The sequence below is a fragment of the Phoca vitulina genome, unplaced genomic scaffold, assembly GCF_004348235.1.
Source record: "Phoca vitulina isolate PV1807 unplaced genomic scaffold, GSC_HSeal_1.0 scaffold99, whole genome shotgun sequence".
Classification (NCBI taxonomy): Eukaryota; Metazoa; Chordata; class Mammalia; order Carnivora; family Phocidae; genus Phoca; species Phoca vitulina.
The window spans coordinates 960,735-1,029,752 of NW_022589802.1; the positions used below are offsets into that span (position 1 = coordinate 960,735).

The following is a 69,018-nucleotide window of genomic DNA, read 5'->3' on the forward strand; positions in this document are numbered from 1 at the left end:
GAGGGAGAAGCAGGCTCCCCGCTGAGCACAGAGCCCGATGCGGGACTCGATCCTAGGACCCTGACATCATGACCTGAGCCGAAGGCAGATGCTTTACCGACTTGAGCCACCCAAGGGCCCTGAATTGTACATTTTAAATAGGAGAATTATATCTTAAAAAAGCTCTTTTTAAAAAAGAAAAAAAAAGTAAGACATGCCCATTACCCCAAGGAGCCTTTAGCTGCATCTAAAGCCCCACCTGGCCTTGTGCCCCCAGGCCACCCTCCACTGGCCCTGCACGGCTCTGGGGGCTGGGACCCTAGGAGCCAGCACTCAGGTCCTCGGCCTCCAGGAGTCCCAGTGGGAGCAAAAAGAGCCCTGAATACGGTGGCTGGAGCTCTGCTGGGGAAAGGCACTCTGGGGGCTCCAGGGCTGAGCTCTGAGCCCTGCAGGGAGGGGACGGGGGCACTCTTGTTTCTTGCTCCCCCAGGGCCACACACAGCACCAGAGACTCGGAAAGGCTTCCTGGAGGAAGTGACTTAGAGTAGACAAGAGAAAAAGGAGGGAAGAGAAATGTTGGCAGAGGAAGGGATAGCACACAGCAAGGCGCAGAGGGCGTGGGGACCAGCGGGGAGAGAGTATCACCCCAATTAGGTGGGGTAGCCTCAGTGTCCCCTGCACAGTGCACAGCCTTGGGTGTTGACCAGGCATGCTCCTGGAGGGAGCTTGGGGGTGATGATGGGCAACACCCTGCACAGGGCACATTATGCACCCTGGAGCTCTTTCCTGCAGTTGGGGGATGCATCTGGGGCAGTATTTCCGTAAATACGGCTCTTGCGCCTGGAAGTCTCTTGTGTCTGTGGTTTGCAGTCTGCAATAAGGCATAACTGAGTCACTCGGCCGGCCTGGCCCTCTAATTTGGGGGCCACTCCCAGACCAGCCAGGCAGCACCTCAGTCCTGGGCCTTCCCCTTCCTCCTCCCTCTCCCCGCAGCCCAGGGACAACCTGAAGCCCAGCTGGGAACAGCCCGTCCTTGTGGCCCCCTGCCCTCTGGCAGCAGGAGGCAGGGGAGGGCAGGCATGGAGGGCAAGGCCGGAAGGAAGAGCAGACATTTCCTGAGGCCCCCAGGCTCTGGAGGAGGCCCATGCACAGCTGTCTTAGCTCCACAAGAACACGTGCTAGACAGGGCTGGCCAAGTCATGGGGGTCAGGGGGGCTGCGAGAGGCAGAGCCCGGCCTCTGCCAGCATGAGCCCATGGGGGACAAGGGCCGTCTCCCAGCATGCCCTGGACCTCCGGGACACCACCAGACGGGCAGGCCCCCAAAGCCCGAGCGTGGACACTTTCCCCAAAGGGCTACAGAGCGCTGGCTGATCCTGCCGCTCTAGGCGCCACTGCTGGATCCCTGCTCAGAGCAGCCGGCCCTCAGCTTGCTGGCCCAGCCCGTCCCCCAGGACCCAGCCTGGAGCCCTAGAGTACAGGGAAGGTGCTTGGAGGTAGCATGGCAGGGGTAGCAGTTAGGGGACAGGAGGGCTGGCAAGGGCAAGGGTGCTAAGGCAAGGGCGCGCGTAGGAGGGGAAGGCAGGGCTGGTAAGCAGCTATGGGGGGCTCCTGGGGCAGGGCAATCCGAACCCATTTCCATCCTGTATGCCTGTGTGCGAAGGACCTGGAGTCAGCTGCAGCCTGTCCCCAAACAGCTGTGTGTGTCCTGCCTTCAAAGTGAGAGAGGGAGGCCCGGGAAAGAAGCAGGGCACACGGCAGGCAGGCTTCGAGTCACGGCTTCCCTTTGGGCATGAAACTCTGCCTCTGGTGGGGCTCCCTGGAGGGTAGAGTCTGGAAGCCTGGGAGGTGGCCCAGCATGTCAAGGCCCAGGGGCTTGAAAGGGACCCCTACCGAGGTGACAGCAGTTGAGAGAGCTGCCCCTGAGCTCCAGCCCACCCAGCTGTTGGTCCCATGAGCCTCTGGGGCCTGGAAAGAACAGCATGGCCCTGAGCTCCAGGGGCCCTCTGGCAGCCCCCTTCTGGGCCCTTCCTGGCCTCCCTGCCTTGCTGTGTCTGCCTAGGCCCCTGCTCATTCCTCTCTGCCTCTACGCGTCGCTCCCCCTGTCTGTTCTTCCTGGCTCCTCGCTCCTTCCTTAGATCTCCCATCTGTCCCTCTGTCCCTTTCCTGGGCACTGAGTCAGTCAGTCAGCCTCACTGTTCTCCGCCCCCCTGAGCACACGTGCTACTGGATCAGAAGCGAGGATGTGCTTGGAGAAGCATGATGGTGAGCAAGTGTGACGAGCGCTACAGAGGAAAGCACCGGCCTAGGGACTAGCACAGGATGGGGGTGCAGAGAGGACTTCCTGGGGGGAGGTGGCTCTCCAGCGGCCCCCTGGGCTGCCTCCCAGCCCTTCCCTGGAGTGCTCACACAGGGTTCTTGCAAAGCCAGCCCAAAGCAAATGCTCTCACCCCAGGGAGCCCCCTTACGCCCCCGTCTCCAGGACAAGTACCCGGCAGGGTCGCAGCACATACACATGGAGGTCACTTCTTGAGCAAGCGACCCCACCCGGAACTCAGCCGAGATCTCCGAGAGGGTCCTCGAGGCTCCTGGGCAATGCGGCCCCTGAAGCCAAGGTCACGGCCTCGCACGTGGGCCTCACTCACAGCCTGCTGGCTTCATCCACTCCCAACCTCCATGCCCTCAGCGGTGGGGCGGCGACAGCGGGGAGCCAGGCCCGAAGTCACCAGGGGGCAGCCCCTCCCAGCCGGAGTGTCTCCGGAGCCTAGGGGCCTGACGTCCGGGAGCCCTGAGGTAGCGTTCCCCCGCACCTCAGCATGCCTAACTGTGCTCAGGGGGACCCTCCGGGTGCAGGGGGCTGGGCACCGTTCCCCACGAGGCTCACGTTAAACAGACCCGAGAGGGAGCTGAGCCGCGGCAGAGCGGGCCGAGCCTCTGGCATCTGGAAGCTTCCCAGCGCTGATAGCCGAGCTGTGGCCAGTGGAAGCTGGCACTCTCTCTGCCAGAGCTTTTTTTGACCTTCCCCTGAGGACATAATCACACAGCGGCTCTCTGCCCCAGGCCGCCAGGGCTGTAATTTCAGGGCCCGAAGGGGTCCCCACGGAGGCTGGGCCTGTGTGTAGCTATCTTTAGAGAGGCGTGGTCTGGCGTGTGGCTCCAGGAGGGAAGGTGGACAGGGGGCTGTGCCACACGGAGGCGTCTGGGGGCTGCCCGTGAAGCCGGTGAGACCCAGGGAGGCCATGAGCCACCCCGGGACAGCCATGGTCTTCCCCCCGGGGGGACGCCAGCCCCCCGGAGCAGCGGCTGCATCTCCCTGCTGCCTGCAGGGCTAGGAGGCTCTGGGGGGGCAGGGGGTGAGGGCAGGCACGGGGGAGGGGGCCGGGCAGCCAGCGTCTCTTGGGCTGGCCCTGCATGGGGCACACCATGCTAGACGTAGCCTTTGCTCCTTCCTGAGCCCGTTTCTCCCGGATGTGGGGGGCTTAAACCAAGCTTGCCACCACGTGGGGTACGAGGCAGGAGGAAGGCTTGGCACCAGATGTGCAGAAAGCACGCAGGGAGCCTGGCGAAGGAGCGGGAGGCTGGCCCTCACGTGGGGGTGCTGGGGATAGAAAGCTTGGAGAAGAATTTGGAAGCCGATGGGCAGGACTCCGGGACTGTGGCTGGGAGGGGTGGGCAGAGATACAAGGGTCCACCGAGGGCCTGGGAAGGAGACGTCGCGCCAGCCCCAGGGGTACACCTCTGCTCCCTGTCCCCACTCCCCACCACTGCACTTGTTGCCTTATGGGTCCCCTTCCTGGTCCCCACCGTCCTTACCCTCAGCGTTCCCCCGCACCTCAGTACCCCTGTCTCAGTCCGAGGGCTGATGAGTGCCTCCCTTCCTGCCACCTGACTGTGGTCACCCCTCCGATGCCCAGCGCTGTGGGGTTCCTGAAGAGAAGGGCAGTAACCGCCTCCATGGCAGCACTGGTGAGCGGAACATATGGGGCCAGGGACGTGGGTGAAGAAGGGGCGGCTCCAGGGCGGCGGGGGTGGGGGTGGGGGTGAAGCGGGGGGCCTTGGTCCTGCCAGCAGGTACCACATACACTGCACTCGCTTGTCCTGGCTGGGGCTCTGTCTGGGGGCGTCCCACTGGGGGCCATGCCGCCTGGGCCCTCTCCCCTCTAGGACTGAAGCCCCTGCCCTCACGAGAGAATTGTACTCTTTGTCCTTGGTCACAGGCCAGCTCCTCCCTGGGCTACTCCTGTTCCTATCCTCCCCTGCCCGAGGTGGTGGCCCCAAGGGTCTCCCAGTAAACTTCCTGTGAGCTAATCCTTGCCTCCTAGTCCTGGTCGGTTTCTGGGGAGCCTGGTGGCAGACACCCACTAGGGGCTTGGCAGATCATTAAGGATTGGCTTCCAGGCCTGGGTTCAGCCCACCTGACAGCACCCCCAAGGGCCAAGTAGCTTCTGGTCTGAAGTGGAACTTACCCAGTAACCACCTGTGGGCTGCCCCTGCCCTCCTCAAGGCCAGGTTGTCCTGACAAGCAGTGGGCCCTGGGATGTGGCCCTTCTCCTCCCAGGCCCTCCGGCCTCACGTGCTCGGGAGGGGTAAGAACAGCAGGGAGGAGAGGCCAGCAGGGGAGGGTGGTTCACCTAGCCTGAACTTCCTGTGCCTCCCAGGGCCGGAGCCCTGTGACTGCGGAGAAGGAGGGGACTGGGGACTGACCATAGCAGGAGAGCAGGGGCCAGGCCGGGTAGCCAGCTGAGGGGGAGGGGTCATGAGAGCTGGGAAAGCAGCAAGCCCTCCCTCCCATCGGGGGCCAGCGCCTCAAGGGCTGCTGACCTCTGACCCAGCCCAAACAGGAAGTGCCCTATCTGTGGGCCTGGGCCCTGGAGAAGAAGGAATGCAAGGATGAGTCCAAAGCAAACACTCCCCGAGCTTCCCAGGCCTCTCCCCGCCCCCTGCCTGAGTCTGGCCCTTTCTCTGCTGAGAATTCGGGGGCGGAGTGGGGGTGAGGGTTGGGGGTGGGGGGCTGACTATAGAACGGGACTCACACGAGACTTGCATTTCCCAGGCCCAGACCCCAGCCAGAGGTGGTGGCCGGACAAGGTCTCCGCAGTAGGCACTTGGTGACTTTTTCCTTCACTCCACCCACATCCAGGCAGCACTGAAAGCTGGGGCCAGTCCTGCTCCTGCCACATCCTTGATGCCTGTCACTTAGCTATCTCTCTGGCCCCCATACCACCATGAGCCTTCCCACTCCCCTGGGGGCAGGGGCTGGGTCAGCTGTGGTCTCTGCTGGTTGTGGCCTCCCCATCCCTCACCCTCCCCAGCATCGGGTGAGATGGCATCATGAGCTGTCAAGGCTGACCTGGTGACCCTACACTGTTCCCAGTGGTCCCCTCCCAAAAGCAGGGTAACTGCCCTAGGGACTTCAGGGGGCTCTTCAGACCCTGTGTTCCCCCCCAGCACAGCTGACCCGTCCTGTCCTCAGGGCTTGGCAGGGCTGAGCTCTCGCAGCTTGCTGGTGTCTGCGTCTGCCTCCCCCACCAGGCAGGCAGGCTGCAACTCTGGCCAGGGGGCAGTCACCACTGGGTTCCCAGGGCGAGGCCTGGCCTCCCACGGACCAAGCACTCCCCACCCTTCCCTGGCACCAGGTCTCACAAAGGTACATTCGGGTCCCACATCACTGCATGCCTGCCCCTGCCCCTAAGGTCCTTCGGTGGGGCCCTGGTGACCCACAGGCTGGACTGGGGATGTGTACGCACCAGGGATGGGGGGAACCAGGGTAAGGGCACTGGGACCTGGATTAGGGGCAGAGAGAGAGGCAAGGTGTCCCTGGCCTCGGTACAGGTGTCAGTGTGAGGGGCTTTAGGACAAAGGGCAGGCACCAGGGGCCCCCACCTCAGCCTGCTCTGCCAGCAGAGCCCATCTCCGTGGGTCCACACCTGGGACAGGGATGCTTCCTGGGAGAGACGTACTGATGCTCTCTGAGCTGCTGGGTTGCCACATCCTTGTGAAGGCTGACTTCAGTACCCTGGCCAGGGCAGGTAAGGGTGGGGAGGCTCTTGGAGAAGCTTCTGGAACCAGGCCCTCTTAACTCCCTGCTAATGAAGTGGTGTGGAGGATGCAGGCCCTGGGGACTCTGTGCACAACAAAGCGCCAGCATGCAAATGCAGCTTAAATCCAGGACGGAGAGAGGGAGGTTTGTGGAGGCTCCTGGGCTTGAATGAAATGCATTTATTATGCTCAAGTCCAAACCAGCGCTGCACCCTGCTGGGCCATTTACTAAGTGAAGGGGCCTCAGCAGTCAATGGGAAGGGGGAGCATCTGAAGCAGCAGGGTCTTCTAGATCTTTCTCCTAGTAGTGCAAAGATCAAGTGGAGCTAGGCCTGCCCCCCGCCCCAAGTCCTAAGGGAGCAGGGGGCTCCTAGGAGCCCTCCGCCACCCCCTCCCCCTGCTGAGGCCGGAGGACCACACTGCAGTAGACCTGGATGCAGGAGAAGGTGGTGGGTGGGATGCGGCGCCGGTCAATAAGGTTGTTCTCCAGGTGTGTGGAGATGAGATTGGAGTCTTGAGCCACTCGAGTGTCAGATGGAATTCAGGGGCACGTGTCTATAGGGTGGGGATGGCAGGGTCAAGCAGAAGAGAGAAGGCCCCAGAAAGGTGAGGCAGGTATCATACAAGAGGAGAGAAACAGAGGGCCCTATAGTGAGGGGGGCAATACGACTGAGTCACGGCCACCGGACCCAGGGCGGCGGGTCAGGCAGGTCACTGCCACCACCTGCCACGTGCCCACTTGAGGCTCAGCCCTTGCTGCTCTGGGCCAGGGCCCTCTCACCTCCCCCTTGCCAGCCCCTGCCCAGATTTTTGCTGTCTGTAGCCCTCCACCTTGGCTGCCCTGGGCCTGCCAAGCACCGGCCCGGGCATAGCCTCCTGTCGCGGCAACCAAGATGGATAGATGGGGACAGCGAAGGATTCCTCCCACGGGCCCACCTGCCAGGCAGGGCCACCTGGCCTCAGCTGCCCCTTTCTCCCCTGGCTGGCAGTGCGGCGTGCTGGGACAGCATGATGGGCGTAGGCGCAGGGCCCCACCTGATCTTGCTGTGGCTCAGATGCGACACCTGCAGCCCCCTGAGGCGCAGGAGGCCACGTGGGATGGCCTGCAGCTGGTTGTGATCCCGCAGCTCAGCCAGGGAGGTGGGAAGGCCTGGGCAGGACACACCATGGCCGCCGTCGGCGTGCGGGCTGTTGTGGGACAGGTGCGGGAGCTCCAGGCCGGGCTTCACGTGTGCAAACACGTAGCCAGGGACGCGCTCGATGCGGTTGTGGTGCAGCGTCAGGCGCCGAAGGCCCCGTGGCAAGAGGGAGGGCGCGTGCACCAGCCGGTTGTGGGTCAAGGGGCTCCAGCTTCCTGCAGGGCGGACGGCCGGCCGGGCGCGGAGTGAGCGAGTGGAGCCCGGCAGGAACCAGAGCCACAGCTGAAGCCCCAAGTCAAGGTGCCTGGTGCACACCCGAGAAGGGAGTGGGGGATTGGCTCCCTGACGGCGGTGGCCGCCAGAGCTCCCGGCGGTTGCGCAGGGCAAGGAGGCCAGCTGCAGCCTGACCGTGAGTCAGGCCAGGCCCTGTCTGGCTTCTGCGTCCTCCTCTGTCTAAAGAGGCTGGGAAGAGGGGATCTGGGTGGGGTCCTTCCTTGTTCACCGCAGGGCTAGGGAGGCCAGTCCTTCCCCCACCTCGGGGGCTCCTCAAACGTACACCGGACAAAGGAAGTGCAACTGCAGGTGCTGGGGTGAGCCTGGCTCTGCTCTGCCCCTCCTCGGCCTCGCGGCCCTTGCCTTTTGTCCCTGTGCTCTTTTGTCATCTTCCTGTCTCACCCGGGCTGATAAGCAGGAGAAAGATGGGGAGGGAAAGAACACTAAGTCTCCCAGGGGTCAGGGCTGGGGACCCGGAGGGATCAGGGAGGCGGGCGGTGGAGCTTGGGTGGCCGCTAGCCCAGGTCACTCACTCCGTGGCGGGCCGTGGGTCAGGACCAGGGCCGGGCAAGGGGAAAAGCAGAAACAGAGGGTGGGGATGCTTCTAGCATGGGTTGGAGCAGGGCAAGTGGCTTTCCTCAGTGATACCCCCAGCCCCTGTGCATGGGGTCAGCCCTTTGGCCTTGGGGCCCATGCTGCCCTCAGCCCACGGGGGCTAGGGCTCCAGTGCCCCCTGAGCTTGCTTTCCCAGCAGCCGCCTCCCCTTCCACAGGCCGGAGAAAAGCTGGGCGGCGCCAGCAGGGCTTGACTGGCCGCCACCCCCCTGCCCAGGCCCCGCGGTGGGAGTGGAGGAGAGGAACAGCGGCTGGGTGGCCCCGCCCTAGGCTGCTGTCTGCTTTGCTTTGCCCCCTTGGCAAGAGGGGGAGAGGAAAAAAGAATAATTAAACCCAAACGTCCTGGTAACTTTTTCCTGGAACATGAGGGTGCAGGGCGGGAGGCTCTGGTCCCTGGAATGTCAGGTCGGAGTGTCTGTTGACCCCTGCCTACCACCCCCCTGCCCTGCCATGGTGGTTGCCAGACCCCATGGATTGTACTCCCCAGCCCTCCTGCTGCTTCCCGGACCACATCCTAACTCCATAGGCAGGGCCGATGAGAGCCGGGTCTCCTCCTGGATCCGTTTTGTTGGTGCCTCCTCCCAGCTATCCAAACCAGATCCTAGGGACTCATCCTGGACCCTTCCTGGAGTGGGGTGAATAGTGGCCCCCAAATATATGTCTGCCCAGAACCTGTGAACGCGACCTTATTTGGCAAAAGGGTCTTTGCCGATGTAAGTGAAGGATCTCGAGATGAGCTCATCCTCGATTGGGGGGGGCCCTAAGTTCAACGACAAGTGTCCTTATAAGAGACAGAAGGGGACAGACTCAGAGACACAGCGATGTGACAACAGAGGCAGAGGCCAGAGTGATGTGGCCACGAGCTGAGGAATACCTGGGGCCAACAGCAGCTGGAAGAGGCAAGGAAGGATTGTCCCCCTGCAGACAGAGCGCGGCCCTGTCGACACTTGGATGTTAGACTTCCGGCCTCCAGAGCTGTGGGAATAGAAATCTCTGTGGTCTTAAGCTCCCCAGTTTGTGGTACTTGTCTGCTACGCCCCAGGAAACTCATATGCTTTTCTCTTCCGTGCCCCTTCCTGCCCCTGTCACCCCCTAGCTAAACTCAGCAGCTGACCAGGTCTCAGCGTCCGCGCTGTCCCTGTCTAGGCCCACAGCACCTCCCAGAGAGCTGGCTGGGTGCCTACAGGGCGAATCCAGGCATGGGCAGAGGAAGGGGTTTCTGTGGCTTTGGGGATTTTGCTGGGTGGGAGGGACAGGGAAATCTTGGAGGAGTAGGTGGGCGGCTCAGGGCCCAGGTCACCCTGAGCCCTGCGCATGGAGGCCGATGACCCACCTGAGACCAGGCCCAAGCAACAGAGCCACCCCTCCTCCTTACTCTCTGGGTTCCTCTGGGTGATTCCGCCCTCTCTGGCCTCCATGTGCCCATCGGGGTAAAGCTCGGGCAGTGCCAGGGCAGGTGGCAGCCGTCACGGGAGATCAGTCCGAGCGCAGGGGGCCAGCCGCTCGTCCTCGATGACACTGGTGCCCAGGTGCAGCTCCTAGGGCCAGGGCTGAGGGTGAGGGTGAGGGGCCCACCTGCCTGGCCCGGCTCCCATCTGTACCTGGCCCATCTCTGAGACCCAGGTGTCCGCATCTCTGCTGCTCTCGGGGCCGTAGGCCATCTTGCGGAGGGTCCCAGCAACACCTGCCAGCCCCACAAGACACAGCGCTAAAGAGCACCGTCAAGCAAGGGGGCCATGTGGCGCAGGGAGGGCCTGAGCCTTGTTCGGGGACACCCAGGAGGTCCAACACAGCCCCCAAAGCCTAGCTCTGGGCCTCCGGGAGTCGGGGGAGAGGCCCTCTGGCACTGAGGCTTTGCGGGGTTATCTTTAAAGCTCCCTTCCCCGGGCCGCTGTGCTCTGGCCTTTTGCCTACAACACGGCCTCCCCTGGCCTTGGGGCTCACCCGCAGGGAGGCTGGCAGGCGGGGCCGGGGGGTGGGGGGGATGGTCCGCAGACAGTTTCCATCCAGCCTCAGGCAGAGCAGGCTGAGCAGGGGCTGGAAGGCCAGGGGCGAGATGTCACCATCGTGCAGGTGGTTCCCTTCCGCCTCCAGCGTCGGCAGCCGGCTGAGCCCTGCAGGGCAGGTGGGCGGGGGGGGGGGGGGGGGAGGCACATGATCCCACTGCAGAACTCTGGAGGTCCCCTGGGAGCTGCGTGTGTAGCGCCACACACTCCCTGCCCCTAGAGGCCAGGGCCACTTTCCCAGACGGCTGCTCCCTCCTCTGCCCTCCAGCCAGGCTATCCCAGGGCAGATCCCCCACCTGCTGTCACCCACGTGCTGTCCCTTGGCCTCCCCTGCTTCCCAGGCCCCCTCGGCCCCTGACCCCAGGGCCTGCCCACACCCCGGAAGCTGCTGCGCGGCAGGCCCTGCGGGAGGTTGTCGTTGAGCTTGAGCTCGTGCAGGGAGGCGGGCAAGGCTGGCACTGTGGATAGCGAGTTCCCATCCAGGTTCAACCGCTTCAGCCACGTCCAATTCTGGGGGTGGCGTGGCGGGGGGGGGGTTGGAAGTGGGGGCTGGGGACTGGGGTGCCACCAGCCAGGCTAGGCTCTCTGGGCATGGCTTTGGGCTGGTCCTGCCCAGGGGACACCTATCTGGTGGCATTGTGGCTTCCCAGTTCCCGCTTGGACGAGGTCGGTGAGGGTTTTGAGAACCCCTACTCAGTTTCTCCCAGAAGCGACGCTCCCTTGAGGGGCCTGAGGATCTGTGGACTGTGTCATCTCAAACCACTGAGGCCCACCGGGCTGGGTACTCCGCGCAGCAGCCCCTCCAGGCCTTATCCCCCAGGAGAGAAGCAACAGATGCCTGGAGCCATCTCACACCTGCCAGCCTAGACCCGCTGGTCGCACGAGTGCAAGGCAGAGGCAACCAGCTTGTTCTTGCTCAGGTCCAACCACTGCAGATTGGGCTGCCCCCGGAACGTGTGTGCTGGGGGCCTGGTGATTTCATTCTCTGTGCAGACACAGGGGGGCTGCATTCCACGCTCCCTTGTCTCCTTCCCCTCTGCCAGGGCCTCCCCAACATGGGCCGGAGGACCTGGCACTCCCTTTTTTTTTTTTTTTTATTTGAGACAGAGAGAGAGAGAGAGAGAGAGAGAGCATGAACAGAGGTGGGGGCAGAGGGAGAGGGAGAGGGAGAAGCAGACTCCCCGCTGAGCAGGGAGCCCAACATGGTGCTCCACGGGGCTGGATCCCAGGACCCTGAGATCGTGACCTGAGCCAAAGGCAAACACTTCACTGACTGAGCCACCCAGCGCCCCTGGAGCTGGCTCTTCTGACTGTCCCAAGTCGGGGCACCTTCTCATTGCCAACCAGGACCCACAGGGAGGGGGGCCATTTCCAGGTCCAGCGATGTAGCAGCCACAGTGGCTGAGGACCCACTAGAAGGGAAGCCCAGGTGTGTGGCCCTCTCACTCCTGCTACAGGGGTGAGTATGGGGGAGGCGGTCACCTACCTGCCAGGTAGAGCGTGGCTAGGCCAGGGTCAGTCAGGGCAGGGATGTGTTTCACCTTGACATTGCTGCAGGCGATGGGCGCCTGGGTCAGGAGGCAGGAGGCTGGAAGGGAGGGCACGGTCCGTTCTGCGGTGCCCCGGTCTGTAAACCTCTGTCCGTGCCCTTGCCCGCTTCTAGGCCTTTTCCGCCCACGGCCTGTGGTCTCCTTGGTGCCGCTGCCACCTTGGCCTTGGCTGTGATCCTTCTTTTGATGCCGGCCCCCTGAGCCGGGTTGGTGGAAGGCCCCTGGAGGACAACAGAGGCCTGCCGAGGGGCTGGAGCTTGCCTGGCCGCCCCCCCCGGACCTGCCAGCAGATTGGCCAGCCAAACTGGAACACAGCACGAAGGACAACAGCCCAAATGGGGGCCCTGAGGCTGGGGAAGAGGACCTGCCTTTGAAAGGTTCCTCTCCTGGCTGCACCCGGGGCTACTCAGCTTGGGCGCACTGAGAGTGGGGCGGGGCCCGAGGGGCTGGGGACGCTGGTATGATTGGTGAAGACGCGACCAAGCCTCAGCCCCTTGAGATTCAGGCACAGCCCCTGCAGGCTCTACGTGGGGGCTTCCTGTCCTGGCCGGTTCGCACCTCTGGGAGGTCTCCCGGGCTTTGGGCCCTTTCTCCTGGCTCCCCGACCTCCTGTCTTCCTGCCTTGGCCCTCTTTGGTGGCCACTGCCCCGTCTTGGGCTTGGGGACCCCTGCTGGCCTGCAAGGGCCTGAGCTTGCTGGCCTGGGACCTTGCTTCAGCCCCCATTTTGGCTGCTGGGCCCCTTGCTGTGACTCCAGTCCCTCCTCTGAGCCTGGAGGGGGGCCTTCCGCTGGGGCTGGGGGCTGGGTGGGGGCTGGGTAGGGGCTTCCTGGGCTCCTTCCTTGGAGGTGGGCTGCACCTGTGGTCAGTCCAGGTGCCCATCCTCAGGTCTGTGCAGGCCGCCGTTCCCGAAGGTGGCTCGCACCTGACCTGCAGAAGGAGACAATATGGGCTGGGCCGGCTGGGGCCCCCGCCTGGCTGAGAGGCTGCACTTCCGTCCTAAGGGGGGATCAGTCACAGGTTGGCCCCCCTTCCTCCTCTCTCTGCCCAGGCCTCACTTCTTCTTCTCTCTCCTACCCTCAGGAGCTCTCAGCCTTCTGTCACAGACCCCCGAGGCCATCGAGTATCTCGTGCCCCAGAGTGGAGGCTTTTCATGGCCTCAGAGTGGAGGACCACAAGCACCAGAGAGAGAGCAGAGTGCTGCTCAGTGTCATAAGCAGGCCAGCGGCCCCTGGGCTGGGTCACCCTGCCTGCCTCCCCTCTAACACATGGCAGCCCCACCTTAACGAGCCCTGACCATGGGCATCCCTTGCAGGTCCTGGGCCCACCCACCAGCTCCTCTCATCCCACCCCTAGGCCTCAGGGTGGGGCAGCCAAGCATGAAGGTCACACCATAGCTGGTCTCCTGGGGCCGCTGGTGCCACCCCTCCCAAGCCCTGGGTCCCCCCACTTTCAGCCTCCCACATGTCTCCCGGTCTCCTCAGTCGGTCTTAAGGCAGCAGGCTCCCCACCCAGCAAACCTGGATCCATTACTCCAGCCCCAGCTATAGTGGTCCCTCCTTTCCTCCCCTGCCCTCACTCTGGGCTATGGGCACCGGGCCTCCCAGGCTCTGCCATCCCCTCTTGCCCTCCTGAGAGGGTTCCCTGAGGCCCATGGGTCCCTCCTAACCCCTTTGGAAGCACCCAGGGTGAGCACTGGGTGGGCAGCCTTGGGGTGACCAACCTTCTCTCCTTCTGCTCCTGCCCCGGGCGGCGGGGGAGGATTCTAATAACAAGGTCGAGTGTTCCTCTCCTACCAGCCTTTTCTGGCTGGTGCCACTTACTCACCACTGGGGGGCCCAGGCCAGCTGGGCGGCGACGGCTGCAGGGTCAACGTGCCCACGGGGGTTGGTGTGGCCGTGGGCTCTCTCAGGCTCGGCCCCTGCTTGGTCAGGGCACCTCCAGGGCAGCTCCCCACCCAGAGAGCCAGGACTGGGAGCATCATGCTCTTCATGGCCCCTTCGCTTGGGCCGCGCAGGCCTCCTGGGCCGGTAGAGGGGGTGACTAGCTGGGAGGGGTGGAAGCGTCAGCCACAGCAGGATGGGACACAAGCGGGATGGCGCACCGCAGTCCTGCTCCCTAAGCTCCCGGCCCTGGCTGCAGCCCTAGGAGCCTCCCCCACCTGCCCCAGCCCTCCCCCCAGGAAGGCCCCCCCAAAACAAATACCTCCCTAGGCCTTGCCCCCAACCTCCCACAACATCCCCTTCTCCCACCTGAAGAGAAAGAGAGATTGATTTTTTCTTGGACTCGAGTGCTCTTGGTCTTTTGCTGTAAGGCCTGCATTTATTCTCCACTGGACCAGGCCCAGTGGCCCCCATGAATGGGGTTTCTGTCTCTGTGCACAGTGGACCTGCGAGGCCCACCACAGGGTAAGCCACCCACCCCAGGCTGCCAGGTCCTACGTCCATGGCTGGGAAAGGGGAGGGGCTGGGCCTCGCAAGCAGCGGGCCTCAGGGCTTTCTGGGCCCTCGGGATAGAGGGCAGGTGCCAGGGGTGCCCGGAACCTGCCAAGCCTGTGGGCTTCTGCCATGCGTGCCAGTGCCGAGGCCTCCCAATTTCGGAGGAAACCTCAGCTGGGCAGAGCTAGGGTGGCAAGCACGGACCCCAGCTCTCGGGGCCCCAGTGCCCCCTGGGCACAGGCCACCTCGGGTTGGTCCCTGTACCAGCTCCCCGACTACCTGGAGGCAGCTCCCTTTCCTCCAGACCTCCATTTTCTCCTCTGGAAAAACTAAACTGTGTGTGAACCAGGGGCTGCTGGGTCCCAGTGTGACCACTGTCATCAGGCAGTCCCAAGATGCCCCCTTGCCTCGGGCACGTCCTCTTGGTCAGAGGGGCACCTGCGGACCGGGATGGAACAAGGCGGAGAGGAAGCTGGGCCTGAGGGAAGGAGCAAGAGGCAAAGAAGGAAGTGTCTGACCACAGGCCTCTGGGCCAACCCTAGGAGGGCCCCAGCCCCAGGCCCTGCTGTGGGAGCCGAGGGCGGGCGGATGGGCGGGGGGCGGGGGGCTGGCAAAGAGGCCCCGTCTCACCACATGGCTCTTTGGGGCCAGCTTTGAGGAAGCTTTTCCTACAGCTCTGTCCAGCGTTGACTTATGTTTGGAAGCGATCTGAAAAAATGAGTTAATTGTGGGCAAGGCTTGGGTGGAGGGGAGAGGGGGAAGCTGGGGGAGGGTGCAGGGAGCGGGGAGCAGGGCCAGGAAGGGCCATCTGGAAGGAGCTTCCCACCACCATCTGGGGTTCCAGGTCTCTGTCCAGGGCCACAGGGGAGTGTGTGAGATGCAGGAGGGGGCTGTGGGGGGTTAGGGCGGGGAGTCCCCAGCAAGAGGGTCTTCACTGGGCTCCTCGACATTTGCATACGTGGGTCTGTGCGCAGGGTGCAGGGGGGACAGGGGTGTTGCTGCCTTCAGGGAGCCCCCATGGCAGCTGACAGTCTTGTAAGAGCCACACAGGGTCCATTGGCACCCTCTCCCTTGTCCCATCCAGGGCTCTGGTTTATGGCCTGAATGTGGAGCTGTGCCACACACAGGCCAGAGACAGAGACTATCTGTGGAGTGAGCATGAGCAAGTACTTTGGGAGCCAAGGATGAAGCCACTGGTGTGCCTGTGTGGCCCTGGGCTGGAGGACGGCTGAAGCTCTGGGAGGGGGAGCACTTCGGCAAGGGAGGCTGGAGATGTGCCGGGGAGACTACGAGAAGTTTGCCCGGGAAACCTGGAAGACTGAGCGCTCCCAGCCTCCCCAGTACAGAGAAGGAAGCAAGGGGGGTAGGGCTTGCCCAAGTCAAGGCATTGTCTGAGGAGGGGTAGGACCCTTCCTGAGGTAGGACCCTTCCTGAGGTGGGCCCCTGGAGTGGGACTGTGGTGGGAGCCCTTGCTCTGACCCTCCCCCTGCCTGGGGATGGATTCTGGAATCCTGGCCCCCAACCCATTTCCCCTGTTCGTGCCGCTCCCCAGGCGCTGACTAAACATCCTGCCATCTGGTTCCCATTAGCTGGGCTGGGGGTGGGAGGAAGCCTGCTCCCAGGTTTCTCTGGCACAGCAGTCTGGAGGAGGGAGGGACCCCGCTTCTACCCACCTAGGCAGGAAGGGGCGAGGCCTGGGCCCTGTCAGTTCCCCAGCTCCCATGGAGTCCTGTCCTGCTGTCCTTCTCCTGCTGGGGACCCAAGGACCACCTGGCCACCTGCTCTGTCCAGTCTTGCAGTACCTGCACATCATGGGGACCTTGAGGAAACCCCCAGAGAGCAGAGCCAGCCTGCAGGGGTGGGGGGCTCAGCAAAACTTGAGGTCCCCTCCCACACCCACCCCTCCTACACCCAGAGCTCACTCGTGGACTTGGGCTGGGACAGGCAGGGCCCCCAGCCAACACTAACCCTGAGCCTAGTGTCTGGAGCGCGGGGTGGGAGGGGTGTTGGGATTTTCCAGGAACCAGGGATACAGCGAGCTTTGGGCTCGCAGCTCTGCCCTGGACAGACTGGCCATGTGATGTCGGGAACAAGTCTCCCTGCTCAGGGCCTCGGTCTCTGCACCTTAATGTAGTGGGTGTGCGCTCCTTACAAAGTTCTAGAATCTGAGAGCTGGAAGGGGCCTGGAGTTACATTAAATGATCGAGGTTGCTTCCAGCTGCACAATCCTAGGATTCTAAGGGCAAGGAACAGACTCCCGGTTCTTGTTCTCCTGCCCTGCCCTTCCACGTGGCCCACTGTCCACACACTCATGCACACCCATGTGCACACGTACCCGCACAAGTCGGGGGCTCTGATTGGGAGCCAGGAGGATGCCAGAGCAACACTCCTCATCCCTCAAGCCTCCTTAGAACTGCACAGCTGAGAGCTCTCCTCCCATCAAGAGAGGATTGGAAAATGGATTCTTTGCTCAGGGAACGTTCCCGAGCTCCTGCTGTGGGCCAGGCACCATGCCGGGGCACTGTGTGGGGAGGCACACCGCCAGCTGGCTGTGTAGGGGGGAGCACAGGGACCCCATCAGAAGGAAAGAGACGGCCATGGTGACTGGAGGGAGGGGTACTTTTGATGGGGGTTCAGATGAGGACCGTGAGGAAGTAACATTTGGGGGGACTCTTCCCTGGAGCTCTGTCTGCCCTTCACAAGGGCAGGATGGCCAGTGCGAGGCTGGGAGGCAGAACAGGGCGGGGGAATCAGCAAGTAGGCCAGTGTGGGGCAGGAGGCTGAGGGAGGGAGAGGCCGGGGGAGGGCGGCAGGGCGAGCTGCACAGGGCGTTCTGTGGGCGGCAGGCTGATTTTGCCTGTAACCTTGAAGAAAACAGGGAGCCACAGTGGGCTTCTGAGCACGGGACTCACGTGATCTGACTTACATTATCAGAGGATTTCACAGACTGCAGGGGAACACTGACTTGTTGGGGCCACAAGCGAGAAGATAGGAGCCAGCGTGGAGGCAGCTGCACCCTGTAGGGCAGAGGTGAGGGGGGCCGGTGCAGGGTGGAAGCTGCAGCCAAGCCGTCTCGACCCGAGGGAAGTGGGGAGAGTCGGAATGCTGAGGGCGGAGTGAGCCTGGGGCAGAAGCTCAGGAATCCACCTCCTGACCTGTCAGGTGTGAGGGCGGTGATTAGACAGCCAAGTGGTGATGTCCAGAAGGCAGTCCCGTGTATGAATGCACAGCTTGGGGCCAAGGTCTGGGCTGCTAGTCCTGCCCTCCCACTATCTGTCATTTGATACGTGCCTCAAGCCCCTACTGCGTACCAGGCCTTCTGCAGCCAAAGACACAGAACAAGGGAGCAGGCCTGTTCTTGAGCCTGCGTCGTCGTGTCCAAGTCACACTGAAACCAGGGTGTCCCTGAGCGCCTGCGCGCAGGTGCAGAGGCCCGTGGGTGCTGGGCTCTGTCCTTGGGAATCTGTGGGAGGGACTGTCAGGGTGCGGACTCAGGCATCTCTAGTATATAAATAAAGGTACATGGGCCTTTTCCCCCTTCAAGCTTTGAGAAGAAAAGAGCCAAACTTTCTGTGCTCTCTTCCTGTTGCCAGCAGTTTCTTCCCTAGAGAAAACCCGTCTTGCTGTAATGCCATTAAAACCTCAGAGGATCTGGTCCCAATTAAACAACTTTTTCTGCAGATGCTTTTGTGAGCACTGAATACATCAGCCCATCCAGAGACCTGGTGTTCCTGAGTGAGGGAGGGAGAGAGCGAGGGGAAGGGCGAGAGAGACAGAGAGACGGAGGAAGGAGAAGGAGGGAAGGGGGCACGGGACCCCAAGCAGGACGAGGATGGCTGGGGACGGGGTAGTGGAGAGTAAGGTGCCACTGCTTTCAGCTGCCGAGTGTCTGTAGAAGGTGGGCCTGGGCTGGGGGGAGTGCGGCCAGGGTGGCTTTGGGGCACAAAGGTCCCAGGTGGCTGTTGTGGCTGGGTTGAGGGAGGAGGGCCATGATTGGGACGGGGGCACGTGGGGGCCACTTGCCCACCTCCCTTCCCCCTCTGAAATTCAGTTGGTTCCTTACCAATAATGTGGGCCCTGCTCGACTCCGTGTGGAAGCTAACCTCTGCCCCTCCAGATGGGCATGGGGTGGGGGGGCTCAGGCAGGGATCAGAGGCTGGGTGCTAGCTGGGGGCAGGGCACTGGGAAGCCGAGGTTCAGCGCCCCCTCCCCCGCCTGGCCCTCCGCAGTGGGCACGTTCGTGTTCCAGTCCTGGCGCCTGCGTCTCCAGCTCCAGACGCATGTGACTCAGTCCTGCCGGCTTTGCCAAGCCGTCTAGACCCGAGTGTCTCCCTGCGGAGGGGGCCATCCCGCCCGCCATTTCCTCTTCTGCGGCCCAGGAGCCTGAGCCCCGGCCCACGTGCAGCCGCCCCCCTCCCCCCTGCCCCCCGCCGCGCAGCTGTCCCCACCCCTCACCCTGCCCGGGCGCATCGCAGCCTGGGCCCCTGCAGAAGAGGAGCATGAGAGCTTGAGCTTGGATCCCAAAGGCCTCCAGGGGCCCAGCCTGCAGCCCTCCCCACCCCAGTTTTGGAGCCTGGGTCAAGAAGGCAAGTGAAGACCGTGACCATGTCCGCTGGGGCCCCCTCCAGCCCCGGGTTCATTCTCACCCCTGGATCCATGGGGACTAGGAGAGGGCTCATGGGTCCACTTCCTGGCCCGCAGCCTGACTCTGTCCACACCCCTACAAATGCCTGCAAGGTGGATGGACTTCACAGATCCTCTCAGACCCTAGGAGTAGTCTGAGATCTGATCTGGGTCTTAGGCGTGTGAAATGGGCCCTTGCAGGAGATTGTGGCCTGGGAGCTGTTGGCATCCCCTGGGCTCCAAGGGCCCCTCAGCAGCAGGCGGTGAGGCTGGGGCCCTGAAGCAGGAGGCCCAGGGCAGGCCAAGGTTTCCTTAGGTTTCCTGTGAGCAGGGAGCCAGCTGCCCCTGCCTTAGGTTGCCATGGTCCCTGCCCTAGCACAGGGACCAGAAGTGACAGGAAGAGGAGGCCAAGGTCCCAGGACAGCCTCTCCATCCTCATGTGCCGGCAGACTCCCGGTGTCCGCACGGAGGTCTAGAAGGACAGCATTCTAGAAGTGGTTGTCATCGGTCAGCTCCTAGACTGATAGTCTCATCCGTCCAGTACTTGGGTGGGAGCCTACTAGACTCCCCCAAGCCTATGCTTGTGGCAGGCTCATATCTGTCAGGCCCATGGTGGCAGCTCCGGAGTCCTCTGGACTTATGAGACTCCAGGAGTGTGTGCTTGGCCAGACAGGTCCCCAGGGCCTTGAGGTGGGTGACTAACAGTGACCACCTGAAGGGATGTCAACATCACTCTTGTTCCGGGGACCCTTTAGGTCTCATTGCCCATGTGGTAGTTTGGGGTCTCACATACAAAATCCCTTACTTCCCGGTTTTCCACTCTTCCTCCCATCTGTGTGAAGGTGGCTGGTTTTGAGTGGGCTCCTGGCTGGCACAGATATTGTGGGCTGGCTGCGAGACCAGGGCACCAGGGTGGATGGTGACCAACAGCTCAGCACGGTAGCTCAGTCAGGGGCAGAAGAGAGAAGTTAGGGCAGGAGGAGGGGGGAGAGGGAGGGGCGGAAAAGGCAGCCTTGACCTTGCCCGTGGAGAGTCTTGGCCTCAGACCATCCTCAGCCTGACCTCGTTACCATGTCTCATTTCTCCCTCAGTCCAGTGTCAGGAACTGCTACTTACTTCTCCCACGGACTGGAGCAGCTTCTTGTACCATAACTGAATTCTTCCTCTGAAATGTCACACACACTCACCACTTGCCTTTGCTTCAAGAGCCTGCATTTGGTGCTCCCAGGGCATGTGGTGAGGAGTCCCTTCATCTCCTCTTCTTACTGGGGAAACTTGGGGCTGAGGAGAGTGGGAGTTGGAGGAAGCCTTTGTCCCTCGAAGGTTCCCCTCTTTCAGGGGCAGGAGTTTATGGCGGAACAAGGACTTCAGCTCCTGTCAGATGCAGCAGAAGCCAGTCTGCTTTCTCTTCCTTGATGGAGAGTGTAAACCCTTGATCTCCAGCTTCCTTTGATTGGCAATGTCTGCTGCGGGGGAGGGGAGCACTGGTTAAGATTCCCCCTGAACCCTGGGATCTGTTGCTAAAGACAGCCTCAACATTGCAGTGGAGATGCTCTCAGGGACCTTCCTCTTGCCGGACGCCCTGCACAGCTCCCGCCAACAGCTGCTGCTCCAGGGCAGGGAGGCCGTTGAGCGAAGGCATCTGGGGGGCTGTCCATTTCTGTGCCCACTGCACAAAGTGACGTGCCTCACGTGGCTGGCTGCCTTGCCCTGCGCTGCCTGCCAGCCCATCCCTGGCACGGTGGGGCTGGTGCCTGTCAACTGGCCTCAATTTCCAGCCTGTTTTCCAAGTACTGACACATGGCTGAGGCCCTGCTGAGACCCATGGCCAAGTTTCCCCCATGATCAGGAGGTTGGCTCTTGTTGCATGAACTGCCTCCATCTGCCCAGGGAGCCATACTCTCCACTGACCCCCTGTTCCTACTGAATCCCCTCCTAGGGGGACAGAGCCTTCAGCCGCATTTTTGGCCCCTCACCCACGCAAGCCTCCTTCACAGAACCCGGGGGCTTTGGGCAGAAATGCCTCTTAGAGGCCTGTCCTCTCCTTCCTCACTGTAGTTACCCACCCTTTCACAGCCTTACCCACCTCCCTGGGCTTACACACCTCCCAAGACAGGGAGTGTTCTCCCTTTCTGGGCAGCCAGCCGGGGTTTAGGCAGTGTCCTCTGGGAGAGGTGCTTCCTTGTGTTGAGCTTGAGTTCAAGTTTCCAGAAGCTTCTATCAGCCGGCTCCTTCTTTCCCCACTCCGTGAGAGGCCCAGCAGTCTCTGTTTCCATCCCAGCCCGCAGCTTTCCAGTGGAGGATGTTTGGGAGGCACCATGATTTAGTGGTGGTGTGCACAGGTCTTCGGCAGCCACCTCCATGAGCTGAGGGCTGGCCAGCACATCCTCCGTACAGGACGATGGACCCCATGACCTCTCAAGATGGTTTTCTCCCTTCGAGGCCCTGTCAATCCCTCCACGTCCCACCCCATGCCATAGACAGAGCTGCTGAGTTGGGGAAGGACTGCTTAGAGTACTGGCTCCATCGGGCTGGGTGGAGAAGGGGAATTTTCTTCCAGAATACACAGGGGCTTGTTTCTTCCTGATCCTTAGGAGCAGAGGATATGGGGAGGGTGGGGGAGGCCACCACACTGCTGTGGTTTCTCCCGCCAAATTCCCCAGTCCTAGGAAAGATCCACAGAAAAACCCACAAGAATTTGAATGTCTGAGCTGGGGCTGTGATTGAAATGAAATTTTTTAAAAAGAAAGAAAGAAAAACAAAAACAAAAAGAGAAAAAAAAAAGATTAAAAAAAAACAGCCCAAAGCCCCTACAGCCTTCAGCTGCCAGAAGGGCCCAAGGCAGCAACCATGCTGGACAGGGGAAGGGGCCTTATGGTGCTTTGCATGTCCCTTCAGCTCACTTCCAAGGCTCTGTGTCCTCAGAATAGCTCGGAATCACAAACCATTCAGTAGGGAATCAGGTCCTGCCCCACAAGGACAGGCTTGGGTCTTTTTTTGTTAACCCAGACTCCTGCCCCCTCATCCTGGGACAGAACTGAGAGCCCTTTCCTGTCACTCAGAGGACTGCAGTTGCGTCCTACCAGGTCCCTGGGTCCCCCTGTCTCTAGATTTGCCTCTTGGTCCCTCTTTCCAGGAGGTGGCAGGGCAGGGCACAGAGGAGGGAGAGACTCCCGAGAAGACTGAGCTGGCAGCAGCTGCCTGCCTTGGCTTCCGACTCCCTGGGCACCAGCCCCTCTTCAGCTCCTTCCCGCCTCCTCAGATCAGCAGGTCCCAGGGATGGGGGCGTTGGAGGTCTGGAGACAGATGGGTTGTCAGATTTCATGCCGGACTCATTGAGTTTGAGGGCTGTGAGAGATGCAAAGAAATTTGTAAGTGGACAGGGCGGGAAGGAGCCACAGAACCTTCCAGGAAGATGGAAGACAGAGTGGGGGAGGAGGGGGGGAAAGTAGCAGAGTCCGGCACAATAACAGTGAACATCTACACAGTGCTTTGTACGTGCCAGGCATTGTCATAGGAATTATTACCTCATTCCATCTTCATAGCAATCCAATGAGGTAAGTGCTCTCATTTATTCCCCATTAGGTGAGGGCAAGAAGGCACAGAGAGGTTAGGTAACCTGCCCAAAGTCACCCAGCTAGTGAGTAGTGGGGTCGGATTGGAACACAAGGAACTTCCCTCTAACTACAGCTGTGAGTGTGGGAAACGGGAGATAGAGCCCCGCACAGGGAGCCAGGACGCTCAGTCCCAGTTCAGTCCCACCCGCCAGGCGCCTCTCCATCCTCTAGAGAACCCGACCGAGGCAGGCGCGCCCTCTCCTGGCGAAGGCTCGCCCCGACGCCCGCTCGGCCGGGGCCGCCAGCAGGCGCGACGCGAGCGAGGGGGCCAAAGAGGGCCCGGCCCAGCCCGCCCGCGCCCCGCCCTTTCCCCGAGCCCTGCCTCCTGGGTGGTGCCCAGGCTCGCGTGGGGCTGCGGCCCAATGAGAAGGCGCGGCGGGGGCGGGGAGGGGTGGGCGGGCCGGCGCGGGCAGGCGGGTGGGAGGGGCGCGGGGCTTGCGTGTGATTGGCAGCCGGGCCGGCTAGTGAGCCGGAGGCGGGGGCGGGGCGCGGCTCAGAGCGCGAAACATGGCTGGGCTAGGTGTCGGCGTCGGTGGCGGCGGCTACAAGAACGAGGGCGACGAGGGCGACGAGGGCGTACTCCAGGCGGCCGTGGAGGTGTTCGCGAAGCTAAAGGTGCCGGGGACCCAGGACGCCCCCCTCCCCGGGGGCAGCGGGGGCCAGGGCAGCGGATCGGGCAGGGCCTACTGCGGAAGTCGGCGGAGCCACACGCGCGGCCGGTCTTTCAGTTCCCGGCGGCGGCCTCTGTCCGCTCTCTGCTCGTTGGGCGGCCCCGGGCCTTCGCGCTTGCTGTCTCGGTGGTCCGTGCCTGCTGCTTCGGGCCGGCGCCACGCGCGTGCTCCCCCTTAACTTACGTTGCACGAATTCTGCAGGACCTTGCTGGGCGCACGAGGCAGATGCAGACACGGGGAGGGCACGGGCCCTGGGCTCAGGGAGCTCGCGGGGTTGGGGGGAGACAGGCAGGGTCCGTGCCACCCTGTCGAGTCAGAGTCAGATGCTCGTAGGGCAGATAGCCGTCCCAGGTGCCCCACGAACCGCCGCTGCTCTGCCTCACCCGCCTTGCCTGTCCCCCATCCCCTTCCCCCATCCCCTTCCCCCATCCCCTTCCCCCATCCCCTTCCCCCTCCCCTCCCCTCCCCTCCTTCCTCCTCCGTCCCCCCCACCCCCCCGCACTCCAGATGGGTGCTATCTGCCTTCTCCCTGACCCTTCCCTGTGGCATAGCTGGGAGCCTGGATCAGAATCTCGGAGTCTTGCCAAAGCCTCTAGTTGCTACTAGGTTAAACTGCTACACGAGGCCAGAGCGGGAGTACTTAAAGGAGGTGGGGTGACAGGCCACTGGGGATGTGGGCTGAGAATGAGGAAAATTTAACTCTGGGCAAGATGGAGGGAGAGCGCTGCCAGGAGGCGGTGGGGTTTGGGGAGCCCGTGTGTGCTACCAAGCCTGGTGTGTGCTTGGTGGGTAGTAAATGTGTGTGAAGGGAGGAGCATTTCAACCCTTAAGTCCTACTCGATTTCTAAAGCATCCTGGTTTTCCTTTCCTTGCTTAGGCTCTCAACTGCCCGGTCATTGAGGGTCTTTATATCACAGAACCTAAGACCATTCAGGAACTGCTGTGTACTCCCTCGAAGTACCGCTTGGAGATCCTGGAGTGGATGTGTGTTCGGTAACGTCTTTGTTTCTTCCTCCCCATCCCTGGGGTACTCCAGGCACCACTCAGCCCACCTGGGAAAGATAGGTGTTCGATATTCTTGTAAGTAGTGGTACTCCCAGACGGTCACCGTGAGAACAGCTGTTTGGGTAAGAGGTGCCAGCCATGGAAACCGTGCTCAAGTTTGCCTTGAAAGTGCTGCCCCCACCCCCCATGCCAGTGCTTTAGCTGGTCTGTTTGCCGCCTCAGCTGAAGTGCTGAGCTGGGCTTCTTTTTTTTTTTTTTAATTTTTTTATTGTTATGTTAATCCCCATACATTACATCATTAGTTTTAGATATAGTGTTCCATGATTCTTTGTTTGTGCATAACACCCAGTGCTCCATGCAGAACGTGCCCTCCTCAATACCCATCACCAGGCTAACCCATCCTCCCACCCCCCTCCCCTCTAGAACCCTCAGTTTGTTTTTCAGAGTCCATCGTCTCTCATGGTTCTTCTCCCCCTCCGATTTCCCCCCCTTCATTCTTCCCCTCCTGCTACATTCTTCTTCTTCTTTTTTTCTTTCTTAACATATATTGCATTATTTGTTTCAGAGGTACAGATCTGAGATTCAACAGTCTTGCACAATTCACAGCGCTTACCAGAACACATACCCTCCCCAGTGTCCATCACCCAGTCACCCCATCCCTCCCACCCCACCCCCCACTCCAGCAACCCTCAGTTTGTTTCCTGAGATTAAGAATTCCTCATCTCAGTGAGGTCATATGATACATGTCTTTCTCTGTTTGACTTATTTCTGAGCTGGGCTTCTGAGTGTTCTCCTTGCTTTACTAGTTTCAGAGCCGGCAGGGGCCTCGATCCTTTCATTGTCAGACTGGACTTGTGAACTCTCTTGCATCTTGCCATTGAGGAGTGACAAGCAGGGCCAAGACCCTGTTTCCCAGTCCTTCAGATCGAGGAGTGCCCTGGTGGGTGTGCCTGGCTCTGTGCAAGGGAAGCAAAGCCTACCCAGATGGCAAAGGGAAAGATCCGGAAAGTCCCAAGGACTGTCTGTTCCTTGTGAGCAGCAGCCCATGAGCTGAGCATCTGTGCCAAGGCTACAGCGGGGAAGGCTCGACCAGGCCTCTCATGGAGCAGGCTCCTGTGCTGTTGGGCATGACCCCCAGGGCCCTCTCTGGAGTGGCCACGGTCGGTTGGTACAGGAGTCTCTCAGAAGGCCAGGTCTGGGCCTGTTCCTTTTCAGCCTTGCCTCTCTGCCCTTGCAGCTCAGGAAGATGCCTGGGCAGGAGCCTGGTGGTGGAGCAGCGAGGATGCGGCCTGCACCCAGCTGGTGTACCTGCCAGGCCATGGGACGCCAGCAGGCCTGGCCCTGGGCCGGCTGTCCTGCGAATGGCTGGGAGGGAGGGGAGGCATTTTCATGTTTGAGCCTCTGTATTTCCAGCAGCCTGTCCTCCTGTCCTCCAGGCCCTCCCCCAGGCCCACCCCACGCCTCTGCTCAGAGCGCTCTTGTACCCTTTTGCTCTCCCTCCTGAAAGCACTGTCAGGTCTCTGGATAACCTTCAAAGACCCCGCTCACATGTCGCAGCTCTTTTTTAAAAGTCTCCAGCTCCCAGGGCAAAACATATCCCTCTTTCCCCTCAGATACCCACAACCCTTTGAGCACACCCCCTCCCAGAGCTCTCAGCACATTGGGTCTGTCTTGGCCTGCTGTCCTGTCTGGGAGCTGCTGAAGGGCATGTACCAGGCAGGACTCGTGTGTCAGCCCCAGGCTGCTGCACGGTGTTGGACATACTTGAAATGTGCTCCAGGCTGTTGGATGATAAGCAGGCGCATGGACACATGCACACCCATGTATCATTCCAGGCGCCTCAGGCATGGATGGGTGACCTCAAGGAGTGGGGGCTCTAGCGGCTGCAAAAGGCCTAGGCATGAATCCCAGTGGTGGGCATACCTCTGCAGTCTGAATGTTATGCATGTTGGCACAGAGGAGGTGGCACTTGATTTGGGAGGGGACGGGTGATGGTGGGTGCTCATTTCAACCGGAGTGAGGAATCAAGGTGTGGGAGGGAGAGCTGGGCTGCAGTGGCCCCAACAGCAGCTTGGGGCAGCTCCTGCAGAGCCTTGCAGGCCACGTGAGGGCCTTTCCACCTGATGCTCTAGGCAGGGCAAGCATGGGACCAGGGAAGCAACATACTAAAGTTGGCGTTTTGGCAAGGTGACTCGGGTTCTGTGGTGGATGGATTTGGAGGGGAGACGGTGGAGGCAGGGAGACCGATACGGAGACTGTTGGAACAGCCCCAGGAAAAGATGGCAGGAGCCTGCCTTGGAACGACAGATGGCTCACATGATGGCCACTGCCAGCCCTGGAAGGACCGGTGCGTGGTCCAGGAGTCTGGGAGGAGAGGCAGTAGTGGGGATGGCCTGGGCTAGTGCAGGGGTCTCAAGTGTTCCCCCAGGAGGAGGGGTGCCACAGCCATGTCTTGGAGAGGCTCTCATGGGAGGGACCCCAGATTTGCCTGGCTTAGGCTGATGCTGGGGACTGGGGCACCCTGCTGGGTGGGAGGGATGGGTGGGAGTCTGTGGGTACATTCCTCAAATGCTTTAAGTACTTTTATAAATACAAGTAGCTGAATTCTTTGAAAGAATGGACAGGGAACGTACAGTTGCTTCTTATGATCCCGAGCTGGCAAAAGGCCATAGGCCTTTCAAGGTCCCGAAAAGAGGATTGGATAGAGTTCAGCTTCTCCCACATTTCATGTTGGCTTTCTTTGCACGTGGCTTCACCACTTCAGCCCTCGATTAGGGTCACCTTGTCCACCCCGCTCTGGGTGGAACCTGGAAGCCGTACCTGGTGTTGGCCTTGGGGCTCAGCATGCTGGCTCTGGGTGACCCATGTGCCAGGCTGGTCCTCGGTGTGGGGGCAGGGCAGAGCTGCAGGGCCCCCTGGGTTGCTGAATTCAAGGCACCTGGGTTTCCTTGACTCCTGAAGAACTATACTTGCTCTCAAGGCCTTGAGTGCCTTTAGTTTCTGCCCTGCTGCCTCAGGAAGATCAACTTTGATGAAAGCCCTTTCTGAGTGAGGTCACTTAGGCTTTTGTGGATTTGTTCGTTAGTGTGTTGAAGTGGTTTGCTGTGTCCAGCCTGATGGATTGCTGCGTGCTCTCTGCTCCTCGGCGCCTTGTAAGTGGGAACGTTGCCCAGCAACCAGGCCCAGGGCCCGTCCTCCTAGCATTTCACATGGTAGGGGCTCCTTCTGCCCCACCCCTCTTTGGCAGGAGAGCTGGTTGCCTTCATGAGTCACGAAGACAGGCGACGCAGCTGAGGTCCCCTCTCCACTGTAGTCCTGCAGCGTGGGGCCTGGGACCTCAGGTTCAGGGTGGCCCTGCCAGCTCCCAGGGCCCCAGTACGGGCAGGGCAGGTGTGGCCTGGGAGGCAGGCATTCATTTAGAGGCATGGTCCTGGGGTAGGAGAAGTGAGCCCTCTCCATGGAACAGCTACTGTGCCCTTTTCTAGCATGCTAAGTCAGCAGGTCCCTAGGGCTGGTGGCCCTCCACACCATGATGGCAGAGTAGAGTCCTGGCCCTCACTGTCCTGTGGAAAGAGCCTCTTACCTTTCTGTAGGGAGGGCCTGCCCTGGCAGCCAGCTGCTGAGGTTCCCTGGCAAGCAGGCGGCAGTCTCAGCCCCCAGAATGATGCTCCCGTGGCCTCGGTGCTATGCTAGGCCTGGAGCTCACGTCTGGGGGTGTAGTGCTCAGACTGACGCCTGCTCATGGTGGAGACCTCCTGGGGGGGGCTGTCAGGGTATTGTAGCCCTTATTGCCTTTGGATGTGGTCTGTGTCTGGAAACGGTTTTGCCCATCAGCTCGCTGTCTTAAGGCAAGATGCTTATGAGTGGCCACTGTCCCATTTATCCTGATATCGCCGAGGCTGGGGCTCCGCTGGACCTGGGTGGGGGGCAGCTGGGATTGCTGTCTCTCAATCCAGGAGGCTGGAGCTGTGATCCCAGAGCCTATCACACTAGGAGCCCCTAAATGGTTTTAAGCTGTGACCTGGAGTAGGATAATCAATCTCACAATGATTTAAGCTTTTCTAAAAAGAGAAAATGTCCTTCTTTTGAAAGGGCTAAGCATGGACATTTACTAATGGCAGATTATTCCATGGCAAGAGGCCGTGGTCGTTTATTTGTTAATACACACTGGTTGCCTTTTTTGTGCCGGCCTCCATGGCATTAGGCCCCAAAAGTATAGAATGGAAAGTTATCTCCTGGCCTCAGCAAGCCTGCAGCCTGGGAGGTGAGAGCCCGGTGGGAGGACAGTGCCCAGGTTCTCCTGTGACGGAGGGATGCCAAAGTGTCTGTGGGCATGCCTGGCCCTTCCCCAGCTTCCCTGGGGAGGCGATGTCAGCCATGGGCTTCTTGGGATGAGTCAGAGCCAGTGTGCTTGGGCCAGGTGGGAAGAAAGTACTCCAGGCCGAGAAGAGCAGACGCACATGTGTGCAGAGAGGTGTGAGAGGACACCCAGGCGGGGCCTGCAAGGGTGCTCGAGCAGGAAGGGCCTTGGTGGACATTCTTCAAACAAACCTGCACCATGGTTGAGAGAAAAGCCAGCCCTGTGGTTCCTTCTGAGAAAGAGCTTAGAGCTCTGAGGAATTCAGGATTTTCCTCTTGGGCAGTCATTTTGTTTTTTTACTGTGAGAATTTAAATATTTTATTTATTTATTTGAGAGAGAGAGAGTGCGCGTGAGAGAGAGAACACGAGCGGGGGGAGGGGCAGAGGGAGAGGGAGAAGCAGGCTCCCTGCTGAGCAGGGAGGCTGCCAGCATGGGACTGGATCCCAGGACCCTGGGATCATGACCTGAGCCGAAGGCAGACACTTAACTGACTGAGCCACCCAGGCGCCCTATCGTGAGAATTTAAATTTCAGTATTCGGATTCACATTTCTGAGGTATACTTTCAGAAATATTTTGTGGTTTTCTTCCCTAATAATTTATGGAGTTGAAATTCGCATCACATAAAATTATCTATCTGAAGTGAACATTTCAGTGGTATTTAGCACTTGCACAAGTAATTCACTTTTTCAGAGCACGTGTAAGGAGGGGTCATGAGGGGGCCTCTGCTGCCTGCTCAGGACTGACCAGTTTTGCTCTTTCCCTACAGGGTCTGTCCCTCCTGGCAGGACAAGTTCAGCTCGCTAAAGGGGGCCCCAGTTGAGGTGAAGATCCAAGGTGGGTCTGTGTTACAGGAGTTTGGAGTTGGGTGGTGGATTCTGGATAATTCTGAGCTGGTGCATGGCCTCCTTGGCAAGTTGTACTGGATTTCCCATTGGATTGTGTTTACTTCTGGCTGGTGCACACCCTGGAGATCTTCTAGAATCAGGGCACGCCCTACTACACACTGACACACTATGCATGGGCAAAGGGGATGGTTCCTCTTATAGGGGCATGTGAATGAGATCAAGAACGTGTCACTCTGTCCAGCCCATCCACCAAAGCACTGGAGGCAGAGACTGGTTCTTGCCGATGCTTCTGGTGGTTCTGTCCCCATCTTCCTGCTTCCTGCTGTGTTTGCGCTGGGCAGCTCTCCGTAGGGGCTTGTCTTGTAATGGCTTCTTTTCGATCCTTTGTTGGCAGAAACTGTCCTTAATCTGGTAATGAACATTAGGCAAAGGGGAGTAAATTATAGTCCTCACTACGGTGTCTCTAAAAGTCAAATTTTCCGTGGGCCTGCATTTGGCTCAGCTATTCCAGGGTGGGTGACCTGGACCCTGGAGCTCCAGTGCAGGCCCCGGCTCTCACTGCCAAATGAATTATCCAGGGACGCTTGCCCCCGAGGCTGAAATGGGCCAGAAGAACAGGGTGTTGTGTTTTGGAGGCTGCAGGACTGGCCTGTGGGCCGGCCTGGGCTGCATAGAAGTGCTCCCCCTCTCCCCAGTGTGTTATGTCTGCCACTTTCCTGCTGATGGGACCACGTAAAGGCCAGGTGAACCATCAGACTGCATCTGAATTCTTTAACACACACCCACACACAGATGCCAGCCCTGCCCTTAGCCCAGCCAAAGCCTTGACCTTGCCATTCCCAGCCTTAGTTTCTTCTTCTGTAAAGCGGGGGTGATAACCTGAGCCTTGCCCACCTCACGGGAGCGTGCTGAGTGTCAGAGCAGGTGGTAGACATGAGTGCTTGCCAAAGGGTATAATCCTCCAAAGAGGATTAGGAGAACTCCTGAATTCATTGGAGCGGTATTTGTGGGGTGTCCCCTCCGCACCTGGCATCGTTTTGGGTGCTGGCTGCGTGGCGGTGAATGGTGCTGCTCACATGGCACTCATGTGGCGGCTGAGAGAGACAGGTGATAAATGAAGGCAGCGGAATTCTGTGTTGGATGGTGACAAGTGCCATAAACCAAGCCAAGTGAGGGCAAAGTGGTACATGGGTGGGTCGGGAGAAGGGTGGTACTGTTGATTAAGATCATTGGGGAAAGCCTGTCTTTTAAACACAGACTTGCAGGAAGGGAGGAAGCGAGCCAGGCAGATATCAGGAAGAGTAGTGTTCAGGGCAAAGGAACAGCAAGTGCAAAGGGCCTGAGGTAGGCTTGCATGTGCCTTGTAGCTGTGAGGAGTACCAAGGAGGCCCAGGTGGCTGGTGCAGAGTGGAGAGCAAGGGGAGAGTGGTGAAGGCAGAGAGGCATTGGGGCCGGCCGGATCAGGCCATGGAAGGACAGCTTTTATTCTGAGGAAAGCTGTGGCCTGACTTTGGGTTTAACAGGGTCCCTAAGGCCACTGAACTGAGAACAGAGGCCTGGGCAGAGGCAGGGAGACCACTGGAAGGCTCTTGCAGTGATGCAGGCAAGAGATGGGAGGGGGGCAGTGAAAGTGGAGTGTTGGCCAGATCCTGGACTTACCGTGAAGGGAGGGTTGGCCAGACTTACTAAGACTTGGGTATGGGCTAAGCAGGAGAGGAGCCATGGAAGACACAAGGATTTGGGGTTAGGGTTGTGGGCAGTGGGCATGCTTGGGGGTATAATTGGTATTCCTACAGTGTTTCCAGGGTTACTAATGCTTTCGCATAGATGTTCTACTTCTTGCACCAAACCTTCCAAAGCAGATGCCAGAGTTATGCCTGTTCCACTACTGAGCATGTGCGGGTAGGAGATGGGCCTTGCCTATGAAGGAGTAAAGACATTGCCACAGCGCTAGGTCGGGGATGCAGAGCTGACACTGGCCCCAGGCTTTCTAGCTCCAAGTCCTGGCCTTTCTCGATATATCAGATGGTTACTCAGATGTGGCCGGGCAGTCCCTGTACCATGCAGTGACTCAGTTTCCCAGTCTGTAAAATGGAGCTGCGGCCCACCTCCTAGAGTTGCCAGCAAGGTGAAAGGAGATGTTGATAAAGGCCTGTAGGAAATTGACACATGTGAGCCATGGTTCCTTTTGCTTTGGCCTGGCAAGTTCTCTGAAAGGGTGGCACACAGCAACTTTAGAAGGTTCCCTGAGCTCTGTGTCTGCTCCTCAAGTGGCTGGCTGGCTTCTGCTAGAAGCCAGAGTTCCTTATATGGAAGAACATCAGATGTGATCCCTTATTTCAGTGCAGGAAACTGATGCCCACAGAGGTGTAAGTCACACAGCAAGAGGCAGTCCTGGGCATGTTGTCCCCCTGCCTCCTTGTCCACCCGGGCCTTCTGGGCCCAGCGTGGCCTCCTGGGCACTGGCCTGCCAATGCCAGAGCAGAAGCACTCTCCCCAGAGCAGCGCTCGGCACTCTGCACGTTTGGGCACCCCTGGGTGCATGGCGTCCCCTCCTGTTTGGGTGGGCGTCTGCAGTAACAGGACCCTTGTGTTCTGACAGAGATGGTGAAACTAGGCCATGAGCTGATGCTGTGTGGGCTGGATGACCAGGAGCTCCTGAAGGTAAGAGAGGGTCCTCTCTGTTCCCACAGGCTGGGGGCCTCAGTGAGGCTGGGTTAGGGGTGGGAGGGGTTTCTTTCCCCAGGACTTTGCTTCTCAGGCTAGGGAGCCAGCATCCCCAGCCACTGCTCCTAAGCCTCCTGGGCCAGGAATCTATAGGATTCCCTTGCATAGACTCTAGCCATCCCTAGGGCCAAGATGGGGAACACAGCTGAGGAGGCTGGAAGCAGAGCTCTGGTTATGGTGACCGAAAGGACAGAGCACATCCTGTCCTCGGTTGAAGACTTCATTCCCACTGGCACTGGGGTAAGTCCTTTATATGCCAGGAGTAGTCGCACTCACCTGTGGCACTAGGTACTTGTCCTAGTCCCGTTTCACAACTTGCTCTAGGTCACCGGGTGACAGAGTCGGGCCTCAAACCCAGGCCCCGGTCCCAGGCCCCGGTCCCAGGCCCATGCACTTTCCCTGACTAGCTGCCCTCCTGCAGCTTTCTTTACAGAGGTGCCCCTAATCCATGCCCACATCACTCAAAGAAACCCTACCCCTGCCCTTAAAATCTTGTCAAGCTTTTGAAATAATTATTTTCACGTTTTGGCTATTATAAATAATGCTACGAATGTCACTGTATACGTTTTTAACTGAAGACATGTTTTCAGTTCTCTTGGGTATATAGCTACAAGTGGAATCGACAGGTCAGTGTAGTAACTGTACATTTAACTTTTTGAGGAACTATGTGCCAAACTTTTCCAAAGTGACTGTACCATTTTACATTCCCACCAGCAGTTCCCAGTTTCTCCACATCCTCACCAACATCTGTTTATCTTTTTGATTGCAGCCATCCTGGTGGGTGGGAAGGGCTATCTCGTTGTGGTTTTGATTTGCATTTCCCTGGTGACTAATGATGTTGGGTATCTTTTCATGTGCTTATTGGCCATTTGTAGATCTTCTTTAGAGAAATGTCTGTATTTGGTTCTTTTGCCCACTTTTTAATTGGGTTATTTGTCGTTTATTGTTGAGTTGTAAGAATTCTTTCTATATTCTGGATACAAGCCATGTCAGATATTTGATTTTTTAAAAAAATATTTATTTATTTGACGGAGCGAGAGAGCACAAGCAGGGAGAGCAGCAGGCAGAGGGAGAGGGAGAAGCAGACTCCCGGCTGAGCAGGGAGCCCGATGTGGGGCTTGATCCCAGGACCCTGGGATCATGACCCGAGCCGAAGGCAGACACGTAACAACTGAGCCACTCAGGCGCCCCCACTCCACATCTTCTTTATCCATTCATCTGTGGTTGGACAGCTGGGCTCTTTCCGTAGTTTGGCTATTGTGGACATTGCTGCTATAAACATTGGGGTGCATGTGCCCCTTCACATCACTGTTTGTATCCTTTGGATAAATACCTAGTGCTACAATTGTGGGTTGTAGGGTAGTTCTATTTTTAATTTTTTGAGGAACCTCCATGCTGTTTTCCAGAGTGGCTGCAGCAGCTTGCTTTCCCACCAACAGTATAAGAGGGTTCCCCTTTCTCCACATCCTTCTCCAACATTTGTTGTTTCCTGACCTGTTCATTTTAGCCATTCTGACTGGTGTGAGGTGGTGTCTCATTGTGGTTTTGATTTGTATTTGGATAAAGAAGATGCCCACTGATGTTGAGCATTTTCTCATGTGTCTGTTGGCCATTTATATGTCTTCTTTGGAGAAATGTCTGTTCATGTTTTCTGCCTATTTCTTGACTGGATTATTTTTGTTTAGGGTGTTGAGTTTGATAAGTTCTTTATAGATTTTGGATACTAGCCCTTTATCTGATAAGACATTTGCAAATATCTTCTCCCACTATGTCAGTTGTCCTTTGGTTTTTGTCCACTGTTTCCTTTGCTCTGCAAAAGCTTTTTATCTTGACAAAGTCCCAATAGTTCATTTTTGCCTTTGTTTCCCTTGCCTCTGGAGACGTGTCTAGCACGACGTTGCTGTGGCCGAGGTATTCATAGAGGTTGCTGCCTGTGTTCTCCTTTAAGATTTTGATGGATTCCTGTCTCACATTTAGGTCTTTCATCCATTTTGAGTCTGTTTTTGTGTATGGTGTAAGGAAATGGTCCAGTTTCATTCTTCTGCATGTGGCTGTCCAATTTTCCCAACACCGCTTGTGGAAGAGACTATCTTTTCCACTGGACATTCTTTCCTGCTTTGTCAAAGATTAGTTGACCATAGAGTTGAGGGTCCATTTCTGGGCTCTCTATTCTGTTCCATTGATCTATGTGTCTGTTTTTGTGCCACTACCATACTGTCTTGATGATGACAGCTTTGTAATTGAGCTTGAAGTCCGGAATTGTGATGCCTCCAGTTTTGGTTTTCTTTTTTAACATTCCTTTGGCTATTCAGGGTCTTTTCTGGTTCCATACAAATTTTAGGATTGTTTGTTCCAGCTCTGTGAAAAATGCTGCTGTTATTTTGATAGGGATTGCATTGGATGTGTAGATTGCTGTGCGTAGTTATAGACATTTTAATAATATTTGTTCTTCCAATCCATGAGCATGGAATGTTTTTCTTTACGTCTTCCTCAGTTTCTTTCATCAGTGTTCTATAGTTTTCAGAGTACATGGTCTTTTAACCTCTTTGGTTAGGTTTATTCCTAGGTATCTTATGGGTTTTGGTGCAATTGAAAATGGATTGATTCCTTCTCTTTCTGCTGCTTCATTGTTAGTGTATAGAAATGCAACAGACTTCTGTGCATTGCTTTTATATCCTGTGACTTTGCTGAATTCCTGTATCAGTTCTAGCAATTTTTTGGTGGAGTCTCTTGGGTTTTCTACATAGCGTATCATGTCGTCTACAGAGAGTGAAAGTTTGACTTTTTCTTTGCTGATTTGGATGCCTTTTATTTCTTTTTGTTGTCTGATTGCTGAGGCTAGGACGTCCAGTACTATGTTGAACAGTAGTGGTGAGAGTGGACATCCCTGTATGTTCCTGACCTTAGGGGGAAAGCTCTGTTTTTCCCTGTTGAGAATGATATTCTCTGTGGGTCTTTCATATATGGCTTTTATGATGTTGAGGTATGTACCCTCTATCCTTACATGGCGGAGGGTTTTTATCAAGAAAGGATGCTGTATTTTGTCAGATGCTTTTTCTGCATCTATTGAGAGGATCATACGGTTCTTATCCTTTCTTTTATTAATGTGGTATATCACATTGATTGATTTGCAGATGTCGAGCCACCCTGCAGCCCAGGAATAAATCCCACTTGGTCGTGGTGAATAATCCTTTTGATGTACTGTTGAATCCTATTAGCTAGTATCTTGGGGAGAATTTTTGCAACCATGTTCATCAGGGATATTGGTCTGTAATTCTCCTTTTTAGTGGGGTCTTTGGTTTTGGGATCAAGGTAATACTGGCCTCATAGAATGAGTTTCGAAGTTTCCCTTCCATTTCTATTTTTTGGAACAGTTTCAGAAGACTAGGTATTAATTCTTCTTTAAATGTTTGGTAGAATTTCCCTCGAAAGCCATCCAGCCCTGGATTCTTGTTTGTTGGGAAATTTTTGATTCCTGATACAATTTCTTTGCTGGTTATAGGTCTGTTCAGATTTTCTATTTCTTCCTGTTTTAGTTTTGATAGTTTATATGTTTCTAGGAATTTATCCATTTCTTCCAGATTGCCTAATTTGTTGGCATAAAATTGCTCATAATATGTCCTTATAATTGTTTGTATTTCCTTGGTGTTGGTTGTGATCTCTCCTCTTTCATTCATGATTTTATTTATTTGGGTCCTTTCTCTTTTCTTTTTGATAAGTCTGGCCAGGTGTTTATCAATCTTACTAAATCTTTCAAAGAACCAGCTCCTAGTTTTGTTGATCTGTTCTGCTGGTTTTTTTTTTTATTTCTATGTCACTGATTTCTACTCTAATCTTTATTATTTCTCTTCTCCTACTGGATTTAGGCTTTATTTACTGTTCTTTTTCCAGCTCCTTTAGGTGTAAGGTTAGGTTGTGTAGTTAGAGACTTTTCTTGCTTCTTCTTTTTTTTTTTAAAGATTTTTTTTTTTTTTATTTTTTTATTTATTTGAGAGAGAGAGAGAGAAACAGCATGAGAGGGGATAGGGTCAGAGGGAGAAGCAGGCTCCCCGCTGAGCAGGGAGCCCGATGCGGGACTCGATCCCAGGACCCTGGGATCATGACCTGAGCCGAAGGCAGTCGCTTAACCAACTGAGCCACCCAGGCGCCCCTTTTCTTGCTTCTTGAGGAAGGCCTGTATTGCTATATGCTTCACTCTTAGGACCACTTTGCTGCATCCCAAAAGTTCTGAACTATCGTGTTTTCATTTTCATTTCTTTCATATATTTTTAAAATTCTTTAATTTCCTGGTTGTCCCATTCATTCTTTCGTAGGATGTTCTTAACCTCCATGTATTTGTGGTCCTTCCAAATTTCTTCTTGTGGTTGACTCAAGTTTCATAGCATTGTGGTGGTCTTAAAATATGCATGGTATGATCTCAGTCTTTTTGTACCAGCTGAGACCTGATTTGTGATGCAGTATGTAATCTGTTCTGGAGAATGTTCCATGTGCACTCGAAAAGAATGTGTATTCTGCTGCTTTAGAATAAAATACTCTGAATATATCTGTTAAGTCCATCTGGTCCAATGTGTCATTCAAAGCCCTTGTTTTCTTGTTGATCTGTTTAGATGATCTGTCTATTGTTGTGAATGGGGTGTTAAAGTCCCTTACTATTATTGTATTATTATCAATGAGTTTCTTTTATTTTGTTATTAATTGGTTTATATATTTGGCTGCTCCCATGTTAGGGGCATCAATATTTACAATTGTTAGATATTCTTGTTGGATAGACCCCTTTATTGTGATGTAGTGTCCTTCTTCATCTCTTATTATAGTCTCTGGTTCAAAATCTAGTTTGTCTGGTATAAGGATGGCTACTCCAGCTTTCTTTTGATGTCCATTAGCATGGTAAATGGTTCTCCACTCCCTCACTTTCAATCTGGAGGTGTCTTTGGGTCTAAAATGAGTCTCTTGTAAGCAGCATATCAATGGGTCTTGTTTTTTTTTTGTCCTTTCTGATGCTTTATGTCTTTTGGTTGGAGTATTTAGTCCATTTACATTCAGAGTGATTATTGAAAGATAGGAATTTAGTGCCATTGTATTACCTATAAAGTTGCCATTCTTGGACACTATCTCTGTTCCTTTCTGGTCTTTGTTATTTTGGGTCCTGCTCTCCGCTCATAGGATCCCCTTTAATATTTCTTGCAGGGCTGGTTTAGTGTTCACTAATTCCTTTATTTTTTGTTTGTCCTAGAAACTCTTTATCTGGCCTTCTTTTCTGAATGACAGCTTTGCTGGATAAAGTATTCTTGGCTGCATATCTTTCCCATTTAGCATGTTGAATATGTCATGCCAGTCCTTTCTGGCCTGCCAGGTCTCTGTGGACAGGTCTGCTGCCAGCCTTATGTGTCTACCTTTGTAGGTTAAGGACCTCTTGTCCCTTGCTGCTTTCAAGATTTTCTCCTTATCTTTGTAATTTGTAAGCGTCACTGTAATACGTCAAGGTGTTAATCTATTTTTGTTGATTTTGAGGGGGGTTCTCCGTGCCTCCTGGACTGGAATGCCTGTTTCCTTTCCCAGATTAGGGAAGTTTTCAGCTATAATTTGTTCAAATAAGCCTTCTGCCTCTTTCTCCCACTCCTCTTCTGGAACTCCTATAATACGGATATTATTTCACTTTATGGGATCACTGAGTTCCTTCAGTCTACCTTCATGATCTAATAATTTTCTTTCCCTCTTCTTTTCAGCTTCATTATTTTCCATCATTTTATCTTTTAGATCACTGATTCGCTCTACTACTTCATTCTTCCTCGTTTTTATGGCCTCCACTTGGGACTACATCTTGGTTATAGCATTTTTAATTTTGGCCTGACTAGATTTTAGTTCTTTTATCTCTGCAGTAGGGGATTCTCTAGTGTCTTCTATACTTTTTTCCAGCCCAGCTAGTATCCTTGTAATTGTTTTAAATTCTAGTTCCAAAAATAAATAAATAAATAAATTCTAGTTCAGACATTTTACTTTTATCTGTATTGATTAAATCTCTGGCCATCATTTCTTCCTTTTCTTTTGGGATGAATTCTTCCGTCTTGTCAGTTTGGAGGGAAAAAAACCAAAACAAAATACAAAAAGAAAGAAGAATAAGAAAAAATAAAAAGTAAAAATGAAAAAAATGAAAAAAAAGTTAAAAAATAATATGATAAAATAAAATACATATAGGAAGGTAGATCCTAGGTGTGCTTTGGTCTGCTTGTTAAAAGAAGCTTCCATGGGTCGTTTTTCTGGTTTATAGATGTGCAAGATGTTCTCCAAGACTTCTGATCGATGTCATGGGTGTTCAGAATGATCCAGTCTTTATCTAGCTGTGTTTCAATGAGGAGGCAGGGTTAGGGTCGCCCTACTCCTCTGTCATCTTAACTGCTCCCCCTGGAATTGTTCTCTTAATTTCATTTTTGTATTACTCATTGCTAGTGTGTGGAAATACAATTACTTTTGCATATTGCTCTTGTATCCTGCCAGATTGCTAAACTTGCTTATTAGTTCTAATGATTTTTTAGTGGATTCCTTAGGATTTTCTATATATAAGGTTGTGTCATCTGCAAATAGAGATAGTTTTATGTCTGCCTTTTCAATCTGCATGTTTTTAATTTCTTTTTCTTGCCTATTTGCTCTGGGTGACACCTCCAGTACAGTGTTGAATAGAGTGGCAAGAGTGGACATCCTTGCCTTTTTCCTGATTTTAGGAGGAAAGCATTTGATCTTCACCACTGAGTATGATGTTAACTGTGAATTTTTTATAGATGCCCTTTATTAGGTTGAGGGTGCTCCCTTCTATTCCCATTTGTTAAGTGTTTTTATCATGAAAGGGTGTTGAATTTTGTAAATGCTTTCTCTGCATCTACTGAAGTGATTATGTGGTTTTGTCCTTTATTTTTCCTTTATTTGTGATGTTGCAAGTTTCTTTCTGGTATCATTTCACTTCTCTCTGAAGGACGGCCTTTGGCAATTCTTTTAGAAGTGGTCTGCTCTCTCCAAATTCTCTTAGAGTTCACTTATTTGAGTATGTCCAGTTCCCCTTCATTCTTGGTGGATAGTTTTACTGGATACAGAATTCTGGGTTGGCAGTTCTTCTTTCTCCGTAGGTTCCAATGAGAAATCGGCAGTCATTTGAATAATTTTCCCCCTATGGGTCATGCATTGGTTTTCTCCTGCTGCTTTAAAACTTTTTTCTTTGTCATTAGTTTTCAGCAATTTGATTATATGTTTGTGGGAATATTTCTTTGGGTTTGTCCTGTTTGGAGTCGCTCAGCTTCTCAAATCCGTAAGTTTGTGTCCTTTTCTTAAATTTGGGAAGTTTTCAGACATTATCCCTTCAAATATTTTTTTAGCCCACACATTTTTCTCCCCTCCTTTTGGGACTCCTATGACACACGTGTTAGACCTTTTATTATTGTACCACAGGTCCATGAGGCTGTTAATTTTTTTCAATGTTTTTTTCCTTGCTGTTGCTCATGATGGATAGTTTCTGTTAATCTGTTTTCAAGTTCACTGACTCTTGCTGCTGTCCCCTCCATTCTGTTGTTTGGGCCATAACTGAGTTTTTTATTTCAGTCATTCCATTTTCCAGCTCTAAAAAGATATTTCCTGTTTTTTTTTTTAATTGTTTCTTTGCTGTTTTCTATTTTAACTTTTGTTTCAAGAGTGTTCATGATTACTTATTTAGCATTTTTATAATGACTGCTTTAAATTTGTCAAGTAATTCCAACATCTGTACCATCTTGTGATTGGTGTCTGTTGATCGTCTTTTGTCGTGCAAGTTGAGATTTTCACGGTTTTCTTCATGTGCCAGATAATTTTGGATTGCGTCCTGGACATTCTTGACTATTACTTTGTCTCTGGGCCTTATTAAATTTTTTGGAGAATGTTGGTATTTGTGTTTTTGCAGGCACTTGACCTGGTTAGTTTTAAGCTGCACATTCTGCCTCCTTATCTGGCCTGTGGTTCCAACCAGCGTCAGCTCGGTTTCTGCAGCCTTTGTGCTGCTATTCGGGCCTGTCCTGCATGTGTGCCACCCGATGGTCAGCCTGGGGCCTGGGTGTTGGCCTCTCCCCTGTAATCATTCTTTGGTATGTTCATCAAGATCAGATCTACCCCTGCATGAGTGGGGATGAGCCCAGGCATTCGTAAACAGATTTATAGGGTTGCTTTCCCTAGATCTTCCCTTCCTGTCATCTCTTTGATACTGTCTGGCTCCTGGGAAGAGGGCCATCCTTTGCTGCCCTGCAGCCATAAACCGCCTACTTCTGTGACTGTACCACACTGGTGGGAGGACAGAGTGGAAGAAGCAGGAGCAGGGTTTGTTCCCCCTCCCCCCATAGCTCCCCTGAATGGAGAGGGAGGTTCCCTGCACCCAGAGCAGTTTTCCGCTATCAGCCAGCTTTGTTGCTTCTGCCACCCCTGCCATGATATTGCCTGGGGTCTGGGGTCACAGAGCAGAGGGAGAGAGAAAAGGCCAGGGATTTCCCCTACACTCTCTGAGTGTTAGGGGTTTCCTTTTCTGGAGCTCTCTGTACCATTTTGCTCCCTTCTGGGTTTGAGCTGGGCTGAGTGCAGGTCCAGGGAGTCCAGAGGAGAGAACATGGTAAATCACCACCAGTCTCAATGATAACCTTGGATTCTAGCATGCCTCCCTGATGTGCCTGCTGATATTTGCCCTTCTAAGGCTATAGACACCTGACACATGCATTCTGTCCCACTCTCAGATGTGGGTACTCAGTGGGAGGGGAAGCTGGTCCCTCAGTCTTATCTGGAACTCTAACCCCTTCCTTCCTTTTTATCTTTAAAGATTTTTTTCATTGTGGTAAAATGCACATAGCATAATATTTACCTTTTTTTAAAAGGTTTTATTTATTTGAGAGAGAGAGAGAGAGAAAGCACAAAGGCTGCAGAGAGAGAGGGAGAAGCAGGCTCCCCACTGAGCAGGGAGCCTGACATGGGGCTCAATTCCAGGATCCCAGGACCATGACCTGAGCTGAAGCCTGACTGAGCCACCCAGGTGCCCCAATATTTACCATTTTAACCATTAAAAAAATTTCCCAGTAGGTGCTGAAGGGTTCTTTTTTAAAAACATTTTTTTGTTGGGCTAAAATACACATAACATAAAATTTACCATCTGAACTATTTTTAAGTGTGCAGTCAGCGGCACTAAGTACATCTATCTAGTTCCAGAGCATTTCCATCACCCTAAAAGGGGATCCTGTGCCCATTAAGCCGTCACTCCCCATTACCCACAGGCCCTGGTGCCCACTACTCTGCCATCTCTATTTCATATAAATGGAGTCATACGGTATGTGGCCTTTTGTAATGGCTTCTTCACTTAGCACAGTATTTTCAAGGGTCATTCATGTTGGAACATGGATCAGTACTTCATTCCTTTTTGTGGAATACAAAATAAAAACCAGAAAATAATTTATGTCAGCATACTGAAAGCTGGGAGTTGGGGCATGGGAGGAAGGAGGTGCATGTATAAGACGCTAAGTTTAGTCAAACCCCATAGTCTGGAATTTGAATTGGGAATATCAGTGTCAGCTTTTAATGTATTTTAACTTAAAAACAGTGTGTGGATATATATGTATTTCCTTGCTTTGTCCTCTTAAAAGGCCAAGAACAGTGATACTCCAGTTGTAACACAGGCCTGCGGCAGGAAATGTACCAGTTAAGGCAGGAACACCTTGTCACACGAGAGAACAGGGCAGATATCCAAGACTTACAGTTACATCTAAAGGACTGGGGCGCCAGCTAGCAGTAGAAGCCCTCACCGGCCAAAGAAGGGATGTTGTGGGGATGATGCCTGCATTGTAAGGACAGTGACTGCAGTAGACTGAGGCCCTTCTGTGAATTCAAATCCATGAGTTCATAATATTTTTAAAAAGTCATTTTGATATCAAAAGTACAAGTAAAAAGGAAAAAGAGAGATCATTTAGACTTCACTAAAATGAGCCACTTTGGTGCTTCAAAGGACATCAAGAAAGTGGAGAGAATCCACAGACTGAAAGAGAATCTTTGTCAATCATAGATCTGACAAGGGTCTAGGATCCAGAATGTATAAAGAACTCTTACAACTCAATAAGAAAAAAACAAGTAACCCAACTCAAAAATGGGCAAAGGATCTGAATACATTTCTCCGAAGAAGATAAACAAATGGCCAGTGAGCACATGAAAACATGCTCACCATCATCCATCATCAGGGAAATGCAAACTACAACCTCGATGAGATCCCACTTCATACCCCCGAGGGTGAGCGGACGCCGTGGCAGGTGGTCCCGTGCGACCAGCGCTTCCAGTCCTAGCTGTAGAGCCACGCAGGAACTTGTACATGAGCAGGAAGTATTGCTTAAGCGCCCAAAAGTAGAAAAAAGCCCCAATTCCCCTTAACTGGTGAATGGAGAAAAGAGCAATAATAACAAACTACTGATCCGTGCTACAGCCTGAATGAACCTTGAAAACATGCTGCTGAGTGAAGGGAACCAATCACAAAAGACCCCATATGTGAGGTTCCATTTATAGGAAATGTCCAGAAGAGGCAAATCCATAGATGCAGAAAGGAGATCAGTGGGTACCAGGGGCTAGGGTGGGGGCGGGGTGTGGGGAGTGACTGTTCATAGCGACAGGAGTGCTTTTGGGGGTGATGGTGATGTCCTGGACTTACCAAGTGGCAATGGCTGCACGGCTCTCTGACTGTCCTAATAACCACTGAACTGTGCATTTAAAAAGGGTCAATTCCTGGCGTGTGCATCTCAATACAAATATCAGCACAGCTGAATGAAAAGGATCACTGGTGTGCTCAGCACCACAGTCCCAGCCCTACTCCAGGCTGGCCGAGCCCTGAGCAGGGATACCTGTCCCTTCATGGGCACTGGGGGGCTGTCAGAGTCAGGGCTGTGCTGAGGAGGGGGCAGCAGGCAGGGTGTCCCAGCTCTGGCCACTGGTCAAGGCTTTGTGGGGTCCTGAGTGATAGTTGCTCTCATGTTTCTGTCTAGGCTGTCTCCTGTCTAGACCGTGTCTCCCCCCGCCCCCCCAGCTCTACTCCCAGGCTGCCCTCAAGTGTGTCTCTTGGGCTCAGTGTCACTTGGGCAGATTGGGAGAATGTGTCAACAGGAGGTAGCCAGTTTTAGGCTGAGGAACTTCCAGAGTCACCGGTCTTGTTGATGTGGCTACACAGCCGAGAGCCAGGTTTGGGGAGCCCACGGACAGGGACCTGGGCTGCAAACATCATAGCGGAGCATGCTCCTGTGCCCAGCTCTCCTCCCCGCCACAGCCTGTGCCTCCCATGCCCACTTTAAGTGCAGATGCTTCTTGGAGGACTTTATAGTGATGCTGGCTGAGCAGATCATTCTCGTGCATTCCTCAGGGCAGGGGCAACGAGGATCGACAATGGAGAGGCAGGCCCAGCTTTCTTTCGGATACCACTGCTCACACAGGGCTCTCTGGAGCAGGCCAGGCCTCTCAGGTTGTAAGGGTTTAGGTCCTGAGGATTGGCTGTAAGCCTCCTCTGCTTCTTCAAGCCTTGAGCTCCTGGCCAGGCAGGTCCTTGCTGGGGATCCCAGCTGCCTTTGGGGTAGGGGGACTATGTCAGCTGTAATGTCTGGCCACGTGTTCTTCCTGTGAGGAGCAGGGTCATCGCAGGCCGTTCCTGCCTGGGGAGGGCAATTTGCCAAGGAGAATAAGCTTCTTCCTGGAGGTGTTCCCGAGGAACAGACTGTCCTCAGGTCCCTGTGGGCTGTAGGCCCCGCTACAGTCTGCGTCCCTGCCCAAGGGACTGCGCTGGAGGATGTGTGATGGGCAGCCCGAGGCTGGCAGCACTCAGTGACAGCGTTCCTCAAGCCAGTCCCAAACGCTGCCGGCCCAAGCGCTCCTTTCCGCTGGCCCCAGCAGGGCAAGGGGTGGGCCGGGGCCCCCGGTGTGTCCGGTCATTGAGCACACACGGTCTTCCCTGCCCAGGGCCAGGCCTGCGCCCGGAAGCAGTTGCACCTCATGGACCAGCTGCTGGATGCAGTCCGGACCCTGACCATTGGATGCTGCTCCAGGTAAAGGCTCAGGATGGGCCCTCCACAGAATGGCCGGTAGGCGCCCTTGGAACTTTATCTGGAGCCCTTGGAACTTTAACTTTATTTTTAGACCACCAGCAGGTACATCTCCATCTGGGGTCTTCACTTTCCACTTGGGCAGCAGCAGCTACACGCTGGCCTGGTGGGGTGTGGGCCCAGTGGGGTGTGGGCCCAGGTGGAACATCCCGCTGGGGCAGTGCTCATGGTACCAGGCTGTCGGCGAGAAGGTGCAGTGCAGGCCGTAGAGAAGACAGGCAGGCCTGCCGGGGAAGGTGGGCTCTCAGAGGACTAGGGCTCGGTCCTGGCCGCCAAAGCAGGGCAGGGACTGGGGGAGACATTGTCTCCTGGCCCCTCTGCCCGGGCTTGTTTTGCCCTCTGGGTCTCCCCCAGGGGACTGAGGGCTTCCTTGGCCAGGGGTCTCAGAAAATCTGCCGACACAGTCCCTGGAGGCCGTGCTCTGGCCAGTGACAGCACGGCCTTGGGGTTCCCTTGGCAGTGTGAAGGAGCACTTCGAGGATACCAGAGAGAAGAATGAGGCACTGCTGGGGGAGCTCTTCTCGAGGCCCCAGCTGCAGACGCTCCTGAGTCCAGAGTGTGACCCGTGGCCCCTGGATACGCAGCCCCTCCTCGCCCAGCAGAACGACGACTGGCAGAAGTATGTGTCCTGCTTGGTTCTGTTACCTGAGACCGGTCTTTCCACGTGTGGCCTGCCCTGGCGTGGGGCTGGACGTGTCCTCTCTCTCCCCGCAGGGCCAGCCCCTCTGTGGAGCTGGAGGAGGAGAAGGTGATGGAGCTGGCCAGGAAGCTGCAGGAGAGCACCGCCAAGCTGCAGATGCTCAGGGTGGAGGTGAGGGGCTGAGGGCCTGACCAGGCACTTTGTGTCTGAGGGCAAGGAGCATCACTTCCCCAGCCTTGGGTGCCCCATCTTTACAATGAACTCGTTGTGAGGTGTAAGTGAGGTGGTATATGCACAGGGCTCCGTGGGTTCTAGAACATTGTGGGTGCTCAGCCCATGGGAAGCGGAGAGGCAGACAAACTTGGGGCAGATGTGGGGAGGCTTTCCGAAGAATGGAAAGGATCGGCCTCCTGCAGGCGATGCACCAGGCCCTGGGGTCTGGGCTTTCAGATGCCTTCTTACATGTGGCCTTCCCAGCAGCCCTTGGCCTGGCCTCCTTTTCCCGAGGAGGAGACTGAGGCCAACACAGGCAATAGTGGCAGGGCTGAGGCCGGAAGCCAGGCGGCTTTGCTCAAAACCAGTTTGCTCTTTTTTGCCTCTGGTCTTACGTATCTGATGCGGGAAGAGACTTGGTGCCCCAGGGGCAGGCAGGGCAGCCTCGAGAGCCCCTGTCTTTCTGTACTTTGCACAGCACAAGCAAGGAGTTTCTGTGAGCGGGGCCGACACCAGCACCCTGGACCAGAAGCTGCGCCTGGTCATCTCTGACTTCCACCAGCTCGTTGTGGCTTTTCTCCAAGTCTATGATGACGAGCTGGGTGAGTGCTGCAAGCGCCCAGGCCCCTACCTCCACCCGAGTGGCCCCATCATCCAGGCCGTGTACCAGACTCTGACTTCATGCAGCCAAGTAAGAATCACCCTTTCCTCCACTACCCGCCCCCCCCCCAGCTGCTGCTGTAGCCCCCAGCCACAGATGTGAGGTCTGCGACGGGGCTGGGAGGGCCTGGGGCAGGTGGGCAAGGTGCTTCTCCTGGTGCGTGGAAGGGATGAGGGCTGACAGGACTGTTCCCTTGAGAGTCCCACCGCACTTCAGGGGGCTATTAGCTGAAGTTCGTGTACTGCCTGCACTGGGTCCTGGGTGACCATATGGGACCCTTATCCCGGCTTCTAGCTTCTGTCCCTGTATTAGTCTCACTCTGTCTTCACACTATGCCCAAATGTATCACAGCCAGTTCATTCTTGTGTATGACCGAGAACTATGCCAGACAGACAGACAGATGTTTGCTCAGACAGATAGGAAAAAGTGGTCTCACACTGCTGAGCTGACTACATAAATATTTACTTACTCATTTTGTTGTTCCACATTTCAGATCCCTGGAGTCCAATCTAAAACTACTCTGATGTTGGCCCAGGGCTTCCACGACATTTGTCTTGTTTTTTCCCAATTTTAGTTTAAGTGCTGCTGAAGCAAGCACCGTCTTGGTTTTTTAACACAAAGACTCCTAGACTTCCAAACCTCTGACCAACCTGTCCTTTGTCGTTCTGCCAACAGGGCAAGATAGGCTACGTTCCTTTCTCATCAGGAAGGCCCTGCCCCCTTTTTAAAAAATCTTGGGACATTGATTTTCCCACTGCACCTGTGGCTTTGCTTGGCTACTAGTGTGGGATGGGGCACATAATTGTGTGGCATTCCCACTGGGCCTGGAAGAAGGGACCTAGCATGGAGAGCTCTGATCGGTGACTCTCCAGCTGGCCGGCAGTCCCGTCCTCACCCTGGGCTGTCCTTGGGGGTGAATGCCACATGCTTGAGGGTCTAGGGAAGAGCACATGCTGAATGTGAACTGGGGTGGGAAGCAGGAGACGGCTTCTGCACATCAGACCACCAGCATTTAATGCCTATGTGCCTCTCTCTCTCCGTCCCTCCCAGCTGTTGAAAGCGGTCATGGAGGTCACGGACACCTCGGCCCAAGCCGTGGAGATGGCGAAGCAGCAGCAGGGCGAGCAGATCTGTTGGGGCAGCAGCAACTCTATCATGAGTGTAGGTACGTGGTTGCCACTCGCTGGTCAGAGGCAGGCCTGTCCCTGCGCGCCTCGGCCTAGTGCCTGCCTCACACGTGGCTCCTTCTTGCTTGACCAGCATTTGGGGAGTATTTGGGGATCGTCCCTCACTTTCTTCTTCTTCTGATGCATAAGGTTTGTCTTCCCTTGAAAAAAAAATGCTTTCTACAGATTATAAAATAAAAAAATTAATTTTGGGAATTTGGGATAACCGAAAGATGTGCAGAGGTATAATAAAAACAGTCCATAACCTGGTGGCCCAGAGATGGTTGATGTTAATATTTTGGTCTATTTATCTATATCTTTTTCCTTTCATCATTTTTTATTTCTTTGTGTAAGTGTAATCAGAACACATATACACTTTTACATTATGTTCTTTCCCTGTGATCACATGATAAGCATTTTCCTGGGGCGCCTGGCTGGCTTAGTCAGTAGAGAGAGCATGCGACTCTTGATCTCGGGGTTGTGAGTTCAAGCCCCACGTTGGATGTAGAGATTACTTAAAAAAATGTTATAAGCATTTTCCCATGTTTTGGAAGTAACATTTTTAATTGTCAAACACCCTTCTGTTCAGGTATTTGCTATAATTTGCTTAACATTTTCTGTTATCCAGCCTATAAGTCATTTTTAGCTTTTTACTATTATATATGATGCTGTTGCAAGATTTAAAATAGTGGAAAATGGAAACAATCCAAAGTTTTAACATTGGGTAGTGCTTTGGTAGATAATGGCATATGTATATGGTGGGATAGTGTTCGTTGTTTCAAAAGTTGGTTACGACGACATAAAGAACTGCACATTACAGAATGTTAAAGGGAAACTGCAGGCTGATCTCACCTTTGTAAAGGACAAACGTATACAAGAACCCCTTGTGGGAAGCGAGCCAGGGTGTGGACACTGATTTTCTCTGTGTCGGAGTCAGAGGTGGTATCGTTCATTTACTGTTTCTCTATCCTGCTCTGTAGTCGTCAGAACATGGGTCACTTAGGTAATCCACCCCTCTCCCACTGGCAAGCTGGCCAAAAGATGCAGGAAACATGTTGAGACATAAAGCGCGTTCCCATCTTAGATTGCGTCCTGATGACGGGGCTCCCGGCGTCAGGGTGGTGAGGCCCATCCCCGTTTGCTTACTGTATCCTCCGTGCCAGATCAGATCCTTCTGACATTTCTGTTATTGGATGTGGCAGATTGGATCTGCATTTAGTTTCAATTAAACTTTTTTTCTGAGGAAATTTATTGTTTTATTATGGAAATATGTATTTAGAAAAGGTCTTTTTAAAAAGATTTTATTTATTTGCAAGAGAAAGAGAGAGAGCGTACAAGCAGGGGGAGTAGCAGGCAGAGGGAGAAGCAGGCTCTCTGCTGAGCAAGGAGCCCGAGGCGGGACTTGATCCCAGGATCTTGGGATCATGACCTGAGCCGAAGGCAGACACTTAACGACTGAGCCACCCAGGCGCCCCAGAAAAGGTCTTTTTTATAAGAAAAATAGTGCTTAGTGAGGAACCTCAATTCAGAGGAAGTAGAATAGGAATAGGAAATAGTTGGATATTTTCCCTGTGCTCTGGTCAACCCCCTTTATTCCAAGTCGAGTGATTTTTTTTTTTTTTTTTAAAGATTTATTTATTTATTTGAGAGAGAGAGTACATGAGAGGGGGGAGGGTTAGAGGGAGAAGCAGGCTCCTCGCTGAGCAGGGAGCCCGATGCGGGACTCGATCCCGGGACTCCAGGATCATGACCTGAGCCGAAGGCAGTCGCTTAACCAACTGAGCCACCCAGGCGCCCCCCAAGTCGAGTGATTTTAAAGTGAATACTTGTGTAACCATGACCCAGGTCAAGAAATAGAACATGCTAGCACCCTGGAAAGCCCCACGTGTCTCTTCCCGCCGACAGCCAGCTGCTGTCCTGACTTGATGGTAATGATGTCTCTGTGAGATTCATCTACCATGTGTGTATCTGTCATTTGTTCATTTCCATTGCCCTGTAGCTGTCGTTGGCAAACCTGTTTTGTAAAGAGCCAGATAGTGAATGTGTTCGGCTTTGCGGGCCTCCATAGCTTGTGATGTGAAACCAGCTGCTGATGTCACGGAGACCCTTTCACAGCCCCTCTTCTCCTCTTGGTCTCGAGATCCTCTTGGTCTTTGGCTCTGGACAGTCAGGTTATAATCAGTCTTGGTGTGGATTGCTTTGACTTTATCCCTTTTGGAGTTTGTTGAGCTTCTTGGATAGGTAGCCTCATTTCTCATCAACACTCAGCCAGACACTTGACCTTCACTTCACTTCTCTTTCACTTCCTGCCTGCTCTGAGCCTCGGGGTCAGCCAGAGGTGACTGTTGAGGTCCTTGTCGGCTCTCTCCGGGGTATCAGCACAGCCCTGGGCGTGCACGTGGCCTTGTAGAGCGCCAAGACTGCCAGAACTCCTCAGAGCCCTTGTGGACACCCCACTCCCCAGCTTCTCCCAAGAGCCAGCAGTAGCAATGAAAGCGTTTGCCTGTAAGTGTTTCCCCCCAGGGCACCCCCAAGGAGTGGCTTTAGCTCACAGAGCCTCTGAGCGCCCCCTTTGTGAGGACTTTCCAGCCAGCCCTCTCCAGCCAGCCCTCTCCAGCAGCCTTCTTGCTGCTCTTGGCCTTGGCACACATATTTGCCACGTGTATACCAGGCACTTGGGAGTCCCTTCTTCCTGACTGACCTGCCCCAAAGTCATCCATTTTAAAATTTGTCGTAACATTTATCCTAGTCACCACTGTCACTATGACTTCCCCCCCACTGTACCTAATTGCTGTTAATAAAATGCTATCATTAATAGAGTAATGGTCATTAGTGTCCTTTGCCACGTGCCGCCGCACCTGTGATTACAGGACTGCTGGCAGGGCTAGCTGTGACGTCTGAGCTGTGAGAACCTCTCCCTCCCCCTCCTCCCGCGGGGTGCTTCCCAGGCTCGCCCCTGAGATGCTGGCCCCCTCAGTGGGTCTGGAGAGTGGTGAGGGCGAGCACGGCACCTCCAGATGTTGTTTGAGATGAGTTCCTGGGCTACAGACACTCCAAAGAAGCAGTCCATGCCAGCTCCATGCCAGGGCCAGTCGGAACGGCCTTCCCACCTTCCCTGTGTCCCACCTGACCGAACCCAAGGCCTTCAGGCCCTGCCGCTGTGGGAGGTCTGCATGTCCGCAGCACTTCCCTCCCCAGGACAGGAAGCTAGGCCACCATTCTGTGTCAGCAGCCAGGCCGTGTTGGTGGCACATCCCCACGTCGGAAGGGAGGGGCTGCAGTGAGGGGCTGGGTGTGCCTGCCGGGCCTGTGTCCTGAGCCGTGCCATTGTGTGCATGGAGAGGGCCTGATGACGAGTGGGGAGGGTCGTTGGGGCCGGGCTTATTACCCTGAGGCACACCCCATGATTCCTGAGCCTCAGAGTCACCTCTGGACAGGCGGGACCAAATGTCAATTAAAGACCGTGCCATGTGGGAGGGGAGGGGACAGGCCAGAGGCAGAGAGGCAGGTTGGTGGAGGAAGGAATAGTTGTGTATTTAAGTGAAGGCACCACTAACCAGGGGAACCTGAGAGAAGAGCCCGGAGTCCCCAGGGTGGGGGAGGGGAGTGAGCTAAAGTCCCTGTATTTCGTACCCAGTGCTCATTATGTGAAATTGGGACGTCAAGAGGCAGGTGCGAATTATGGCGGTGCCCCCAGCCCTGAAAGCCCAGCAGCAGGGCAGAGCAGTTGCCTGCAGGGCCGGGGGGCGGGGGCGGGTTGTGCAGCTAAGGCCCGTGTCATTTGATTTGTATGTGTGCATGGGTTACTGGTCTGAGCAGTAGGGAACACACCATCCAACTCAGAAGAACCCCTGGCTCCTGGGCTCTGGTGAGGGTTGGGGTGGGCATGGACAATGCCCACTGAGTGGAACCTGGCCTCGGGCTCAGCCTGGCACCCACAGGGGCCTTCCATCTGTGCTCTCAGCCCTAGACCTCCTGGTAGCTCCTGGCTTGGCAGTTTCTGGATCACGGTGGGAGTTGGATGCCTAGGCTGCAGGGACGCCTGGGGCCTGAGAAGAACCAGCGGAAGACAGTGAAGGCTTGGCTGGGGTTGGGGGCGGGGGCAGGTAGGGAGCAGCCTCTTCCAGGCCGGGAAGCGCTGGGAGTCACTTTGCTGTTTGTATTGTTTTTTTCTCTGCAGCCACCAAAGTGGAAGAACTAGCTCAGAAATACAAGATCTTCAGTGACAGTCTGCAGAAAGGCATGGAGTAGTCTGTGAGCAGGAAGCTCTGCCCTGAAGAGTCAAGTGGCCGGGGGTGGGGGGCGCAGGGTGAGCCACGGGTGGGAGAAGCGTTCACAGCCCCTGTGTGCTCCGGGTCCAGCCCCTTTAGCAGCTTGGGAGGGAAGGAGGGAGAGGGCAGAGGTGAGCTGGAGGGAAAGGAAAGCTTGGGTTCTAAGAAGCTGCCTGATTGCCTCCTTCTCTCTGCTTCCTGGCTGCAGCTGACGGGGCCATGGCACCCAACTGCTCGGTCTGCCCTTCTTCCCGCTGTCCCAGGCGGCCTCAGCCATGCCCCTCTTCTGCCCTGTCTGCCTCGCAGCAGCTCCCGTTGGCTTCTGTTCCTTCCCTGCCCAGGGGTGATGCTAAGCCCCAGAAACCTGCTGCCTCCGTTGTGACTGGCCTCGGGGTCCCACGTGCGGACTCCTCCCACACCCTTGGCCTGGCCGCTGGCGGCCACCACATCCAGGATCCAGTGGCCAGGGTGTGTGTTTCCTCCTCCTTCCTCCCCAGGGCTCCCTGCACCGGCCTGTCACAGCCACCTCCCTCCCTCCACACTTGGGGACAGGCATGACTGGTGGGGCCTCTGCCTCCCTCAGCCCAGTGGCAGGCCAAAGGGGGCTCGAGGAGGGGCCTCCCTCTCAACACTTGGTCCACTGCAGAGGCCCACCCTGGCTGTGAGCCTCGCCTGCTCCTGTGCCGTCACCTCCTCAAGTCCCCTGTGGGTGCTCCGGACAAGGAGACTGCCGGTGGGGGAGGGGAGAGGACGGGCAGGCCCAGGGCCCCTGCTGCCCGGCTGCCTCAACAGCTTCAGCCTCCGAGGGACTCGGGAGGGCCTGCAGTGGGCAGGCCGCAACCAGCATCTCGGTTGCCTCCCTGTGCCCCTGGCAGGAGGCTGGGCCTGTGGGCACCGACTGCCAAGGGCTGGCATGTCTCGCTCCGGAACGAGGTCTTCGGGACAATGCTGCCCGCTTTCTGGCCAGGGAGGGCCTTCTTGTCTTTGCTCTGAGGGGTCCTGGGGCTGGGGGTGCTGCTGAGGCGGTCTCGTACCCCCACCTTTCCTGTGGCTCATCCTTCCTCATTTGGTGGGGCAGGATTGGTTCAGCTGGAGCCCACGTGGCTTGCCAGGTCAGGCCTCGCCCTTCTTCCTCCTTCCTGGCAGCCTGTGCTAAAGGCCTCTTAGATATTATGGGTCATTGTGCCCGTGAAACATATACCATCTCCCCTTCTTGCTGGAACACTAGCCTGTGAGATGTGTGAGCCCGGCAGCATGGAAAGTGCCCGAGGTCACTGGGGCGAACCGAGGTCCCATCCTGAGTGTGCCCTTCCCTTTCTTGGCTAAGCACGGCACGTGCAGGCACCTCTTGCCCACTCCCGAGCTCACTTTAGCCTCATGAGGGGCAACCTGGTCCCTCGTGACGCAGGTGGAGCTCTGCCCTGGAGAAGGGGACTTGCCGCCTTGCTGGGAGTCGCCCCAGCTCAGCTGCTAAATCCTGGCCCGGGTCAGACTTGGAGGCCAGGCTGGGTGGAAGGCTCACACTTCCTCCTCATGCCTGTGATGACACGTTCCTCCAGCCCCCGGCCCAGCGTGTGGGGAGCCTGCGTGTGGCCTAGGAGCCTGCTTTCCAATTTGTAAACACGGGGCGTGTGTCTGAGCGGCTGTGAGGGAGCGAGGGGCTGGCAAGCCGGCCGCGCAGGTCCTGCGGCCTTAGGCCTCCTCGTTGCCCAACAGGCGGCTGGGGGCGGGCCGCGGCCACTGATTAAAGGCTGCCTGGAGCAGCCTGTGTGGAGACAGGTGCCCAGCAGCCCAGGAAGCCGGCCAGCGCCCGCCCCAGGTAAGCCAGCGCAGCAGGGTTGGTGAGGACAGCTGCCAGGAGCCCAGAGGCAGGTGGCCAGGTTGGGGAAGGCACCTGTGTGCCAGGGAGGCCAGAGGAGGCCAGACCAAGGATGCTTGGCTGCCTGCTTCCCGACAGATGACCCTAGGGGCACAGGCTCCCAGCCAGGGTGTCTCAGTGAAGACACCATTCTAGGCTGGCACCTCCCCAGATCCCTGGTGACACGGACCCGGTGCACTTTGCCTGTCAGGTACCTGGAGGCGGGTGGCAGAGGCCTCCGGGCCGGGATCTGGGCAGACCAGCCCTGCCTTTTGCTGTTTACTAGTTGGTAGTAGTGACAATGGCCGGGGAGGGACTGGGGCACAGAATGGAGAGGGTGTCAAGGCCCCGGGAGGCCTCACCCTGAACAAAGGGGTTGGAGCATTGGCCACGGAGTCGGCTGTATGTGGCTGGGCCCAGGCATCCCCATCACTTTGGCCCTCAGGTTTTGTGCCTCTTGCCCTGGCAGCTTTAGGCTTTGCTGTCCCCGTGAGCACATCACCATGTCCGAGGCACCCCGGGCCGAGACTTTCGTCTTCCTGGATCTGGAAGCCACTGGGCTCCCCAGTATAGATCCCGAGGTGGCTGAGATATCCCTGTTTGCGGTGCACCGCTCCGCCCTGGAGAACCCAGACCGAGACGAGTCTGGTGCCCCTGTGCTGCCCCGGGTCCTGGACAAGCTCACGCTGTGCATGCGTCCAGAGCGCCCTTTCACCGCCAAGGCCAGCGAGATCACCGGCCTGAGCAGCGACAGCCTGGCGCGGTGCCGGAAGGCCGGCTTCGACGATGCCGTGGTGCGGACGCTGCAGGCCTTCTTGAGCCGCCAGGAGGGCCCCATCTGCCTCGTGGCCCACAACGGCTTTGATTATGACTTCCCCCTGCTGTGCACAGAGCTGCGGCGCCTGGGCGCCCGCCTGCCCCCGGACACCGTCTGCCTGGATACACTGCCCGCGCTGCGGAGCCTGGACCGTGCCCACAGCCATGGCACCCGGGCCCAGGGCTGCAAGGGTTACAGCCTGGGCAGCCTCTTCCGCCGCTACTTCCAGGCAGAGCCAAGTGCAGCCCACTCGGCCGAGGGTGACGTCCACACGCTGCTCATGGTCTTCCTGCACCGCGCTGCTGAGCTGCTTGGCTGGGCTGACGAGCAGGCCCGAAGCTGGGCCCGCATCGAGCCCATGTATGTGCCACCCGATGGCCCGAGCCTTGAAGCCTGAGCGCCACGGGCTCGGTGAGACCACCACCCAGGGGGATGAGGCCCACTCTCAGCGTGGGTGGCACCAGCTTTGACCAGCCAGGCTCTGAGGCCTGGAGCTGGCCCCGGACCAGTGCCCCACTGCCCCTCCCCCCGCCCTCGTAGCCAGCTAGCCCCGGGCCTGTGCACCTGCCAGGCCTCCTCCCGCCCCGGCCTGTGTAGCCTTGTAGCCCTGGAGCTTTCTGCCAGCTCCCCCCCCCGGACTGTGCTGTAGTGATTTGTTGCTGCCGGTCTCTCAATAAACAACAGCTACTCACCAGCTGAGTTTCCAGTTGTCCCCCTACACCCTGCCCAGAGGGGCGGGCAGGGAGCCAAGCCAGGGGCCAGAGCAGAGCCCCTCCAGAGCCGCCCCCTTGTGACCTGTGCTTGTGGTGAGCCTGGTGGGTGGGTGGCTGAGCTGGTGAGCAGCCATGGCTCAGGCTGGTCCAAGGCGCTGGCAGGCAGGGGCTGTGGGTCCCCAGCCGTGGGCGTCCTCCCCCGCTGGTCTGCTGTTGCCTTGGTTATCACCCCCTCCCGGCATTGTCACCCCGGAGGAGGCTCAGGAAATCGGTGAGCAGGGCCTTAGGAACATCTGCCTTGCCTGGAATCTGAGCTGGGGAGGGAGCTGGAAGAGAGCCTCCAGGGAGCTCAGGCTTTTTTGGCTCAGGGTGCTGTGCCCACAGAGCCCTCTGCCGGCCTAGATGCAGAGCCCAGCTCCGATTCTTGCCCCCTGTGGATCCTGGGCAGCTCCTTCCTCTCCTGAAGCGTCTGTCCCTGCTCTGCAAGGTGGCAACAGGACGAAAGATGGGCGCGCAGAACAGTACGGTGCCTGACGTGCTCGGGGTGCTGGAGAACATGGGACATAGGCGGAAAGGGCGTGTGGGGTGAGGGGTGCAGGAGAAGGGGTGGCTGGCGCAGTGAGGGCAGCACCTAGGAGTTTGTCTTGGGCCCCGTGACCCTTGTGGCTTGGCCTGAGGAGGGCCAGGAGGCTGTTCTGCTGGGGAAGGCAGCTTCTCGGCAGCTGTCTTTGCTGGGCTTTGGGGAGTCAGCTAACCTGCCTCTGGGGCCCCACCTGTGTCACCAAACAATGGGGCAAGGCAGGGGCGGGATGTCTGGGAGACAGGGAGAGCAGGTGAGAAGGGTGGGGTGGGTGGGGTGGCCACTCCCGAGAGTGACGTGCATGAGCAAAGCCTTGAGCCAGCCGGGCCCATCCGGGATACTCTTAACTAGGTCAGTGACTAGAGCCACTGCAATGTGTAAGGTAGAAGAACGGTGAGGTCAGAACACAGGCAGTGGCCACCTCAGGCCATGCCCATTGCCTGGGCGTGGGGGACTGGACTGACCCTGAGGGCAGTGGGGAGCCACAGAGAGTTGTAGGCAGGGAGGGGCAAAATCTGACTTAGGTTTTCACGCTGCTTCTCAGGCTGCCCTGTGGAGAATGGCAGCCAAGGGAGAGCAGAGCAGTGGCATTGGGGCTCAGTTGGAGGGAGAGCCACTGGCCTGGCCCAGGACAGGCTGGCAGCGGTGCGGGAGGGTACACGGTAAGGGAAGGACCTATTAGGGGCTAGTTGGGGGGGTGTGGTCTGTGCACTGTTGAGCTTCCCGGGCCAGGCTGGTGGGCTCCCTGCCCCAGGAGAGCACCCACCTGGAAGAGGGCCACAGGCCAGGCCAGGGTGGGCCCTTGGGCCCAGAGCCTGCACCAGGCAGGGGCTGAAAGAGTAGGGGACACCATCAGGATCGAGGCAGCCAGGAACCCTCAGATCCTCTGGTGCCCAAGCAGGGCTGGGTCCCCATTAGCTAGCTGTTCAAGCTCTAGGCCACTGACTTGCTGAGGTGGTGATATCAGGAGTGGTCTCCGGGCCCAGGTGCCTCTCTCTCCCCACCTCGGGCTCTCCTGGCCTCAGGCACCCTCCCTGGGCCCACACTTGAACCTGCACACACAGGCTGATGGGTGGGCGACAGCGGCTCTCCAGGAAAGTCGATGTGTGTGTTTGTGTATGTGTGTATCTCTCTGTATGTATGTATGTATGCATATGCACACACGTAAGTAAGTTGTTTTCAATTTTATTGATATGAAGGATGTAAACGCACGAGTGTGGTTCCCACATAAATGTCGGTTGCTATTTTCATTTATCTTAATGAGTAAGAGGAAGTGAAACAACAAAGGTATATGTGGGAACTTCCCATATTCATTGGTGACATGAGCCACACCTTTGCTGAACTAGGTCATAGTTTTTGATATTCGAAGAGTATCCTCCCCTCCCCTTTTTTTGCTAGTCACAACAGCTAGTGACTACAGACTCAAGTTTACACAGTCAACCAAACAGTAATGGATCAAGCCCTGGTTTGTAGCGTATGCTGAGTCCCATGGTGTTGTCAGTCCGTCCACCGGGCCAATTTCCGGCTACCCACACGATGTCATCGAATGTGAAGCCGGGAAGAGATTCACTATAGCACGCTGTAATGGATACGATAGGTGGGAGTCAATACATGGATAACAGTAAACTGGTGAAATAGGATGTGATGAGTTTTGAGTATCTCCTTTGTGGAAGTTCAGATAATTTCATTTCTAATAATGGTGGTGTTTCACAATCAGCTCTCAAAATTCCTGAACATTTAACATCTATTAGAATGGCTACAATATAAAAGGCTGCCCATGGCAAGTTTTGGCGATGATGTGGAAGAACTGGTAGAAATGTAAGATGATACAACCACTTTGGAAAACAGTTTGGCTGTGTCTTGTTAAACGTGCACCTGCCACGATGACCCCGTGATTCCACTACTAGGTATTTACTTACCCAACAGAAATGAATGTATGTGTCCACACGAAGACTCACACGTGACTGTTCATGGCAGCTTTATTCATAACAGTCCTGGACTGGACACAACCTCAGAAGGTGGAACAAAGCACGGCACATCCATGAGCTGCCAAGACACAGCACTCTGGGGGTGGGGGATACCCATGGTAAGTACGCTGCGTGAAAGGGGCCAGACCCAGGGAAACAACTCCGCCGCTCCAGCTCACCCTGGCCAGCCACCTGCCTGTCGTCAAGATGCGTCACTGGCTGATAAGCCACATCAGTGTCTGCCAATCGGGATGTGTCTGTGATCAGCAGCATACTCGGGGGACGTGACACAAGCCAATTGAAAACAGAATTATGCAGAGGGACGAGAACCAAAGTAACAAGGCCAGGAGCGTTTTCAGCTTGTCTTTGTGCAGGGAACAATGTGATGAGGACAAAGTCTGAACCAGGCCATGCATAAGCCTCAAGCAGAAAGCTGGAGACACGACACAGGCCAGCCCTCCTGCCATTGTTTCTTCAGGGAAGCCACTGGGTGTTGGCGTTTTCTGCAAGCGATGCCTGGCCTCGTACAGAATTCCTACAGGGCAGACAAGTGTCCGCAAAAGAGTTTCATGCTGTGGATCCCTGCCCCTGAGAGCAGCATCGGCATCGTGGGGACCCTGTTTTCTGCACCTCAGCTCATGCACGTGCACCCCCCCTCCCCACACATCCCTCCCCATTCACAGACCCACCTCTACTCACACCCACACACCAACTCACGGGTGTGCAAACACACCCCTCACAGATGCCCCTCTCACATACTTAGATGCACCTCATTCACACACATGTGCTTATGATTCTGCATAAAAGGGGTCTTATTAGAAGCTGCTTTAAAAAATCATAAGCACCTCTTTCTTGTGTTAATGGTCTATAAAGTCAGTTTCCTCTAAGGTAAACTGCCATAATTCTTTTTTTTTTTTAAAGATTTTTTATTTATTTATTTGACAGAGAGAGACACGGTGAGAGAGGGAACACAAGCAGGGGGAGTGGGAGAGGGAGAAGCAGGCTCCCCACTGAGCAGGGAGCCCGATGCGGGGCTCGATCCCAGGACCCTGGGATCATGACCTGAGCCGAAGGCAGACGCTTAACCGACCGAGCCACCCAGGTGCCCCCTAAAGTGCCATAATTCTGTTTCTTCAGTGTTTGCAGTGATATCTCCTTTCTCGTTTATACATTCCGTTGGTCTTTTCAAAGAAAAAACAGGATTTTTGATTTATCCTTTTTCCTTTTTTTGTTTTCTGCTTCATTAACTTCGGCTTTTATCTTTATTAATTCCATCTGTCTATTTTCCTTGGGTTTAGTTTTTCTTCTTTTTCTCTTTCTTAAGAGGAAAACTAAGTTCCTTTGTCATCTTCCGTCTTGAATAACTGAGGCCAAAGACTAACGTTTCCCTGAGTGAGATCTCCCTCTGTGCTTTCTTTGCATTACGGGTGTTTCTTTCTTTTTTTTTTTTTAAATTTAATTTTATTATGTTATGTTAATCACCATAAATTACATCATTAGTTTTTGATGTAGTGATCCATGATTCATTGTTTGCGTATAACACCCAGTGCTCCATGCAGAACGTGCCCTCTTTAATACCCATCACCAGGCTAACCCATCCCCCCACCCCTCCCCTCTAGAACCCTCAGTTTGTTTCTCAGAGTCCATAGTGTCTCATGGTTCGTCTCCCCCTCCGATTTCCCCCCCTTCATTCTTCCCTTCCTGCTATCTTCTTCTCTTTTTTTTAACATATAATGTATTATTTGTTTCAGAGGTACAGGTCTGTGATTCATCCGTCTTACACAATTCACAACACTCACCATAGCACATACCCTCCCCAATGTCTATCATCTAGCCACCCCATCCCTCCCACCCCCCACCACTCCAGCAACCCTCAGTTTGTTTCCTGAGATTCAGAATTCCTCATATCAGTGAGGTCATATAATACATGTCTTTCTCTGTTTGACTTATTTCGCTCAGCATAACACCCTCCAGTTCCATCCACGTTGTGGCAAATGGCAAGATTTCTTTTTTTTTTTGATGGCTGCATAATATTCCATTGTATATATACACCACATCTTCTTTATCTATTCATCTGTTGATGGACATCTTGGCTCTTTCCTTAGTTTGGCTATTGTGGACATTGCTGCTATAAACATTGGGGTGCACGTACCCCTTTGGATCACTACACTTGTATCTTTGGGGTAAATACCCAGTAGTGCAATTGCTGGGTCGTACGGTAGCTCTATTTTCAACTTTTTGAGGAACCTCCATACTGTTTTCCAGAGTGGCTGCACCAGCTTGCATTCCCACCAACAGTGTAGGAGGGTTCCCCTTTCTCCACATCCTTGCCAACATCTGCTGTTTCCTGACTTGTTAATTTTAGCCATTCTGACTGGTGTGAGGTGGTATCTCACTGAGGTTTTGATTTGGATTTCCCTGATGCCAAGTGATGTTGAGCACTTTTTCATGTGTCTGTTGACCATTTGGATGTCTTCTTTGGAAAAATGTCTGTTCATGTCTTCTGCCCATTTCTTGATTGGATCATTTGTTCTTTGGGTGTTGAGTTTGATAAGTTCTTTATAGATTTTGGATACTAGCCTTTTATCTGATATGTCATTTGCAAAGATCTTCTCCCATTCTGTCGGTTGTCTTTTGGTTTTATTGACTATTTCCTTTGCTGTGCAAAAGCTTTTTATCTTGATGAAGTCCCAATAGTTCATTTTTGCCCTTGCTTCCCTTGCCTTTGGCGGTGTTTCTAGGAAGAAGTTCCTGTGGCTGAGGTCGAAGAAGTTGCTGCCTGTGTTCTCCTCTAGGATTTTGATGGACTCCTGTCTCACACTTAGGTCTTTCATCCATTTTGAGTCTATTTTTGTGTGTGGTGTAAGGAAATGGTCCAGTTTCATTCTTCTGCATGTGGCTGTCCAATTTTCCCAACACCATTTGTTGAAGAGACTGTCTCTTTTCCATTGAACATTCTTTCCTGCTTTGTCGAAGATTAGTTGACCATAAAGTTGGGGCCTCTTTCTATTTCTATAGAAAATAGAATTTTCTATTCTGTTCCATTGATCTATGTGTCTGTTTTTGTGCCAGTACCATACTGTCTTGATGATGACAGCTTTGTAATAGAGCTGGAAGTCCGGAATTGTGATGCCTCCAGCTTTGCTTTTCTTTTTCAACATTCCTCTGGCTTATTCGGGGTCTTTTCTGGTTCCATACAAATCTTAGGATTATTGGTCCATTTCTTTGAAAAAAGTGGATGGTATTTTTTTTTTTTTTTTAAAGATTTTATTTATTTATTTGAGAGAGAGAGAATGAGAGAGAGCACATGAGAGGGGGGAGGGTCAGAGAGAGAAGCAGACTCCCTGCCAAGCAGGGAGCCCGATGCGGGACTCGATCCAGGGACTCCAGGATCATGACCTGAGCCGAAGGCAGTCGCTTAACCAACTGAGCCACCCAGGCGCCCCAAAGTGGATGGTATTTTGATAGGGATTGCACTAAATGTGTAGATTGCTCTAGGTAGCATTGACATCTTCACAATATTTGTTCTTCCAATCCATGAGCATGGAACGTTTTCCCATTTCTTTGTGTCTTCCTCAATTTCTTCCATGAGTATTCTATAGTTTTCTGAATACAGATTCTTTGCCTCTTTGGTTAGATTTATTCCTAGGTATCTTATGGTTTTGGGTGCAATTGTAAATGGGATCGACTCCTTAATTTCTCTTTCTTCTGTCTTGTTGTTGGTGTGTAGGAATGCCACTGATTTCTGTGCATTGATTTTATATCCTGCCACTTTACTGAATTCCTGTATGAGTTCTAGCAGTTTTGGGGTGGAGTCTTTTGGGTTTTCCACATAAAGTATCATATCATCTGCAAAAAGTGAGAGTTTGACTTCTTCTTTGCCGATTCGGATGCCTTTTATTTCTTTTTGTTGTCTGAATGCTGTGGCTAGGACTTCTAGTACTATGTTGAATAGCAGTGGTGATAGTGGACATCCCTGCCGTGTTCCTGACCTTAGGGGGAAAGCTCTCAGTTTTTCCCCATTGAGAATGATATTCGCTGTGGGTTTTTCACAGATGGCTTTTATGATATTGAGGTATGTACCCTCTATCCCTATACTCTGAAGAGTTTTGATCAAGAAAGGATGCTGTACTTTTGTCAAATGCTTTTTCTGCGTCTATTGAGAGGATCATATGGTTCTTGTTCTTTCTTTTGTTAATGTATTGTATCACGTTGATTGATTTGCGGATGTTGAACCACCCTTGCAGCCCAGGAATAAATCCCACTTGGTCGTGGTGAATAATCCTTTTAATGTACTGTTGGATCCTATTGGCTAGTATTTTGGTGAGAATTTTTGCATCCATATTCATCAGGGATATTGGTCTGTAGTTCTCCTTTTTGATGGGGTCTTTGGTTTTGGGATCAAGGTGATGGTAGCCTCATAAAACGAGTTTGGAAGTTTTCCTTCCATTTCTATTTTTTGGAACAGTTTCAGAAGAATAGGTATTAATTCTTCTTGAAAAGAACTTCTTGAAAAAGTCTTTGGTAGAATTCCCCCAGGAAGCCATCTGGCCCTGGGCTTTTGTTTGTTGGGAGATTTTTGATGACTGCTTCAATTTCCTTAGTGGTTATAGGTCTGTTCAGGTTTTCTATTTCTTCCTGGTTCAGTTTTGGTAGTTGATACATCTCTAGGAATGCATCCACTTCTTCCAGATTGCCTCATTTGTGGGCATATAGTTGCTCATAATATGTTCTTATAATTGTTTGCATTTCTTTGGTGTTGGTTCTGATCTCTCCTCTTTCATTCATGATTTTATTTATTTGGGTTATTTCTCTTTTCTTTTTGGTAAGTCTGGCCAGGGGTTTATCACTATTATTAATTCTTTCAAAGAACCAGCTCCTAGTTTCGTTGATCTGTTCTACTGTTCTTTTGGTTTCTATTTCATTGATTTCTGCTCTGATCTTTATTATATCTCTTCTCCTGCTGGGTTTAGGCTTTAGTTGCTGTTCTTCCTCCAGCTCCTTTAGGTGTAGGGTTAGGTTGTGTATTTGAGACCTTTCTTGTTTCTTGAGAAAGGCTTGTATTGCTATAGACTTTCCTCTTAGGACTGCCTTTGCTGCATCCCAAAGATTTGGAAAGGTTGTGTTTTCGTTTTCATTTGTTTCCTTGAATTTTTTAAATTCTTCTTTAATTTCGTGGTTGACCCATTCATTCTTTAGTAGGATGCTCTTTAGCCTCCATGTATTTGAGTTCTTTCCGACTTTCCTCTTGTGATTGAGTTCTAGTTTCAAAGCATTGTGGTCTGAAAATATGCAGGGAATGATCCCAATCTTTTGGTACCAGTTGAGACCCGATTTGTGACCTAGGATGTGATCTATTCTGGAGAATGTTCCATGGGCACTAGAGAAGAATGTGTATTCTGTTGCTTTGGGACGGAATGTTCTGAATATATCTGTGAAGTCCATTTGGTCCAGTGTGTCATTTAAAGTTTTTATTTCCTTGTTGATCTTTTGCTTAGATGATCTGTCCATTTCAGTGAGGGGGGTGTTAAAGTCCCCTACTATTACTGTATTGTTGTTGATGTGTTTCTTGGCTTTTGTTATTAATTGGCTTATATAATTGGCTGCTCCCATGTTAGGGGCATAGATATTTACAATTGTTAGATCTTCTTGTTGGATAGACCCTTTAAGTATGATGTAGTGTCCTTCCTCATCTCTTATTATAGTCTTTGGTTTAAAATCTAATTTGTCTGATAGAAGGATTGCCACCCTAGCTTTCTTTTGATGTCCATTAGCATGGTAAATGGTTTTCCACCCCCTCACTTTCAATCTGGAGGTGTCTTTGCATCTAAAATGAGTCTCTTGCAGACAGCATATCGATGGGTCTTGTTTTTTTTTTATCCAATCTGATAACCTGTGTCTTCTGATTGGGGCATTTAGCCCATTTACATTCAAGGTAACTATTGAAAGATATGAATTTGGTGCCATTGTATTGCCTGTAAGGTGACTGTTTCTGTATATTGTCTCTGTTCCTTTCTGGTCTATGTTATTTTTAGGCTCTCTCTTTGCTTAGAGGACTCCTTCCAATATTTCTTGTAGGGCTGGTTTCGTGTTTGCAAATTCTTTTAATTTTTGTTCATCCTGGAAGTTTTTTTTTTTTTTTTAATCTCTCCTTCTATTTTCAATGACAGCCTAGCTGGATATAGTATTCTTGGCTGCATATTTTTCTCGTTTAGTGCTCTGAATATATCATGCCGGTCCTTTCTGGCCTGCCAGGTCTCTGTGGATAGGTCTGTTGCCAATCTAATGTTTCTACCATTGTAGGTTACAGACCTCTTGTCCCGAGCTGCTTTCAGGATTTTCTCTTTGTCTCTGAGACTTGTAAGTTTTACTATTAGATGTCGGGGTGTTCACCTATTTTTATTGATTTTGAGGGGGGGTTCTCTGTGCCTCCTGGATTTTGATGCTTGTTACTCCCCCAAATTAGGGAAGTTCTCTGCTATAATTTGCTCCAATATACCTTCTGCCACTCTCTCTCTTTCTTTTTCTTCTGGGATCCCAGTTATTCTAATATTGTTTCATCTTATGGTATCACTTATCTCTTGAATTCTGCCCTCATGATCCAGTAGTTTTTTCTCTCTCTTTTTCTCAGCTTCTTTATTCTCCATCATTTGGTCTTCTGTATCACTAATTCTCTCTTCTGCCTCATTTATCCTAGCAGTTAGAGCCTCCCTTTTTGATTGCACCTCATTAATAGCCTTTTTGATTTCGACTTGGTTAGATTTTAGTTCTTTTATTTCTCCAGAAAGGGTTTCTCTAGTATCTTCCATGCTTTTTTCAAGCCCAGCTAGTATCTTTATAATCGTCATTCTGAACTCTAGTTCCGACATCTTACTAATGTCCGTATTGATTAGGTCCCTGCCAGTCGGTACTGCCTTTTGTTCTTTTTTTTTGAGGTGGGTTTTTCCATCTTGTCATTCTGTCCAGAGGAGAATAGATGAATGAGAGAACAAAATGCTAACAGGGTAAAAACGACCCCAGAAAAATATACACTAAAGAAATCAGAAGAGACCCAAAACTGGGGGAAAAGAAAGGGAAAGAAAGAAAAAAGAAAAAAAAAGAATATGATCAAATATGATCAGGCTGGTGCATAGATCAGTGCCACACACTAGATTTTGGGTGTGTTTTGGTCTGTTAGAAGAAAGTGCCTCCCAAAATTTTAAAGAAAGTAAAACTTATATATGTACAAAAATAAGGGTAAATACGATGAAAGGATGGAATATGACTGTAAAGATGAAAATTATAAAAGATTTTATAAAAGGAATTTATAAGATAAGAAGTTGGTTGAAAAAAGAAAGAAGAGCAATTTAAAAAAAAGGGTGGGGGGAGAGAATGTGATCAGGCAGGAGACTAGAACAAAACCATACACTAGAGATTTAGGGTATATTTTGGTCTGTTAGAAGAAACTGTATCCCAAAATTTTAAAGAGAGAACAACTTATATACATACCAAAAATAAGGTTAACTACAATGAAGGGATAGAATATGACTCTGAAAATGAAAAATAAAAAAGATTTCAAAAAAAGGGATTGATAAGATGTTGGTTGAAAAAGGGAAAAAGAAAAATTCAAAAAAAAAAAATTAAAAAAATTAACTTTGAAGCCTAAAGAATCATGGTAAAAAAGCCATGGATTCCACGTGCATTCCCCTAGCGCTGGAGTTCTGCCGTTCTCATTGATCGGTAGACTTGGTCTTGGCTGGCTGTTCTCGCTGATCTTCGGGGGGGAGGGGCCTGTTGCCGTGGTTCCCAAATGTCTTTGCCGGAGGTGGAATTGCCCCGCCCTTGCCCGGTCCTGGCTAAGTAATCTGCTCGGGTTTGCTCTCAGGAGCTTTTGTTCCCTGCAAGCTTTCCGTACAGCTTTGGAGGCCGAGAGTGAAAATGGTGGCCTCCCAATCTCTGCCTCGGAGGAGCCAAGAACTCGGGGCCCCGGTCCTCAGTGCACCCCCAGAGAAAAGCACTCCCGTCTCCCCGGTCTCTGGCCGCACTCCGTGCTCACCCGGCCTGTGACCGAGCATTTCTGTCTCTGGCACCCGACCCCGTGTGGAGTCTCCAAACCCAGGAGATCCCTGCGGTGCGCTCCTGTGCCGCTCCTCCCAGGGAAGGAAGGGGAGTCTCCCTGGATCTGCTGCTTGTTGGGTCCCTGCTGGAGGAGCAGGGGCCCGACTGTGCCCCGGATCACGGTTTATGGCAACCCTGAGCTGAGAGCCCACTCCTCGGCTCCGTCTCTGCAGCCGGCTTCCCCGCTCCAATACCTGGGAGCTCTGCCGCACTCAGGCACCCCCGGTCTTTCTGTGACCCCGAGGGTCCTGAGACCACACTGTCCCACGAGGGTTCCACCCCCCGCTTAGCCACTGGAGCGCAGTTGCTTCTCCAGCTTCTGGCTTCCAGAGTTGCCTGGGGAGCTGGCCCACTTGGGTCCACTTCTGCTGTGGCTGATTTCCTTTTGTTTGGAAGCTTCTAAGATGTTCCCATTATCCTGGGAGTTCAGGAAAGTTCACCAGGCAATGCCCAGCTCTGTGACAATCTGGTTTGGAGCTTGGCAGGTGCACGTGACGTGCAGCTGAGGGGCCTTTGTCTTCTCAAGGAGGTTTTCTTTAATCTGTTGTTAACTTGTTTCCTTTCTGACCCTGCTCTTTGTTTTATTGTCTTTTGGCTGGCATCCCAGGCATCTCTCTTTTAATTTAATTTAAAATTAAATTTTATTTTTCCTTCTGGCTTTATTGGGGTATAATTAGCATACAAAACTTTGCACATGATTAATGAACACGCTGGTGAGTTTGGATATATGTATACAAATCTTCTCAATTTCCATCTCTTTGTTTTTAGCCACCCTCAGGACCCAGCCCCAGCTCTTGGGGTCCCTTAAGTGGCGTGAAGTGCAACAGTGTCTATAGTCCCAGAGAGGTGGGGCGGGGGTGGGGGTTGGGTAGAGCCAGGTGCTTCCCTGGGCCCAGATTCGTTCCTGTGCCAGATCTACGTCCTCCCACTTCGGCCCCCTCCCCCTGAACCCTGCCTGTACTGGGAGAAACTAAAGGTCCTGCGCACCCACGGTTCTCTTCACAAGTGTGGAAAAGAAAGCAAACAATTTTACTACGAAGTATGAAACGGACTGCCCACCTGCCATGCAGGTACTTCTCAGGATCTCCCATCCTGGCTCATGGGAGGTTCACCTGGTAATTGGGGTGGCCATCTGTGCTAGCGAATTGCCTGTATCTGAAGGACAACGAAAGCTTTGTGTCTGTGGCAGGCAGGTGGCCAGAGCCGAGAGTGGGAGCTAAGGGGCCTGCCTTCCTCAACAGGCGCATTTCAAAGAGGTGCCTCTGGGACACTTAAGAACCTTCCCGGGCTCTAAGGCTGGTAGGAGGCTTATTTAGGTTTCTCAAGCAAGTGTGCTAAGGGAGGGCCAGGAGCAGGGTCTCCTTACATCAGGGGAAATTCTGCCGTGCCGAGCGGGCTGGGCGCCCTGGCCGCCGCTCACCTGCACGCTGCGGGCCGGAAGCACGCTCCGGTGTCCTCAGAACTGCCTAGACTCTCACTCGGACCGCTGCCTGCCGGATGAAGCGGTCAGCGGCCCTGCACACTAGGCGAATGCCTGAGGTGGATTGTCCCTTCCCCAGCAAGCTCCCTACCACCTCTGCACCTCTTCTCACTTCCACCAACCTGGCAAAACTGGGAGTCTTGGGAAGCGCTTGTTTAGCTGCCCTGGGCCTGACCCACGTGCAGGGCCCGCCACACAGGATGACGGGGTGATGGTGGCAGGGAGGGGCTGCTGGCCTGCCAGGCAGGACAGCGGTAGGAGGAGGCACGATGGCCGACAGAAGGCTGGGCACAGACTTTCTGGCCATTTCTCCTGTTGACGGCTAGCAGCCTCTCTGCTCTCTGACCCCAGCAACTTGGGTATATGGAGCAGTTTACCTGCCCGCCAGGGCGTGTCAGGTTGAGAATCTGGAAATCCTGCTCGTGGAGAAAGAGGAGAAAGAGCAAGGAGTCCTGGACCTTTCCCGCACATGTGCCCATTCTGCCCTGGGCCCCAGGGGGCAGCGAGAAGGGACCCAGCATGGGCTTTGCAGCCACATGGCTTCAAACACACCAAGCATGTTCCTGTCTGTGGTGGGCTGAGTGGGGGCCATCCAAAAAAGATCTGTCCACATTCTAATCCCTGGACCCCGTGAATATGACCTTATTGGGTCTTTGTGGATACAGTTGTAGTAAAGATCTCGAGATGAGATCATCCAGGATTACCTGGGTAGGTCCTAAATCCAATGACAAGTGTCCTTATAAGAGACAGAAGAGGAGAGACCCAGACACAGAGAAGGCAGGGTGACATCGGAGGCGAGGATGGCAAGGATGTGGCCACAAGCCAGGGAATGTGTGGGACCACCAGCAGCTGGAAGAGGTGAGGAAGGGTTCTTCCCTCGAGCCGCTGCAGGGAATGTGGCCCTGCTGGCACCTTGATTTTGGACTTCTGGACTCAGAGCTGTGAGAGACTCAGTCTCTGTTGTTTTAAGCCACCTGGTTTGTGGTACTTGTTACAGCAGCCCCAAGGAGGCCAACACACCGCCTCCGGACCTTTGCACTGGCAGCGCCCTCCTCCTGGACTGCTCTTTTTCAGACATCCACCTCAACCAGGTCTCTGCTTAAATGTCCACTCTTCTGAGCCACCATTTGCCCTAGCCCTTGCTCTCTCTCTCTCTCTCTCCCCTGCTCCCTGCTGTATCCCAGCACCACCCCTCCGCACATAGCAGTCTAGTCACTAGAATGAAGGCCGGCTCCTCAAGGGCAGGGATTTTTGTCTTGCTCACTGTGGCCCCAGTGTAGATTTGGTGACTGAAAGTAGGAAGGCTCTCTTCACCTTTATCACAACCTGTATATGTGAAATAACCTCAGTTTCATAGGAAGGAAACGGAGGTGCCCGGCATCCAGTACGACCAGTTGTTAGTGAGGGACGGAACTGCAAAGAATCAGCCCCAAAGGGGAAAAGTTGGGAAAACGACAAGGCCAGCTGGGTGCCCGCTAGTTTGGAGAACAGAGTTGGCTGCAGTGGAAAAAGCCGTGGGACTTGGGTGCGGGTCTGTCCGCCTCTTAGCAGTGAGCATGCAGAGTGCCAGCATGTGGGGAGGGGGCTCAGACACGGCCGGCTTCCTTCCCTCTCACCATGGGTAGAAAGGAAGGGGTCAGCAAGACCGTACTCCCCCTGGGGGCTCTAGGGGATGATCCTTCTGCGCCTCTTCCAGCTGCTGGTAGGGTCTAGTATGATCTCATCATAACTAGTTATATCTGCAAAGACCCTATTTGTAAATAGGGTCACATTCTGAGGTCACTGGGGGCTAGGACTTCAACATATCTTTTAGGGGGACATAATTCAATCCATAACATCACCCAATATCCATTCCAGCCCTCTCCTCTGGGGATAAGACCCCAGTTTTGTTCAGGGCATCAGTGGGCTCAGCCTCAGGTGACAGGTCATGACAATCCTGTCTCCAGCTTTCCCCAGCCTCTCTTCCAGCTAAGGGAGGCCATGTGATCCAGTTCTGAGACCTAAGTGGAAGTCTGTTGGGCAAGTTTCTGGAAAAACTGTTACTTTCTTGATAAAAGGGGACAGATGCAGTTGTCCTTGCCCTTTCCCCCTTCTGTCCTTTGCATATGTGACAGCAGGTGCTTCAGCAGCCATTTTGTGATCATGAGGCAAAGCTAAGCTAATTCGATACTGGGCCTTGCCAGTGCTCTGCTGCTGAACCGATGCCAGCAAGCTGCCCCCAGATTCCTTACATTGAACAACATGGGAGTTAGGGATGCTGACCCCCGGCAGAGCCGAAAAATCCACGTGTAACTTTGAATCTCCCAAACCTTAACTACTAATAGCTGGCTGTTAACTGGAAGTCTCACCAATAACAAATAGTCGAGTAACACACATTTTGGAGGTTGTATGTATTATGTACTGCATTCTTACAATAAAGTCAACTAGAGAAAAGAGAATGTTATTAAGAAAATCATAAGGAAAATACATTTACAGTATCATCCTGTATTTAACACACAAAAAAATCTGCATATAGGTGGAGCTGTGCATTTCACAGGTCACCTGTACTTGTG

General features: G+C 54.0%; 3 protein-coding genes across 4 annotated transcripts in view; 2 read left to right on the top strand and 1 right to left on the bottom strand.

Annotated features, from left to right (window-relative positions):
* The first annotated feature begins 15,306 nt into the window (after positions 1–15,306).
* On the top strand, positions 15,307–50,934 carry HAUS7 (HAUS augmin like complex subunit 7). The gene is made up of 11 exons (XM_032397476.1): positions 15,307–15,397; positions 22,750–22,889; positions 23,823–23,938; positions 29,079–29,146; positions 31,760–31,821; positions 43,861–43,946; positions 44,464–44,622; positions 44,718–44,814; positions 45,335–45,547; positions 46,568–46,682; positions 50,864–50,934. Exons 1-11 carry the CDS (start codon positions 15,307–15,309, stop codon positions 50,932–50,934), a joined length of 1,218 nt encoding a protein of 405 aa, XP_032253367.1.
* Positions 50,935–53,204: 2,270 nt separating this feature from the next.
* Positions 53,205–54,297, top strand: TREX2 (three prime repair exonuclease 2). Its single transcript, XM_032397540.1, has one exon. It carries the CDS (start codon positions 53,217–53,219, stop codon positions 54,024–54,026), a length of 810 nt encoding a protein of 269 aa, XP_032253431.1. The 5' UTR covers positions 53,205–53,216; the 3' UTR covers positions 54,027–54,297.
* Positions 54,298–68,932: 14,635 nt separating this feature from the next.
* Positions 68,933–69,018, bottom strand: part of ZFP92 (ZFP92 zinc finger protein) — a 15,160-nt gene continuing 15,074 nt past the window's right edge. For both annotated transcript variants that reach the window (XM_032397518.1, XM_032397517.1), the window contains one exon: positions 68,933–69,018. This exon is cut by the window's right edge and continues 7,480 nt beyond it. The gene's annotated coding sequence lies outside the window, so the exon portion shown is untranslated.

What these genes read in the sequence shown, in the direction of transcription:
- HAUS7 (XM_032397476.1), top strand. Translation starts at nt 15,307, where the DNA reads ATGTGCCGGGGAGACTACGAGAAGTTTGCCCGGGAAACCTGGAAGACT. An exon ending in CAGAGAAGGAAGCAAGGGGG is followed by an intron (nt 15,398 to 22,749) that starts GTAGGGCTTGCC and finishes AGTGAGCCGGAG; the next exon opens with GCGGGGGCGGGGCGCGGCTC. An exon ending in AGGTGTTCGCGAAGCTAAAG is followed by an intron (nt 22,890 to 23,822) that starts GTGCCGGGGACC and finishes TTCCTTGCTTAG; the next exon opens with GCTCTCAACTGCCCGGTCAT.
- TREX2 (XM_032397540.1), top strand. Translation starts at nt 53,217, where the DNA reads ATGTGGCTGGGCCCAGGCATCCCCATCACTTTGGCCCTCAGGTTTTGT.